Source organism: Molothrus aeneus, chromosome 5 (genome assembly GCF_037042795.1).
Source record: "Molothrus aeneus isolate 106 chromosome 5, BPBGC_Maene_1.0, whole genome shotgun sequence".
Classification (NCBI taxonomy): domain Eukaryota; kingdom Metazoa; phylum Chordata; class Aves; order Passeriformes; family Icteridae; genus Molothrus; species Molothrus aeneus.
The window spans coordinates 39,550,016-39,610,963 of NC_089650.1; the positions used below are offsets into that span (position 1 = coordinate 39,550,016).

The 60,948-nt window shown below is 39.9% G+C and overlaps 1 protein-coding gene across 3 annotated transcripts; it reads left to right on the plus strand.

Annotated features, from left to right (window-relative positions):
• The first annotated feature begins 28,147 nt into the window (after positions 1–28,147).
• SLC38A2 (solute carrier family 38 member 2) lies at positions 28,148–44,370 on the plus strand. 3 transcript variants are annotated; one of them, XM_066550254.1, is made up of 16 exons: positions 28,148–28,400; positions 29,036–29,223; positions 29,493–29,574; positions 29,706–29,821; positions 32,646–32,719; positions 32,817–32,909; positions 33,105–33,186; positions 36,112–36,194; positions 37,144–37,202; positions 37,339–37,488; positions 38,240–38,319; positions 38,416–38,516; positions 38,903–39,027; positions 39,613–39,757; positions 39,875–39,972; positions 40,763–44,370. In XM_066550254.1, the coding sequence occupies exons 2-16, from the start codon at positions 29,105–29,107 to the stop codon at positions 40,859–40,861; spliced, it is 1,506 nt and encodes a 501-aa protein (XP_066406351.1). In that variant the 5' UTR covers positions 28,148–28,400; positions 29,036–29,104; the 3' UTR covers positions 40,862–44,370. The 3 variants fall into 3 exon arrangements, with proteins under 3 accessions (XP_066406351.1, XP_066406350.1, XP_066406352.1); XM_066550253.1 differs by having other exon boundaries at positions 39,613–39,972; XM_066550255.1 differs by lacking the exons at positions 28,148–28,400; positions 29,036–29,223; positions 29,493–29,574; positions 29,706–29,821 and adding an exon at positions 31,868–32,015.
• Positions 44,371–60,948: the final 16,578 nt, after the last annotated feature.

Consider the following 60,948-nt stretch of genomic DNA (forward strand, 5'->3'; position numbering starts at 1 on the left):
GAAAAAAATTACTTCCTTATATAAAGATCAGCTTTATTTTTGTCAAATATTTGGATAACAAAGACAGTGAGAAATTCCAGTCTCAATTACTCTTCTTCCACTTGGTTTCCCTTGACAAAAGTTAGCCTAATACTGTGACACTACCAGTTAATCATAGTTTAAATCCTGCATAAACTTTCTTTATGAAATTTTGTGGTTCCTAGTTGAAAAAAAACGACTTTTGAAACCAAGAGGAATGCTGACATATCCAATTTGCCAACTGCAGTCCTACAGTTATATAGGACAAACAAATATAGTTGTTTGTTTGTATGTGAAACCAGAAGTACAAAATAGTCCAAAATCTAAATTAGGAGCCTTGATTTAGAAGGAAAAGGTGTCCTAAAAGAGGCAAAGGTTCAAGGACTTCCTTCTTATTTTCAACATCTCATATTGTTGTATGATTTCAGCTGTGAGTGCCAACACATTTTCTCAGTTGTTTGGTGGCTGAAGCAGGTGTGGGTTTGGTGGTCTCTACTGGACCGAGAGCCACAGCCAGAAAATGCCCCTGCAGTTTGCCATGATTTATGCATTTGTTCAGGAGCAGTGAGGCCATCTACAAAGTCACTCCATTCTCTCCTGAGTGCATGTTATTTACCCTTTCACTGGCTCTGCCCAGGCTCGATTTCTCCCATGGCAAAATTCACTGGAGGCTAGGGCAAGGCTTGCACTGATTTCACACCTCATGACTGTGTTACACCCCAGCTTAGGAGACTAAAGTTATCAACCTCATGTTTTCCATCACATCACCAGCAATTAAAAAGGAAAGAAGGATATTAAATTTAGGGCCATATGAACAAAACTCCAGATGGGGTATGATCCTCATGCAGACATCTTCCTTGACATCCCATCCTTCTAGTGTTACAGGGACACCCAGAACTTTGAGGGCGAGAACACTTTGGCAGTGTAAAAAGCCCAATTTATACACAGGCAGCATTAATAGGATTGACCTGTTGAGCTGTCCATGTCTTATCAGTAGTAGTATTAATCACTTACTGCAGGGTGTTAACCCCATAGCAAGGAAACCCAGCTATGCCATTACTCCACACACACCAAGGCAGGTAATACACTGCTGAGATGGAATTTTGTTCCATCCAATGATCTGACCTTTGTAAAAAAGAGCCCATTAGGAATTAATGTACTGCACACAGAAATGTCTGCTTGCATTCCTCTTTCACAGACGTGTTTGGCGCCTGGGGTATTAACTTTCAGACTTTGTTTCTTTTTACTGTATATTCGTCTGCGTACCGTTGCCTACAAATGGGGTGCAGTAGAAAAACAAGCTGTGTTGCCTTTGCCCTTTCCCATTTCTTTTGGATGCACAGGTCATTCGTTCATAAGATCATAAGTGACCTTAATAATTCTGTATGTGAGGTGCCATAATCTAATTAGAGTTTATGTTCAATTTTGGTCAGAACTATAACCCATATTAAGTTTCTATTTATAAGTAACAGGAGATTTTTTTAATACTGCAGTAGCAATAAAACAAGCAGCATAGTAATGAAGTGTCTCTGGAAAATGAGATGAAAATAATAAATGTTTAGACAAAAAATAAGGCAAATTATAGTTGTTTAATAAATATGCAATTGCATCTAAAAATATTACATCCTTATCTCATTCAGACGTATATTATACCCTATTTTGATTAGGCATCATGCATAAATTAAAAATAACTCTCATTTTGCCGACACAAAAATGTAAAATATTTTCAGAAGGATCTTAGTCACAAACCATCCAAAAGATAGTTTTAGTCATAATGCAAAGAAATCAATCTGACCAATGAACCATACAATTTATGCTCTGAAAATTATTCATAAAACACAAATTACTAAATTTCTTCAGAACTAATATATATCTCTCACTTCATACATGAACATACCCTTAAGTTCAATCCAGTAATTTTTTTTTAACATAGCTGAGAATTTGTTTTGATTCTACATCTTTCTCTATGTTCCAGTGTATTTTTGGTAGTTATACTCCTTTATTACTATTTTGCAAGACTAAATATGCAGCTTTCTATTTCGACACTAGCAGGGTACAATGCTCAAGGCAGACATTAATGATAATGTAACTTGAAAAAAATATATGTATACATATAACTTGTTTGAAAAACAGTAACTAACAACCACTAGTCACTATGCATAGGGAAAAAACATAGTCATACACAGTCTTTCAATATAAAGCAAAAAATCATTTCAATAGCATGATGGAAGTTCATACACATTATAAAATAAAGCAACTTGGAAAGACCACTTATGTGAATACACGGCAGAAAAGAGTAAATGGTAGGAGAATACTTGGAGCAAAAGTCATTTTGTCATCTTTTAACACGACCATGACTGTGTGTCCACATATGCACAGCGACTCAGTGCAGAAAAGCTGAGATTAAAAGCTCCTGTGCATGAATACATGTGGACAATGATGTTAACACTAGTCACTCAAAAGGGGATAAAGAGACCATGGGTGAAGAAAGGATGAGAATTTTGTTAGCACCATTATTCTCATGTATTCACTAGCACCAGATTTTGTAAGGTTTTGAGAGCAAAATTCCTTATTCCATACGCATGGTCAAAAAAGACTCACACAGACCATAATAAACATGTACTTTCACACATCAAAAGGGTTAAATTACCTTACTGAGAGGGATATCACTGGAGATGATGTATTTTAGAAAAAACCAACAGATAAACTGATTTTCATATACATGAAACACAAATAGTTTATTTTTTATTATTATTCTTTTTTGCTCATTGCTTAAAGCTACTTCTAGCTACCTCTAGGATTTCTAGCTTAAGCTCCCCTACTGGGAATTTCACTATGAGACTTCAAACAATATCCTTGGCATTTCCACAGGTCACCCTGGTACTATAATGTATCAGTAGGCATTGATAACTGATTTCCATGAACCAGAGTAGCACCTGTTATTTTGCTCATAGAAAGGACTATCTATCTGCAGCTAGCCAATTTAGTGATGTCTTTATTTCATTATTCAACAACAGTTCTACTAATTTCAAACAACTGTACAAAACTGGGGGGTGTTGTTGTATAGGTAATAGTGCACTTTTAAAAAAACCTTATCTGAATACTCTTATTCACAACTCATTATACTTGCAAACTGAAATAGACAAATTCAGACACAAACTCTCATGTCCTTACCTTCTCAGTTTACTCCAATGAAAATGAATTTTAGCCCCTGTTCCTTTGCATACACAAAAGAAGGAGGTCCCATGTGGGGTTATGCAACTTAAATTGTCTCCCTGCCATCATCATTGTCACTCTCACTCTGACCTCAGGTGGGCAGAGAAGCGATGCACCAGAAAAGGAACACAGTATCGTCCCAAACATACCAGAGCCTCCCAGGAGAAATTAGCTCCATTGCCAGGCTACATTAATGCACTTCATTACACAGATCTTAAGACAAGTTCCATCTGAAAAGTTTCCTTTGACAACCACCACATAGGATCTCAGGGGGCACAGGGACCAGCACCCACGCAGCTCCAGCTTCTATGACACTGCTCTGTGTGGGACAGCTGTGGAACATGAAACCATTAAATCAGTAATCACATTAAACCATTACCTCTCCTCTTCTGGAAAAGATGAAAGTGAATTTCCTTCTCTCCATTTCTTCCTTGCTTTTACCTAGAACAACAGGTGAGCAAACCCCCAAACCAAGAAAATCTGATGCATCCCTCTACTAAAATCACTATTTTACCCTTATTTTACCCGTTCATAGCTACGTTACAGACACTTGACCAGAAAGTTGCCTTGCATGTACTTGATAACAGTGAGTAGGAATGTACAAGAAACACACACATGAAACTTCTGTTAGCTATGGTATAGTATAAATCCCAACCTTAGTGTTCTATTAATACATTTCTAAACTGAGTACCCTTATTCCAGTTGATTTCCAATTTTAATCACCTAGACTTTAAATCAGCTGTCCCCAAAAAAGATTGTGACAGTTCATTTACTTCCTCTTCTAATGAAGACCAGGCAGCCCTTTCTCTTCACAGACAAATAATATGACTGATCCATTATTTTGTAAAACTGTTCCATGAAAGCAATAAGATTTGGACATGCTTAGAGGGAAAAAGAAATCACTGGAAAAAAAATTCTAACCAGTTCCATGAACCATCAACATGTTCCTCTATGTTTCCTACAAGTGATTTGTTTTCTTCTCAGAAGAATGATAGAAAGCATAAGAGAGGTAGGGAGAGAGGGAGGGAGACAGGGAGGGAAGTTAGTTTGGGGGCCAGGAATAACAGTAATACCAGCTCTGTGAACCCAAAGAGATAGTTTCTAGTGAAATAGCTATTTCCTACTAAGTCCACATCAGGAACCTAGGATATTGTTGACCTCTTATGCAGGTTACTGCATGATGTTGATAATGATGATGACAATGCAATTGCTGCTCAACAACTTTCTGTACAATATCAATATCTTATGGAGATCAGGTTAACCTTGTGCACTTATTCAGTCACAAATAAATCCTAGGATTCTGTCTTTCCTGCCCTCTAATCCTGTATGCACCTATGCCTTTGTCAGCAGAGCTCTTCAGTACACTATCACCTGCACGTGATCCAAAGTCACCATAAACTGCTCTATCACCCACGGCCTCTGATACCTGCAGTGCCACTGGACACACTTCCCAGTGCTGTGTGGCACATGCACACACTCCCTACTACAGGAGTAAGTAATGGAGTAATTGCAGCAGATGTTTCACTTGGAGGAGGAGTCCTGTTATGCAATAGTTTAGCAATTGCAGATGATAAGGAAAACCTGCTCCCAGATCCCAAGCAAACACAAACCCACCTCTGACATCTCTCATAGATGGCCTGAAGCAGGAGGCAAAGCCATGCTGCAGTAAGGCTGTCCCTGAAGCAGTCTCACTGCACATGGCTGAAGTGATGATGCTGTAATTTGAGTGTGAGAAGGAGCCTGTGTGAGTCTCCAGTCACACACTGGCCGGGAAAGCAGGACACCTGAGCTTCCAAACCTGCTCCAAGTACGGTAATGTGTAAACAGCTTTGTGTTATCCATGGTAGAAGAGCAGGTGAAGTAAATCTCAGGTACTCACATATACTCTCACTGATGCATGTACATAAATGTGTCCTAAGAAAAATTAGTCACTACATATCATTTTTGTCTAATCAGTCACCAAGGAAGACTTCTGACTGGAGGAAGGCTCCACCTACAATCTAGAGATACCTCCAAAGCTGAATAAAGAAATAGAGCTCTAAACAAAATTAATAATAATAATAATAATAATAATAATAATAATAATAATAATAATAATAATAATAATAATAAATTGTAAAGAGAATGGACAGGTGATCAGAAGTCTGAAATGGCTCCAAATAAAGAAATTATCAAATGACTCAGGACTCTAGTCAGAGAAATAGGTGACTGAGGAATGTGCCAGAAATGTGCGAAATCACAAGTGTCATGGAGAGGGTAGTCTGGCACGAAATTTGTACTGCATCTACCAATTCAAAAGTGAGCACCATCAAATTGGGTTCCAAATAAGAATTCAAACTGAACTAAAAGGTGTAGTTCTCATTAAATGGGTGGAATTCCTTGCAAGGAACATCAAAGATGCTAAAAGTTGATGTGGACTTAAGTGGCAACCAGATCACCTCTTCCTAAATTTTTCCTAAATGAAGGCATTCACTTGAGTGTACTGGTAGTTTGGAGGTAGGACTATTTTTTCATTCAGGATAAAGAACAAAAACAATCTCCCACATCACAAATTTTAAAGTCAAGTTCCTTGGATCTGGGGAAGTTGCAGGTGACAGACTACTTGAAGTGCTAGTAACCAGGCTCCCTCTCGAAAACCGCCTTCACAATCAGAACGCCTCCCTGCCAGATAAGTATCACAGACACCATAGTTGAATCCTTGCTCTGACCTAGCACAGCCATTCTTATGTTCACCCAGCTCCATGGTATCTCTGTAGATTATCAGAGTCTAGTGATATTGACTATTCACATCAGCTTGTTTCATTAACTCCATACACGCCTCTGCTTTGGCATACACTTGTCAGGCATTACTTACCTTGGGGACACATGGCACTGCATATTTGAGTGCCACAAGCCTTTTGAAGGTAACACTTAGCTCCACTGTGCTCAGTAGCAGTCCAAAGTCTGAAAGTGGACACAGTTAGTCTGTTAAGGTACTAAGCTGGGAGCCTGGACTTCATATATGATGGAGACTGGCATTCCTGAGGAATAAGCTAAAAAGCTCTGTTGAGAGGGGAATTACTTACAGGCAGCCAGCAGGAGATAATTTTATTATAAGGAATACACTGAAGACCACCCTCTTTGGAGCTTAGACACAATAAATGCTTCCAATGGATAAAAATTCAGAGCCTAAAAGGCCAATGAGCCTACCTGGAACAAGATATAGCTGTTGAAATAAACATTCATAATAATACTCAACTGCCCATGGTCTTGTACCTTTGAAAGCTACCCAGGTTTTATAATCTCTCTCCCTAGCTAACTTCTATCTAGACTGCACAGGAACTGTCAGTGGGTATTTTGGATCTTGTCCTTAGCACAAACATGTCTTAAAAGGAGAATCTGTTAGCTAAATAGAAAAAGTTGGATGAAAACTTCATTAACTTCATTGGGTGTCCTACTCATGGGAATATATTAATGTTATGGATTTTGAGGTTTTGTGAATCTAAGGGATTTTTAAACTCTCTGAGGGCTTACAAAATGAATTTAATTTCTTTTTACTCTGTCCTTTAAACTCATAGTTTATGTTATTTCATATAAGGATAATTCAATTTTTTTAAAACCACAAAAAATGTTTTTCTAGCTACAGACAATCATGTGCAATGTATTAAGGACAGAACAGCCTCCAAGTCCAAGGTCTGGCACAGGCTCAGTCCTAAACAGACATAACTACAAAAATTGTGATTTTTTTCTCTGCTGCTTTCCCCGTGGGTCTCTTTTTCACACTGTCAGCTCTCTGACTCTTCTCACGTTGTTTTTCATCGTATATACTTGTCTTCTCCCTTTTGATATTCATCCTTAAAGATACAAGTAAAATGTGCTCCCAGTAATGCTGAAATCAACATCAAGATTTTAATGAACAATATTTCAGCAGGTTTGAAATCTGTCAGAATGATTTAGCCCATGTCTAATAAGAACAAGATGTCCATGGATTATTTCCAGCACCGTCTCTAGTAAGTTTATGGCTTCTGATTCAGAAGCACAGCATTTTGAACAACACCAGGCCAAACCTTCAAACAGGATTCACACAAATTACAATTTAAATTTGTTTGGGTGTCATCATGCTCCCATTTGCATTCACTTACCATTAATATACAAATATGTGCAATGATGACAGAACTGATTAGGCTAAGGAGCTAATTTTAACTAAATACATAAGCAATTCAATAGTTGTGAAGAACCTAGAGATCAGAAAATTTTCTTAGAAATTTGAGACAGCTGTAATCAGTTTATGGGGATTTCTTTAAAAAAAAATCAAAAATCAACATAGGTGCATATTGTAAAATACTCAACACAAATACTAAGCATTCTCCTCATCATAAACACAGTTGAAATACCGGCTCATTCAGCTGCTCTGAAGTAACAGCCCAACCTCCAGGGCCAGCAATCACCAGCAGCAGGAGGAAGTTTAAACCCAGCTTCTGTTATGTGGCACATCATCAGTAATGGCACACGCCTCAAATCTTACCCCTCCTCATGCAAAACCATCTTGAAATCTAAGAGGTTTATTTGATATTATTCATTCCAGGACATTGGAATAACATCACAATGTTTGTGTGAAAGATGGATCAAGAGTCTCTGGTTTTTAACTGGCTTCCTTCCCTAGAGACAAGTAATTTAAAGTCTATCAGCATCTTCCAAGCTGAAGAAAAGAAAACTTGAGCATTTATAAAGCAAGGTAATTTCCAAAGAATAGTAAATGTGTTATTGGAGGCATAAATATCACAAAATACACTTTTTACAGAAAGAGTAAACAGAAAGCGCATTCTCATATCAGCATAACAGCAAACGCTGTTGCACCAAAGCCTGGTATGCACAGAGTATGCAGTTTATTCATTCTTTCTTGAGTCACAAAATGTAGAGTTGTTCACAGGCTGCAGTGATTCAGGTTTCCATATTTTGACAGACTGCAACTGCTTCTCCAGATTGCAAAATACAATCCTTTTCTTGTGCCCCAATGCAGAGCACCCCAATGCAGACAAGCAGATGATCAGAAGCATATCAGTGCTGGCCACTCTGCCCTGGTTTAAACATTCGGGGTGGGGCAGGGGGGGGAAATGAAAAAATAGTAAGGTTTGTACTGATTTTTAGCACACTTATTTTAGATTTGTGTACATCTAGAAGCATTTGCCGCATCAAAACAACATGCAGAAATCAAATAAGTACATTTTGGATCAGAATTTACTTTCTGTTACAATTTTAAGGAAAAGTCCAACAATATAGGTCAATCTATTCTCAGCTTGCGGTCTTTTAAATTATAGTGATAATCTCTCTGTTACTGACAGCAGTGTTAGCATTTGCCTGTTACTGTGTTGCCTGGAAGTCCTTGGCAGAAATCAGGATTCTGCCTGTCCAGATGCTGCAAACAGGATGCCATGAAGAAAATCAGTATTAACTGTGATTATTACAGTCAGCTGTAACCAGAACCACTGCTTAAAGGAAAATTTTGGGAAATCTTATACCCGCAGTCAAACTAGCTGCTCTGGCCACTTCTGTGGTAATTGCTTAGCCTGTATTTTTGAAACCCTTAGTTGCTAACTCTGGCTTTAAACTGGAGCCTCTCTTCCTGTTAAAATCCCAAGATACAGAATCAACAGAAACAATGAAGGAGAAGAGGATGTTATTCTCCTTCATAAAGTATTAACTTAACACAGAATATGGGTAGAGGCTGCACTAAAATATGAGCAAACCACAGTTTTATATATTGCAGGCAGTAAACTGTCTATGTCTCAAAAACAATTTCTTTTTCTCTAGAAGCAGGAGGCTGCAAGTGCAAACAAATGCTATATCTACTATGAACAAAACAGGAAGAACTAGGGGGAAAATAATGCAATAATCTGTCCCTTAAATAGCTAAACATCATCTTACATTGGTGTACTTGCATAACCTCAAGCCCCCTTATTATTAAGAAATGAATGTAGATTATTTCCTTTACAAATATGACAGCCAGACTATTTCTGTATTACTACATAAAATGTCCCTCTCCTTTACAAAATGCCATGACTCCAGTTAGCAAACAATAGAGTTTCATTAAATCCTTACCCAACCTCACATGCAAAGCAATAAAACTTGTGATAAATTGCTCTTGCTCCATAAAGTCTCCCACAAATAAATGTCTTTTGACAATAAAGAAGCATTATCCCCCATCCCCTCCACTGAATTTCTGTTAGTTCTGCAGTATTTCTGTGCTACAATGAATCTACAGCAAAGACTTGAGGTGAAGGCACATAGCTCACAAAAAATGAAACAAAACGCTTACATTGTAAATTCCTCTGTACCCACAGTTACAAGAGACGTGTAGCAGCTTGCTGCTTTGCAGTAGGAGAACCTACAACATATATGCAAGATAGTGAAAATAACCAAAACATGAAACATTTTAACAACTTGATACTGCAAGTTGCTGAGGCACCACCAGTGATTTTCTTTGGAATATTTGAGCTTAAAAATAAGAACATGCTTGAGCGTTTTCCTGAGTGAAAGCCGCAGAATTCAACTTCTCGCAGCACTTGTATTTCTCCTCATTTAAAAGCACAGAGATGATCATGACACTTTCCTCTGCTTCTTTAAACAGTTGATGTGTCCTAGATCTAAGCATGTTAGAACAACATGCTTTTCATTTAAAACTCTGCAATATTTTACCTGTTAAAGAAAACCCCTTATCTGCCTAACCTGAAAAGAATTCATTGACACATTATTATGTTCCATTAAAGGGGGTACTCTGAGTATGTGATTTACCATGTGCTTTATCTGATTGCATTTGCACTCCCTTGACTTTTTAATCAAAAGCGGAAATAGATTAATCTATGGTGACACAATTACCAACTCTGACTTACTTTCTAGAATCTATAATGAACATTTTGTACCTAGGTTTTACAACTATTGTGGCTCATATTCCTGGCACGGAGATGTCATCATATTTACAAACCCATGTTTTCTTTTTCTTGCCTCAGCTTCCGTTCTGGCTTTAGCTGAACAGTTTAATCTTAGACTTTCCCAATACTTCCTGTGTAATATCGGTGCTGCTGAGAACCCTTTGCTGATCTTTTAACCTCTAGCGTTCATGTTTCCTACATACTGCATAGTCATTATTAAAATCAGATATTTTCTTGGAAATATTTTAAGATGGTTGAGGTATTTTGGACTCTTGCCTCTTAGTAATCTTCCTACACAGAATGCTATAAATCAGTGTTTGGCCAGTTGAACTATGATTATTGCTCATGTTATAGGTGATCTCAAATGTTCTCACTCTCAAATTACTGGAATTCTGTTGCAGCAGGAGCTTCACAAATAAGGAAGAGACAGTACAAAAGAACTCACTGTTGCCTGGATTACACAGGTCTTAAAACTTTACCTGAAATGACATGACTTTCACCAATGAACAAAGCTGCAGTGGTTCCCACGCTCTTGGCTAGGTTAAAACAGCTGCTTTATAAGAGCAATTTTTTACAGATGCTAAAATGCCAATTCAATGCTTTGGTTCTTATGCTCCTAAGTAGAAAATTTCAAGTGCAAGTGACCACAATAATTAGATTTAATGCATCATACACAGTGTTCTTTGGATCTGAAAGTCAAAGACAAAATTTGGATGCTCATGTTTTGTCATGCTGGAAAGCATAATAAATGTGCATATTTTTAGATCATTTGCCTTTGAAAAGTTGAAAAAAAGTCCCTCCTGTACCCAGTCATCTTCAGTGTTCCAAATAAATTCTAGAATATTTTAACATATTTATTCTACAGTAATTTTAGACATTATTTTCTCAATAGTTGTCTCACTCGTCACTGGCTTCCACAACAAAACCAGTTTAAGAGCCCTGGGTTTCTGCTCTTTCACCACACCAGTTTGCTGCCCCCACAGCAACCCTCATGGAGCTGTTAGTGAGGCTCTTTGAGAAGGTGAATTGCAGAAAGAGTCTAGGTCATGAGAAAGCCTGGAGAGAGAAATCCATTGTGCTGTAGGGGCAGGAATGAGAAATGAGCAGGAGGAGTGCAAGGAGGCAGGATTCCTTGAACTGGCATTATCTTTTTAGCACAGACTGACCTCCTGAGAAATACTCTCCAGTGGCTGGGGAGCAGCCGTGCAGAGGTGTGAAAAAGTGCTCCAAGTTTGTATAAAACCTTCAGTGAAGGTGAGAAGTCACCATGGTTTTAGCAGTAACTGTGACTTCCAAAGACAAGTTAATCACAGGCATTAAAAAAGGTTACAAATTTATCCCCCCACACTCCAAAGCCTAAAAAATTATAGCTAAAAAATACCTGCTTTTCTTGAGAATGTTTGTTCCTTTAGGTGCTTTGATGCTGCCATTTCACTGATGCTGCTGTCACCTCACACTTTTTTCTTAACTGAAAAATGCGCTGAAGATGAGGCTAGATTTAAAAAAAGGCCTGTCAGACAAACTTCTCTGTCTCTTCTCTGCCTGTGGCACACTCAGAGTCAGTGGAGCTAGGTAGGGGGATACTTACAGCTAGAAGAAAGTTGCAGGCAGGTGGAAAAAGCCTCTGTAAGTCAATCCTTTCACCCCATCAGCAGATGCCATAAATGGGTAGGCTAGTCTCACATGGGCTTATGAAAACGGGCCTAACCCTTCAGTTGTTACTAACTCATGCTTTTCAGTCAGTCAACAGCACCTGCTACTCAGGACCAAGCAGAAAAGGATGTTCCAGTCCAAACAGTATCTGGGTTTTGGGGTAAAAGATGGAAGAGTAACAACAAAAAGAAGTCTGAACTTTCATTTACACATCACAAAGAGAAAAAAAGATGGAAATATTAATTTAAGTTTCAACTTTTCATTTCAAGTAACAATACTGCTTGAAGCAAAATACCAGCTCTGAATGAGAGTTGCAAAAATATGTGACAAGTTAGTCTCTTAGGTTACACATTTCCTAACTTTAATAAACCATGAAGAGACCACTGCCTTATCTTATTGTCTTGGATTTCTCAATTTCCTTTTTCCATCAAATATGCTTCTGTTGTGGTCATATGTCATTGATTTGGTAACTACATTTGCTCTCTTTCAAACCAGTCTTGTATTGAGCAAACCTTGAGTTAAATCCAGTTCAATCCATTCAAACTGTGCCTGTGCAAGAACTCGGTATTTTTATGCTGAAAATCACTTATTAATTATTCTAATGTTTGAGATACTATTGGATGTTTCTGGTTTTATTATGCTGATACAATGCAGTGCCACTCAGACAAGAAGAATATCAACACAGACCAAAACAATGCTTTATATCAGGCTGTGTTGTTGTTCACTGAGTAACACAGCAGCAAGAATCAGCCTCTATGAATCAGTTATATCTTAAGGGAAAATTACCTGGCTGACACATCATTTTTTAAGGAAATTTTTCCATGCCTTACCCCCTTTCAAAGGAAATACAGGGCTATACTTTAGAAACCATGTAATACATAGCAGGTGTGGTATTTGGTAACTTTACTTCCATTAAATGAGCAAGTACTTTTAAAGAGCCCTTGCAAAAATCTGAGTTTGATCTCAGGAATCCTGTCATGTCATGCCTACAACAAAGGAGTTAAGTATAAGTGTGCATTATTTTTGCAGCTAATTTCAAGGCTGGTGAGAGCAAAACATATTAAAATGTTTCCTTGTGGATCTCAACTGTTTCATATGCTGAGCTGAATGGCAGAAAGGGTAAATGCACATACAGCTCAAAATATTTATTTTCTTGTAACTGGCCTTGGAAAAGAGTGCAATAATTGTTAGCAAGAACAGCAAATTTGTCTTTATCTTGAGTTTGGATAAGGAGAGATTTTACAGGAAGCTCTAAGAAAGAAAGGCAGTTTTCACAACAAAATATGTTGTCAAAAGACCATTCTTGTATCTATTTATTGGAAGTTATTGAAAAAAACAACTGTAACAGAAATGTAGTTTAAAACACATGAAATTAAAAAAAACTACTCTGAAGCTGAGGTATATCTGATGGCTTATTTTCATGGAGAAGCAGAGATGAAAGCAAAAAAAACCTCATCAATATTTTTTGAGAAAAATACAATTTCCTAATGAAACATGCCATTTATAGCATTAAAGTGAGGAGCAAAATTTAATCTATGTTTTCAAAAGTAAAAATTAACAAGATTTTCCCTGAATAGGAAAACTTAAACACCATGGTTTACTCTGAGCACAGCTCTAGTTTCTGAATGCTTGTCCCAACAATACTTCTACTTTCTGCTCACATTTCTGACTCTATTTTTCTTCCCCTCCACTTAAGAATTCCTTTTTTTCTTTTTTAGAGAAACTAGGCCAAACTCAATTTAATTTTTCACTAAACAGTTTAAATTATGAATTTTATTTTTAAGTTCTATCATGATTATATAGAGTTGATTTCTACATCCAGAAGCATAAAGACAGAGGGACCAGAGCAAATATAACTCTTCTGATCCTGTGGAAAGGTCATTGATGCTTCAGGCTATTGTCATTTTGGCTTTGGGCTTTATGGGGACCCTCATCAGCACTGTTGCAGAAGAGACTCAGACATCCCCAGATCTGGAATGGTTTGATGCAATTTCACTTGGGCACACTCAAGGCATGGCCCATCGGTAGATCAACCATCTGTCCACACCACACCTGTCCTGTGAGCTGCAGCAATGAAGAGTCCCTGACCAGGACGTTCCATACCCATGACATTTTACCTTACTTGTCCCAGATATGGCACTTTCAGTATTTTCATTAGTGGTTTGGCCAATGGAATTAATAACGCTCATGTCAGGTTTGCAAAGGATGCAGTGCTTGGAAAAGCTGTTAGACCTATGAAGGCCATAGGATTTGAGTTCAGAAGGATGAACTGAAGAATTAGAGAGGATGCATTACCAAAATAAGATGCATGTGGTCATTAAACAAATGGAATGTGTTTCACTACAGACAAATCCAAATTCCAGCACTTAGGAATAACTGCCTGAACAAATATAAAATGGGGATGAATGGACAGCAGTTCTAGAAATGGGATCAGAGATGGCAATGGGTCAGAGAAGAACATGTGCCAGCAATGTCACAAGGTTGCAAGAAAAGTAAATATCATCCTTAGAAAGGGTCAGTAGAAGGACTTTGTTCTGATGGAGTACTATCTTCAGTCTGAAGCATTATTTCCAGGTATGCCAGGAATCAAATGGTGGGAGAACAGAAGAAAACAGGGAGAGCTCCCTGAGCCTGGGAAACATTGGAAGGACCAGGCTCTTTACCACCTACAAATGAGAAGACTGTGGGGAGACCTGATAATGGTCTTCAGATGTGTAAAATGTCACTGCAGAAAGACCAGACAGTAGTGGACTTAAATTACAACAAAGGGAGAACCAGACTAATCTCTGCCAAGAATGATTCAGTCATCCATGTCCTGAGAACAGAGGATGAACTAGATGTCTTTTAAGAGCTACTTTGTTTTCTATGACTCCTTTAATGCAACCTTCAATAAAACCTTTTAATTGGTCCAGAAGCAAAATACAAACATTTCTGCACATTTGGAACTTTGTTTTCAGTGTATGTTTAAGTTAACCTAATACTCTCCAATTGAAAATTACTACCTCTAATTTTTTTAAAAAAGGGAAACATGTCTACACCAACTGTGAGAAAAGGTAGAAAACAGAAATATGACTTCTTAGGAAGAATAATGTTTTTCTAAAAAATTTTTTTAAAACTTATAAAAAATGAAGAGAGGAAACAGTAACAAGATGATTGTTCACAGCATTCATCACTGTTAATGCCTAACAGCTGTATATGAATACTACAGTAAAGACCTATAAGAATTTGCTTCAAGACAAAATGAATCCACAAATTTTAGCAAAAATAACTATTTCTTCCACAGACAAAACATAAAGCATTTACTTCATTCTTCAAAGTGACATTTTCTTCCCTCTGAAGAATTTTAGCTACAGTGTTAGAACAAATTAATTATTATAACTATTTTCCTACCACCCACCAAAGGAAGGAGACTGGCTCCTTAGGCTTCCAATTAACCAGAACCTGCTCTTTGGACTCAAGACTTGGTGTTCCCTTTTTTTTTTTTTAATTCATTTAGATAAAAGTCTAACAAGGGTTTTAACTTAATTATGTCTTTACATGGGAAAATATTTCCTGGTCTTGTCAAAGCCTTGTGTCAAATACCTCTCTTGTACAGAAAGAACATCTCTGTCACTGATTTCATTCACAAGTGCCCGTGCACAGGAAGTCAAAATCAGGCTTTTTAATTCAGAGGAAGGATTGCACAGATAGTTTGGAATAAAATCTGTGATCAGCTACAGGCAATAAGAGTCTATGAGCAGAAAATATGCCTCAGTATGGACTCTGCCCTGCACCACTGGCACAGTAGCATTCGATGTTAGCCAAGATCTGCACTCCATTCACACAACTCTTATCTTGGGAGAGAACCACCCCTGAAGAGCATGTCATGCTTTGCAACTGTGAAGGACAAAGTTTACAATATGATTTTGATAAACATTCAAGCTGGGCTTTAAAGCAAAAGTCTGTAAGACATACACAGTGGAAAATATGCTTGAGAGTCAGGTGGAAAGACAGAAGGAAAGAAAGGAAGGGAAGGAAGGGAAGGACCACCAAAATGGAGTTAATGAAGTCAGAATTTAAGATTTGGCATATGCAGGGAAAAAAAAAAAAAAGAAAAAAAAAAAGACTAATTGGTTTACCAAGCTCCTGTGTAACTTGAAGCACATAAATAAATTTTAAATTTCACTGTAACTATTTACTACATCTGAAATATAGAACATCTTCTTCAATAACATACTACCATAAAGATCAGAAGCAGTACAGGAAGACCAAAGGTTAGTTATTTAATGTTTAATTTCCATTGGAAATAGGAGATTTATAAAATGAGAGAGACAAGAATATCACTTACTGCCCACATATTTTTTTATTTATAGGCCAGGAGAACAGTGAAATACTACACTTAAGAATGCATATGTCATTATGAAAGCCTATGTCAGCTCATCTCAGGAAAATATTTGCCTGTATATTTAGGCACAGTATTAACACTATCTGATTGTAGAAATTAATGAAAATTATTAGAAAAAAAATAAAATTTGAGAGTTCTTACCCTCTATCTTTTAAACTTGCCTGGCATAAGCAACACTTGTTCATTTGTCAGAAGAAAATGAAGAGTTTTGTTAGTCTTCACTATCTTGCAGCTTCAGTAGTTTTAAAGAAGGTAATATTTGTATTTAAGTAATTAAACAGAAAGATAAGTTTAGAATGTTTTACCAAGCACTGGGCATGAGAAAACGTGAACTTGGGTCCTGATCCTAATGTCTGTATGCCTGTGAGGAACCTGCTGGCTCCACAGATTGTCAGGACATACATGCCCCACTGAATGAAGTCAAACCATAAAAAAAGTAAAGCAGTTCCCATCATCCTTTGTGTCTTCTCCTCTTCCCATCATTTGCACCCCTGCAGACACCGTGTATCTCAGCCCAGCTGCAAGAACAGCTACCACTAAGATGTTTGTGATCATAAACATCACAAATTTAGTGAAAGATACTCTGCCCAGAGCTGATGTTGATGAAAGACATGTGAACTTTCTTTATACATTTCATGCAAAACAGCTTGTGTTGTTTAAAATTATCCTGGAAAGCTATTGACTTTGTACTGAAGCAAATGAGGAAACTTCCCAGCCAGTTTGGCTGTGGGAGCAGTAACACCCCAGTGCAGCACAACCTTTCCACAGCAAGTTTCTTATCATGACATTAATGTGTGTTTGGAACCTGAGACCTTGCTTGGCTCAGAAGGATTACAGCTTCAAAGACAGTGGCTAGGAAGAACTGACTGAAGGAAATCCAACTGCCTACCCACTCAGATTTACACTACCAATTATATTATCTGTTCAGCATTCCTGTGTGCCTAGCTTCTACATGATTATCCACAGATAGATAAAAGGCTAAATTAGTCATACAAGTTTTGATAAAGTTTAAAAGAATCACAGATTGGTTACTGCAGCTGCATACATTTTGTAGGCACATAAAAACAAGAATATTTGTAACCTCTACCACTGGAATACTTTTTAATAATTATATGGTCTCATACAGCAGTGATCATCTACATATGATAGTGTTTATTTATCTGTTTGTGTTTACATAATCATGAAACCTGATACGACAATACTTTAAAGTTCTTCAACCCTATGTGCTTTAAAAATGTGTTTGCATAGTACTGCTTATCCATTGGAGTAGAATTCTCCATCTTTAATTCATTCAATAATAAGGAAAAAAAAACCTTGAAATAAGATTTTACAATGAATGTACTGGCATGTCTTTCACTCTATAAACTAATGTAACACTTTACTATTCTTCAATACTTTTAGCTTGTGGATTTATGATTGTTTGGAAAGACTAAAAGCTATACTTTAATATGCAAAGTCTGTTTCCTCAGTGCTGGGGTTTACATGCTCACATAGAAACCTATTAACTGAGGCATGCATTTAAAAATAGATCAACATAATCTACTACCATATCATCTTCATCATAAGCAGCTGGAGCTTCAGACTTACTTAATTTTTTTTTTCAAATGTAGCACTGACTAAGAAAATATTTTGTCTACCTGCAAAAGCTTGTAGTGACTCCACACAGAGAGTCATACACATTTCTCTTTTTAACTGCAGGGTTTGGGGCCAAATCCTTGGTGAAGGTCTTTGACTATGAGCAATGTATTACTATGTAAATACAAAATCTTTACAGCAGTAAAAGGTATCATGAAGGGCTATAAAATTTTGGAAAAAAACAATTATTTCTGCTACATGTACTGAAAGTTGTTTGAAAGGTACAGCCACATAGCATGAAGTGGTGCCATCTGTCAAGGAGTGAAAAATGTTCATATATCATGAAGATCAGAAGCTGGATCTGAGGCTAAGCTTTTGCCAAGCTGGTCAATGAAGTTACGCACTGTCAAGAAACAACACAGATACATTTTGCCACAAGAGAGGATGAGCTAGAAGCTTATGGGAACCCCAAGACAGGTAGGCAGAGACCACCAGCACCCCCAGCACCAGGGCAGTCCCTCACCCTGGCCCTGCAGGGTCACAGTTCACCAACAGACCCAGACACAGGTATTGAACTCGATCCATGGTCCACCCAGGAGGTGCAGCCAGGTGTGCCTGCAGAAGAGCACCAGGGCCAAGGCTGACTATCACGGGAGTTCAAGGTCCAGTCAGGAAACAGGGCTGGATGGAAGGCTGTCTGTAGTGTAGTTCAAGGGCCCGCCAGAAAGGCAGCCAGCAAATCCACACTGCAAGGGACAGAGCTGGACACAGATCCACGTACATGACCAATAATGGGATGTCCAGGCATGAGCTTAAACAGGCAGGGTGTGGGTGGGAGTCCCAAGGAAGCTGGGCAGGGCAGCTAGAGCCTGTAGAAAACACAGATTTCACCACTCATTTACCTACAGAGGGAGGTTCCCAGAGATGCCAACTCTCAAGCAAAGGGCCAACATCCTGACTCTGGTACTAGCTCATGGCCAGCCAGCACCCAGGTCCTTCCTTCTTCCTCCTGTGCCTTGCAGGGAGTTTGCTACAACAGCAAAGGACTGACAGGACAAGGGGTATGCAGAGGTGTGGCCCATTCTGTGTTGTTGTTAAGGACCATTGGGAATAATGAGCCCAAATGGGGTTTGTGTCAGTCACAGGTAGTCTTACACTCAATGGTCCTTCAATTTTTGGGAAGATGGTGTATGATCATCTTGGACCAGTGACTGGCAACAAGATTATACACATGCAGGAGAAAACTCAGCCTAGGGTGTACTGCAGTACACGGTCCATGACAGAATCTCAATGGAAATTTGGTAAACAAAGTGATGATCTGGTCTCTAGATGAGTTTCTAACCTCTCTGTGACTCCTACTAAGCCTTCCTCCACCTCTTTCCTCACTATTTTTTGTCAAACCTTCCTATAGGTTCATTTCAAAACTTTTCATAAAATCAAAAACAAGAGAGCAGTTTTTCTTTATCATTAAGTCTTGGCAATGTGCCAGTCTGATCTGAGGACTAATGGTCCTGAACCTGATACAGAATAAAAGTGAAACAGCAAAGAACAACAGAACAAAACATTACTTGCCTACATGTAAGGGAACCAGACAGAGAGGTGTGGAAAAGCAACACTGTCAGTTCTGTTAAATCTTCTACATGATTTTTATACATAGGTGAGTTATTTGAAACATAGGTCAGTTATTCTCTCTACAGTGATATTGCCCTATAAATCTGTAAGAGGAAAAAATTCTAAATTTTTATACTTTCTGAGATAATTTTCATCACAATCAGGGTCACCAAGTTTCTATTTGACCACAAATGGTATTTGTTACATACAATTCCAATAATATTAAAGTAAAGAATGTAAAGTTTAGGAGAAAAGCATAAATGATGGCTATGTCTAGTACACTGATATAATAATTAACCTACATTTCTTTCATCCTGTAGCATATTTGTTTTATGTTATCTCAACAATTATGTTTCTCTGTGAGACTCTTCCATTTCAGACTGTTATTAGAAAATCATATCAAATTAGATCATGACCTTGAGGAATTCTGTAAACCAATATGACATTAAAAATACCTTGGCAATCAGAACAGATAGGAAAAAATTGTATATCATAATAGCATTCACTAGCCACAATTGACCCCAAAGTTCCATTAAAACCATGTTTCCCTTTCCTTTTTAAATATATTACCTATTTTGACATTAATTAGTGCATCTACTTAAAAATATGTAACCATATTTTATTTTAAATTATGTTAAATTTCTAATGAAAGGATTCTATTCCTTCCTGTATCTTCCTTATTCATTAATAGAAGCCAGTATCACCTCCTTAAGCTTGTCTGCGTGTGCTTACCTGTGAAAGTCTGTATGTGGAATGAAAAAGAGACTCTATGACCTAGATTTTCTGTGTTTCTTAATTTGATGTAGTGTCAGTTATATATGTTGTTCCACATACATGCCAATCATGAGTTGAACTAAAAAAACCCATTGTTATGTATTCCATACATGCTAGCTATTTATAGAACCATCTGCATTTCAAAATTCTTCAGATAGTTTACACAATTTATAGTTACTTTTTGATGTCATAACACAAAGAATGTGTAATGTCTCTTAGTAGGGCATGTCAAAATCCTGTGTCAAATTCCAAGGACATTATTTCAGCATCCTCCATTACAAATACAGCAACATGAAATCCATCAAATCTAGTGGTGCAAAAACTGTAGTACACGCACAAAATCTTGCACCCAAAGACTATTTGCCTATTCAGATGACTACATTTCCCACAAAGTGAAGTCTCAGTATCGTGGCAACTGAGTTACCTATGGGCTACAAGAAAATCCAAATGACCTGAATCATATCATAATCTTTTTGCAATCCAAAGAAGGCCATCAGAAGAATGATATAATAAGCACTTCCACAGCAGCAACCAAATAAGTGCAGTCACTCTTTCCCTGCTGAATGCCAGGACAAAACTTTCTATGGAATACCACACTAGTGCAATAAACCTCAAAAAATGTGTATTTACATGCCAAATGACAGAAAAATTGGTATTGATTAAAGGTAGATTTCTATCTCTGTTAAAAGATTATACCTATACATTTAACAAAAAAAGCAGATGAATGGCTAAATGAAACGTGAAGAGCTGTGCTGTTTATGGAACAATTCTGTTCTAACAGCAACATAAATGAACTACTTAAAGGATTTTAAAGGAAGTAATAACAGCAGTTATTTCTGTAAATGTAAAGTGTATTCTGCTTGTCATACCCCAAGCATGTACTTAAACATTCAAGGAAAAGCCAATTTAAAATATCATATACCAAGGGGAAATAAATGCATTGAACATATTTATGGTTCCACAACAAAATATTCCTACATTTTTAAAGAGGAAGACAATATTTACAGCTCCTTGTAATTTATTTTGGACTCACAAACTATTCAATACATTTTATATATTTGTATTATAAATTGTAGATTATTTAGGCTTAGACTTAATTACTCTAGTTATGTACATATCTTTCCAAACTCAGCAAACATTGCCAACAGAGAGCTCCATGTCTCTCTCAGATCTATTACTACTCATATATTCAGACAAAATTTCCTCTGAATTACTGCACTGCAAAACTGCTAGTTCAGCACATTGAAATGAATACTACTATGTTGCTTTCTTTAATAGCGAATCATCACTGCCAGTAAATAATTTAATGTGGATAGATTTGGATTTGCCCTACATGGCTGCCTAAACACATTTCCATTCAGCTGCTCACAGCATTTTCAATGAAGTCACTTATAATGCTGTGTCATACTTTCATTTCCTAAGTGAGGGGTGTTACACCGCTCGCCTGATACGCAGGCGAGGAAATCTACCAGTTCTTGGTAGGAGCAGGGCTGTCAGTCATTCAGTGAAAGTGTGACTCAGCAGCTCCTTAGTCTGTAAAAGTCCTCTGCACATAGGAGATAAGCAGGAGGGGGATGTCTTTCCAAGCACAGAAATTCTCTGGTATGTATTGGTATGTATATAAACAAAAATGTCCTTACCACCATACAGAATTTACGTAATAATTTTGTTCACTAATTTATTTCAAATCTTCTTTTCGCATACAAGGAAGAGTGTATAAACTGGGTTATTTAACCATTCCTAGTTTTTGCCAGGAATTGATCCATGAAGATTCCTTTGACTAAATTAAAGATGTTCATTTTATTTACAAAAAACTGTACATATTAAGGTAGGAGAGTGATTTTTTCTTCCCACAAGAAATGAGTTTACAAATTTGAGTCATAATTATTAACAACTAAAAATCATCTTTCAAAATTAAAAAATAAGTGGCTACAAATTTTCTACACATGGACACCAGCCCATTTAGAATACTCAGACCTACAGCAAACACTCAGCCTAAAAACTGGGAGGGAGAAGTTCTTTCTCAGAACATGCAGAAGAACACACATCAACATGAATACAGAGCAACTGCAAAAAAAGTCAAGGTAAAAGCTGCTTGCTGACATTTTATGAAAGACCCCAGGTCTAAATTTCATTCTCTAACAAAGGAGAGAGTACCTAAAACATCTTGAACAATCTTCATTTTCTCTACAACAGGAATCCAAGGGAACTGAAGTTTCTCTCAGATTGACTAGGACTCTTTGACATCAAGAATGATAACCATACAATGTAGAATAAAGGTGTATAAAACCCAATTCTTACTGTGCAAAACATGAGGATATCAAACTAACTGATCAACAAGAAGTCTGGGGCAAAAAATTTAAAAATGGAAGAAGCTTTTGTAAATGCCTAAGTTTTGTCACTGCTTATGATAAATACCAAACATGGGCTCAAAAGTGATTCAACAATTTTATGTGGATTTTAAAGGAAGTAATAACTTCCTTTCATAGTACCAGAAGCTATGAAATACAACCAACACAACCTTTGCTTCAGTAAATCCCAAATCCTAAACATCAGATTGCTCAAACATTCAATTGCATGGTCCTATCCTCTTTCCTACCTTTGCCACAGAAAAATATCCTCTTCTGGCCACTGTCAGACACAAAGTATCAGATTTTAGGCACCTATTTTGATACTGTAAATAACGATTCTTGTTCTTTATGCACTGGAGATAAAAACCAGAATTTTAAGTTCAGTAGGTAATGGCTGTCTACCACAAAGTAGGATCCAGTCCTCAAGATGTTTAGGAATAGCAGCAATTTTACCAAAACAATGCATACTAAGTTACACACATTAATTTACAAAATAAAGATCCAGTTGTAATATATTTTTATTGCTGACTGTTTTCATGGTATTTTTGACAATAAATGCAAAGTGAGGAGCTGATTTTCCTGGTTCACTGGGACTTTGTTCTCCATCAAAGTACAGTGCTTGTTGAACTCCTGCCCTAACTGGCCTTTTTCTTTGCCGTATCAGTGCATACACAATTATCCTGTCCGGTAAAAACACAGAAACCTCTTCATAACTACACAGTTGTTCCAGTTTTATTTCCTTCTGCACACACCTCTTGCATAGCAACCTGCCCAGATAACTTCTTCTCATTTCTTAAACTTACGCTATTTTTAGGGGAGACACAAAAATGCAAGTGAGTCTCCAAAGATGTGAAGCATTATTTGGTTGGCAAACAATGTCCTCCAAGATCTACTGACACAATAAATGATACTGATGCACAGACTGCTGTAGTAATGGCAATAACATCTCTGGGAATCCAAACGCATATCTTAAATTATACTCTCTGCCACCAGCAAATGGTAAAAGAACAAAAATAGTAGCTCTTATTCCCATAAGAATCTAAACAAAAATATGTGGAATGGCTTATATAAAATGACAAGAGTTTCAGTTAATTAACAAATACCATTTCCAAAGCTTTTCTAGATTTGTACTATACAAAACAAAAACAAAATAAAACCAAAACAATATAAAACAAAAACAAAAGCAAAAACAAAACAAGCACCACAACCTTAAAAACTTATGTAAGTTTCACACAGGAAAAAACATCAGAGTTTGCTGAGTGGAAAAGATGAATCAAGATTAACAGAGAAACACTATTTTTAAAACTCCTAAAAATGTTACAGAGTTAAAAATATTAAGTAATAACTATTTTTAAAGCAGCTGGCAATGTCCATTTAAGGCTGACAATTTCTTGGAGTTGATTAGTACTACATATCACATGCAGCTTTCACTGTTCTGAGTTTATTGCAGTACAACAGCATAATCCAATGGTTTTAAAACTCAGAATTGATCCCTCTTTTTGGCTTAAATCCAAGTTATAATTATAGAAAATGTACTAATTTTTTGAAAGAATAGTGCTGCTTATATTTTAACATAGTGATCTTGTTGTTTTCATATTGCAAAACTGAAACTAGACTAGAATAAACACAGAGGGAAAAAATTAAGGCTTAAACCAAGTTTTAATATGTAGCTCCAACACACCATCACAAAGCCCAAGAGGCAGGATATGCAATCCTGCATTCCTTTTGCACTCGTAATACCTCTTGGCTTCAGTGGAAGTTTTGTTTAAGAAAGCATACAATCAGAACCTATAATTTCATTAATTGCATGCCACAGGCAGTCCATGTGAGGTAAGAATCATGAACCAAACTGGTTGGAAGGATGGTGGAACCCATTAGCCCCGCCTGCATCTTTGTGGACCGCTCAGTCTATGCAGCAAAACCATGAATCCTTGTTTTCCCTACTCACCCATACTTCCAGCTCTTCCTCATGACAGACTGCATCTGTCATGTAGACAGTAGTGCAGATGTTTCACTCAGGACACATCACAGCTCTCAGGTCTCTGTTACTGTTCTCCACTACCATCCTTCCCCAGACTCTTGGCAGTACTGAGGGTTTCATCCGATGCAGATCTCTACTCTGTTGGGATTTTTATATTATTCATGCTGGGCACAGACAAAATTAATGTTACGTAGCTATTAGTACAGAGTGCTTTGAAATATTACATATTTCATTAGATATCCTTTGGGCAATTTAAGAAGAATCATCTAAAAACCCTGTGAACGGACTTGACTTTAACAGTATTACTGTACACGTAACTTTTCCATGCATACCATAAACATAAATGACTCTACTGGATGTGTGTTACAGATAGTTTTATGGTATCTCTCAAGATTTACTTATATATGTAGGAAGAAATAGCATGGGAAAAAACCCTCCCATATTATAAAGGCCTTTCATTTGCTAAAACATAAGGAAAAAAAAAGGCACTTGAAAGCTAGTTCTTTTTCTAAATATAAAAACAAATAATCAAATTTTAAAGGAAACCATTTACAGGATGAAGAATTACAGGTGATATTAGAGTGAGGTGTCAATCTACAGATAGCTCTCCACTGCAAACTGACATTTAGAAACACACAGCAAGATAGCTCTTGATCTACAAAACCCCCATTATCTCCCCATATAATAAATTGAAAACTCTAGTTAATTTCTACCTGTCACTGAACACAATTTAATTTTTACAATACCTAACTAACAACAAACTTACAGTTTCTTTTACAACAGCCTTAAAACATAAAGCGGGAAGAGAATCTCCAGATTAAAAGTAAAAAAATTTATTCTTAACTATCCTAAATGCTCGGACTTTGTAAGGAACCATCCAGTGTGTAAATGCACACAAAAGAACAAAATAAAAAGTAAACAAATGGAAGGTATAAAAATGAGGGTGAGTTAGGGATAAGGAGGATGAAAAAACAAAGGAAAGGGGGAAAAAGAACAAAAGAACACTTTAAAAAAAAAAGAGAGAAACAAAAGCATGACAATGAAAACAAATGAATCGTTGAAACTATGGTGGGAGGAACTGATGAATATTAACTTTTATTATTCCGATTACAAAATACATTTCAAAATTGGATGAAACACATTCTGTGTATGTTTTGCCAAGGACATTCTTGGCAATTACAAAGTCAGGAAAATTACAATTCAATCAGGGAGACATTACTTAAAACCACTTGAAAAAAGCAGATTATTTGAACCAGCAAACAGACTGCATGGGTAAAATTTTACAGACTCAATATTCTGAGCAGTGCAGATTGCACTCACATGTTGCAGAGTTCCAATAATGGGGCCATTAGAAATACAGCAATTTTTCTTCCTGTGTGCATTTTACCAATCTTTCTTCTAGTAAATGAGCAACAAAGCCTCATCATCGTTTTCCATATAAAATGAGGACAGTTCTAGAAAAAAAAAATCAAGCACTTGTAGAGTAGAACTTTTATTTTGCTAAAAAATCTGATTTAAACTTCTTTAAAAGCTGTACTGTCCACGACAACCAGATCACATCTATAAAGATGGTTGCCGTATTTATCAGGCGCATGTAGGGCACTTTACCATGCACGGAATCTGTGCGCTTGCCTTGAAATGGATGATACAGTCCCAAAAACGTTACGAATACGTCATTACGTCTGTTGCTACACTGGCAAAACCCACAACAAACAGGTCACCTTGACCTCTGTCATGTACTCTGTAATTTCACAGAACTGCTGACACCCGAAGAATGGAATTGACTGAAAAAGGCACCAGGCATTCACCATTCCCATTGGAAAAAGAGTGTGCCCTGCGTTCCCCCCGCAGTAGTGCTTATTTACATATCGCTGTGACTGCGCTGGGAAGGGGAGCGATGCAGCCTTTTGATTTAACCCGTCAGGTTGTCGAAGCCTTTGTAAATTGCCCGTTGTGCAGTCAGACTTTCAGAGGACCGAAAACGCCGTGGACTGGCATTCCTGGGGGGACTTGACCACCCGTCACCGCCACAGGCACCCCAAGTCGCGCTCCGCAGACCGGGTGAAGGCGGGCGCCGCGCACCGGCAGGGCAGGGGCCGGTTCCAGCCCAGAACGCCGCAAGCTGAGCTCCGGGGTCGTTTCAATCGCCGCTCCCGCGGAAGCAGGTGCGCCGCCGCCCCTGTGCGCCCCGGGGCTGCGCGGAAGGCGCCGCAGCGCATCCCGCCCGCTCCCGCCCCGCCGCGCCGCGCTGCGGGGGGCGCCTGACGTACCGCGCCGGATGGGGGCGGGGGACGACTGCAGTGATGGAAAATTTTCGGCTCCTGCATCTCCTGGGCGTGCCCTCGCCGGTCCCCGCCCCTTCCCGGCTTCCACTCCCGCCCCCCATCCCGGCGTCGGCGGGGGCGGTCCAGAATCTTCGGCGGCGGTGGCGGGGGGGTGCCGCCGCCTCGCGCCGCCCGGCGCCTTCCCGCCCGCTTGCCTCGGCGACAGTCGCGGGACAGAGTCACTGTCCTCCCGCCCGTCTCAGCCCTGGGGAGGCTCGTGTCCCCGTCAGAGCCGCGGGCACTGCAGTGGGCCCAGGAGCGGGGATGCTGGTGAGGGATTCGCGGTCCCTCGAGGGTGTGAACTGCTCTCGTGTCCCGGCGGCCGCCACTGCCCCGGCACAGCAGACAGGCAGCCGCCCCTCGCACCCTCCACGGGCTCTCGATGCTGCAGAAGAAGGGAGCGAGGGCGATAACGCAGGGGGTCAAGCGACTCGGTGGCAGGGCATCCTCCACACTCGAGGCTGGCGGCCCCAGCCTGGCGTGGGAGTGCACTGGTGCCGCGAGGACAGGAGCTGGCGAGGTTGATTTGCACCCCCCTGTCCCGCTAGAGACAGCAGCCAAGCGGGCCCCCCCCTACCCCTGTCAAGCCACCTTCGGAGCCGTGTCCCTGCACCGTGCCTGTGAGGAGCTGCGGCGCACAGTAAAACTCCGCCGTCCACTTCCACAGGGGGCCGAGCAGCAAAGCTCTCCAAATCTTCCGGAGTGGTTACCTGAGGAAAAGGAAGCAGGATGTTCTGTTTCCCCCTCTCTTCCCTACATGGGGTTTATCGTGAATCGCATCACTGGGGGGAGTCTGTCATTCCGGTTCACTTCCCGAAGGAAGCGTTCGGGGAGTCTGTCGGCTGCCCTCGGGCTCCGGGCTTGCACGTGCGCTGCTGCGGGTGTTAAAAATAGCGAGTGACTGCACCGGGGAGCTATGACGGGTCCGTGGCACCTCGTCCCGCGCCGGAGGCAGGCGCGGGGTGGAAGAGGGAGGCAGAATCCCGGGTGAACCGGTGGCCACCGGGTGCTGCAGTCACGCTGCGCATGCTGCACTGGGCCGGTAGAAGCGGCTCTCAGGGAGAGCGCTTCTGACAAGCACCGCAGCGTCCCGTCTCCGCCGTGTAAACCAGTGCCCCAGTGTAAACACTGGAGAGCTGCTCGGCTCATGTGCTAGCGGCCGCGCTCCCGACCCCCGCCGGTGACCGGCACCCAGCCCTCAGTCGGGGACGCCCCCCGCCCGCTGTGCCCCCCAGCCCCGGCCCGGGCGGCGGCAGGGGGTCAGTCGGGCAGGGCGGGGGGCGGCGCGGCAGCGGGCGGGCGGGCGCCGCGCCCCTGCCATGACACGCCCACATTCCTGCCTGAAGAGCGGCGGCGCCCCGAGGGGGCCGTCAGAGCGGGAGGGACGCCGGAGCGATACAGACGCGAAATTTTCTTTCCTTTTGATACCTCTGACTTTTTTACGCGATTTTTTTTCTACCTTTATTTATCTAGGGGTTTGTTTTCGCTGACATTTCATAGTTAAGGGCTCTTTTTTCCCTTGCAAGAAGTAGCAGCGGAGACAGGAGAATCTCGTTATTCCGAGGCTTCGGGAGAAACCCTCGCTTTCAAGCTCGTGCGTAGAAGGTACGGCAGGGGCTGGCTATTACCGGGCCGCCAAGAAGAACGGGGTGACTTTTGGGACGGAGCACGGCTCGTCCTTCGCGCCTTTGTGCGGTGGCAGCGCCCCGGCTTGTCGCCAAGACCCTGGCGGGCTCCGCCGAGACGCGCGTAGGGATGCGCCGCCGCCGCATCCCGGAAAGGCGGCAAACCCGCAAAGCGACTGCGGCGCGACTCGGTCCCGCGACCGGTTAGCGTTTTCCCGTTGGAAACGCCGGGTCGCGCGGTGTCGCCGGCGGGGAGGCGGGAGGTAAACACAGGGAGGGACAGCCGCGGGGCGGGAGGCTCCGGCAGCCGATGTGACAATCGCCCATCGGTGTTGCATCAGTCCGCTCTCCGCTATCGGGGCGGGGAGGCGGAGGGGGGAGGGGGGGGGAGTGCGGCGTGGCGGTGCCGCTGTCTCGGTGCCGGTGTCAGTGCGGGCGGTGCCGGTGTCGGCCGCGCGCCCCCGCCCCGCGCGGGGCTCACCTTTGTCCGCGCGCCCCCCGCCCCGCGCGCCTGGTACTTTTCCACTCGGCGGCGGCGGCGGGCGGGGGCCGCGGGGCCACGTGACGGGCTCGCGCCCGCTGCGGCACTGACGTCGCCTCCCGCCCCCTCCGCAGGCGCGGCGCGTCCCGCCGGCAAGGACAAAAGAGCGGCCGCCGCCGAGCGCCGACCCCCGCCCCGCCAGCATGAGCAGCGCCGAGATGGGCAAGTTCAACATCTCGCCCGACGAGGACAGCAGCAGCTACAGCTCCAACAGCAACGACTTCAGCTACCCCTACCCCACCAAGCCGGCTGCCATGAAGAGGTGAGGGGGCTCCCGCGGCGGGCGGCACCGGCCGGAGACCCGGCGGTGCCGAGCGTCTGTCGGCAAATCCGTACGGAAACACGGGAATCGCTGCGGCCGGAGACGGGCGCAACGCTCCGCGCGCTGACACCGTCGCAGGTGGGGTGGTTCTTTCGGGGTTATTCCGTCGGTTTTTCCTTTTCCCTTTGAAATGTGTCGGAAATGATGATCGGGAAGTGAATGTGCAAGGTTCCCGTAAGAGTCACTAATAATGTCACGTTGTTTTGCAGCCACTATGCGGATATTGATCCAGAAAACCAAAATTTCTTGCTGGACTCCAATCTTGGAAAGAAGAAATACGAAACTCAGTATGTAAGTACCTGGCAATGACGTTCCAAATAAACAAACAAACAAACAAAAATGTACTGCCAATTTTATGTTTGTTTTAATTCTGAGATGACTAATAACTTTCTATTAACTATTACCTATCCGTCTTTCCTCAGCATCCGGGTACTACTTCCTTTGGAATGTCAGTATTTAATCTGAGCAATGCTATTGTGGGTAGTGGCATCCTTGGTCTTTCTTTTGCCATGGCTAACACTGGAATTGCTCTTTTTGTGTAAGTATCTTTTGATTCATCAAAAAAACCCCATCTTTCTGGTGTGTAATTCATAATGGAAAAATACATGGTGTAAGAATATGACCCCTAGAAAACATCCAGTCATTTTCACAGGTGCAGAATTGCATTTTAGGCTTGTTTTGAATTTAAGGATTGTGGTACATTAAGAAGAACCTGCAAAAATTAAACCGAGTCATTGCAAGTTCTGCAACCCTCAAAAACATTTTACAGTGAATTTTACTTGACTTAGCCATAGTTTCTCCATTAATAACTGATAGACTTCCCCTGAAACTTCTATTATCCAAGTCCCAATCAGGGATGTGGTCTCGCTTTCCTCAACTGACATCACTGTGCCTACAGAGTTACAATGTACTTAACCAATAAAGAAGTCTGTTTTATTGCTGTGCTCTCACTCTCTTCAGGGGTATGGTTTCAGTTACACCTATAAAAATTTCTGTCTGCCTGCAAGGGAGGGATGTGGAATAACCAGCCTGTCTTTATTGGCCTGTCTACATTGGCGAAAGCTTTGAGGTGTAGGGCAGAACTACAGTAATGTAATTGGAAATGACATGAGGATCCAGTTATGTACAGTGCTTTTAAATGTCTTGGGAAGTACATTTTTCATGTATTGGAGGCAGTTCAGCTCACACAACATGTATTATCAGTGACTTGACTGCAAATGAGTATCCATGGGTGTGTTAAAAGGAGCTTTGTGTTTTTATCCTGGAAATAGATGAATGTGCTGAATGTTCAAGAACATGTGAAGAGCAATGTTTAGTTCAAAATTTCCCTGACTCTGCTGCCAGATTTCCAGAAAGTAGGTCAGATTTACTGCCAGATGTTTCACAGTATCGAGTGGTGCTCAAGTTTCCTGAGGAAACTACCTATGTGTGAATTTCGGACCTAAAGGATTTTAAGCATATGGTGATTTGTTAATCTCTTACTAAGATTTTCACTTGCTTAGTTGATGCTAAACTGAGTGAATGACTTAGCATGAGTCTAGAATAGTTATTCATGCTCTAAAGATGTTCTGCAGCACGTGAAAGCTAATCAATATAATGCACATTAGAATGCTCTTTTTTCCTCTCCGAGGAGAGGAAAAAAGAGCATTTAAGGTTAGCTATTTGAACAGACTTTGAGGGTCCTCTTTTCTGAGGAAAAAAATGTTAAAAACTGTCAATTTAACAATTGGATGCTGAGGCAATTTAGTTGCTTTTTATTTCCAGATGCTGCGTTCAGATCTTATTTGCATTAGTGCTGTTTCAAAGACAAACTAGCTTGTTACCTTTCAAAACTTGTAGATCATACAGTTCTGAGGCAGGAAAACAGTTAATCACAGATGATACTGAGGATTTATGATGACAGTGAGGGCATTACAGGCAGCCCTTAATAACTAGGTTACAGAATCAGATCCAGATGCAGTTGATTAGGGCGGTAAGTTCTTCGAAGACTGTGGAGGCACTTGTGTAAGTGCTGTGACTTGTCAGTTGTGTCAGCACTAAATAAATGAATAGAATGGTCTGGAAGCCAGAGACAGAGTGAGCTTCAAGATGAGTTTGCTGACTGATATTGTCTACACTGTAGGCAGCCATTCCATGTTAGGACTGAGAGGCCCAGGGTCTGTGCTGTTTTAAAGTAGTGTAACCCTGGCACATCTCAGCTGAGCTGTTTCTACCCAATGGCTGAGTCAAATCCTAGTTAATCTCTACTTGTCAGAAATAGAGAGGTTTATATGTGTGCATGTGCTAGTGTTAGTGAATTGGCACAGTAACGTAAGTTTCCTACACAGATCTGTGAAGCTTCTCAGACCTTTTAGTTTCCAGTTCTTTGTGCTGCATTTACTAACTTTACCAACATTAAAAATGACACAAAAGGAAATGTATTCTGGGAAGCAAAGTTTGCCATTTTTAAGCCATTTTTGATATGCTGATTCTCAGGTTTCCTATTAAGCAAAATGCTTGTATTGGTATAAGAAAGACCAGGGTTTTTTATTTAATGCCTTGTAATTTTCCACTGTGTTCTCCAGCAGCCGAGAAGTCCCCCCTAGCGTGCCACTCCAGGAAGTGCATTTGTTGTGGGAGAGATTTGTTGTTGAGAGATCCGAATTTTAGGTGATGCAAATGTGCTTCTGGAAGTAATATGCATTGCCTGTAAAAGCTGTGGGGAAGATAAACAAGCCACTAGCGATTCCCATGTAAGCACATCTGAAGAGTTAACTTTTGAGGAAAGAATTTTTTTAAATGACAATAGATGTGTATTTCCATTTGAAAACACAGCTCTCAATGAGTCTGAATTTTCAGTCAATTCTTTTAAGGCTTTTGCAGTTTCATCCTTAGATAAAAAAAAGAACACGGGTTTAAGCTCAAAAGCTGATTTTTTTTAAGACCAAGAGATAATCTTCACTTCAGCTTTAGTTAGCCTCAATGTCGAACAGGGGCAGGAAGACGGGAAAAATACAGTTTCTTACAAGGATGCAAACCTTTCCCTCCACCTGCACACATTCCCATTGATACTTTGTTAAGTTTTTTATTACCAAATGTAGCCATAAGCACTTGGTGTGCTTATGCCACTTTAGACTGGATAGAATCGTTCTTCAAGCCTACAGTAGAATTTCTTTGTATGCCTCTGAAATGCAATTTAGTATAAAATCCTTTCTACACGCGGCATTAATTGGGTTTTCAGAACACTTTCAGCTGACCTTAGAATCCTTCCCCATATAATATCCTAATATGGATAATGTTTATATTTTGATACATTTTTATTTAATAGGGTTACAATAAGTTGTTTATGGTTATTACAAATTTGTGTGTTTTTCTCTCCCCAGGATTCTCCTGCTGTTTGTCTCAATAGTTTCTTTGTATTCAGTGCATCTTCTTTTAAAGACTGCCAATGAAGGAGGTATGGCAAATTACTCTCTTACAAATATGTAGTATTTGTTTCTTATGGTATTTTCTTGAAATACACCCCTCCAATGGGATATCGTATTTTCTTTTAGGATCTTTATTATATGAACAGTTGGGAATGAAGGCTTTTGGTATGGCTGGAAAACTTGCTGCTTCTGGATCAATTACAATGCAGAACATTGGAGGTGAGGACAAGATCTTGAAATGTTTGTACTGTCAATAGTAATTGTTCCCTGCTTATTCTTGGAGACTTATTTGTCACACAACATGTGTTCATTAACTACTTGTGTTCAAGTGAAGTTATGAAACATGTTATGTGATTCTTGCATCGTGTGGCATATTCTATATTTGTAATGATCTATGATGTTATTCACCTACAGCTATGTCAAGCTACCTCTTCATAGTGAAATATGAGTTACCATTGGTCATCAAGACATTTATGAACATCGAAGAGACCACAGGGTAGGTGTTAGAACTCCTCATCAGAGAAACTATTAGGAAAAACAAATACGGAGACTGTATATATTTTTATATGAAGACCACGTTCGGTACACCATAGGGTAGCTTCTTATTCAGACAGAGATGCAGTAAGTTTTCCCTTCCCCTGAGTGCTTCACTTCATTTAGATCCAGCCTGACCTGGGAAAAGGGTAGAAAAATACAGGTATTGCATCATATTGCAGAAAGCTGTTCTGTAAAGAACATCAGGTAAGTGTTAATGTATGTACCAGTCAGTACATACACTTGATGAGGAAAGATAAATGTGATTGTGGTTGGTTTTTTTGTTTTGTTGGGTTTTTTAAATTTATTTTCCTAATGCGTTCAAAATTGTTTGGTCTGATTAATTTAGTTTTCTAGTATAAATATTGTGGCAAGTGATTAAATGTAAGACTAAGGTGCAGTTATAGAAGGAATGTCTTAAGGAACAGTTCTCAAAAAGATTCAGAGACTAAATAATGACCTAAACCAGAGTTTATATACCTAAGACTAGAGTGGTAGATTCCATGCCATCTAGCCCTGGAGACACTTTGACTCCAGAGTGGCTTTCCTGCTTGGCTTTAAAAAGAGGATTCGTTTTATCTAACCCTATTTTGAGTTCACCATTACTATGGTCTTAGTACAATCAGTGGAGAAGGGTGATCCTCTGTAGTGTTCAGTTTGGCGCACCTGACTTAGACACATTTTGCGTGTCTCCAAAGAACAGGTGATCATATCACTCTTTATTGAGAGGGTGTGTAAAAACAAGATGCCTGAGTTCAGATGGATAGAGTTAAGTGCTATAAATCTCACTCTTCAGAGTTGTACTTCTGTGCCTTGTCCTGAAGTGTCCCAGTCTTGAGAGGGCTGAGCAGCTCAAGACTCCAACTTACACCTAAGCCTGAGTTCAGAAGGTAGGCATTTTTCTGCCGTGTTCCCCAAGGGGTTCAAGCCATTTGGTGATGTTCATTCAGCTTGCTGATAGATACTGTCATAATAACAGTGCTAGCCATATTTTTTTTCCTTTCTTTTCAGTTTTTTTAATGTACTCGAATACTGCACCTACCCTATTTACTTAGTAGTGTTATGTTTAAAAATTCTTTGCTGGGAAGCTTAATTTCTCTCCTTTGGCTGAATTCAAGTCCGTATTTTTCGATTCTTAAGAGAGCCCCTGGAGTAGCCAGTATTTAGAAGGGGGCTCGGAGGCAAATATTTTTTAACTGTCCCATCTTCAGTAAAGAATTCAAAACTGGTTGCAATTCAAGAGGGAAAGTTAAAGTCTGTGCATCTCTCTGGATACAGCTGCTGCTCTGCGAATCTGGCAGAGAAAATTAAGAAATTGACATCTGTATCTTAAATGTTTTCTTGTTGGCTGGCACTAGGTAGCTGTACACTGATTTAAAGTAAATATTTTCTCAGTGCTCTGGCAATCGTGAACCCCATTTAACTGACTCTCTCCATGCATTGCTTAGGGGAGTCTGGCTACCATTGGCATGGATTCCACTCTGGCAGCCTGGGGCCCGAAATGTAAGCACTTACCTGTTTGAGTGTCCCAAAATAATGCTTACTGTAAAAGAACTTCTGGACTTCTGAGACAATATTGCAAATACTAGCTCCATTATTAAAATTTGTTTAGCAACTTTTAAAGTACTTGGCTATATTTTAAAACTGCACAATCCCATTCTTTACTCTTCAGGACGGAAAAACTTTGAAGTCCTTGATCTGAAAGTCCTGATGACCTGTCTATGGTATGCACAATAGCAGTGCATGTTCTTGTGATTGTATCAACTGCAAGAAATTTCTTTGTTGTGATTTCTTTTAAATTTGCCACAAGTCTATTATATTTTTAAAAAAGACAACAAAAGGTGTATGGTGTTAATGTCCTATACATCTGAAGTTTTTAAAATACTCCTTTTTTACATTTAGTTATCCCAGATAACCATCTGAGGAAAGAGGTGACTACATCATTTTTGCATTTACTGTGTAAATCCAGAGCAAGTCTGTTAATTATTCCTTATTTCCATTACCATATAAAAGGCTATAATTCAGCAACTGAGTTTACATATACAAATTTCAAATTAAATTTTTTACCTAAATAGCATACAGTCCATTTTAAAATAAATACTGTTAAATGATATCATAATAGGATGTAAAGTATTAATACTTGGGAATAAATGTGTAACTTAGTGTTACTTTAATTGCTTAAAGCATATAAGATGGTCCTGTAGGACTTTGTTTTTATGTGTTTCAAAAAAGATGTTAATCTTCTAATGCTCAAAAATGTTTTGTGAAAAAATAGTTGCTGCTTCTTACAGAAAAAAAATGGCAGAAATGTTCTGAAGGAAAAAGCCTCTGAAGTTCTTACCATGTTTTCCCTACTGAAAGGGACAAAATGTGCCTCCAAGAGACTCCCAGTGGTTGTTGGAGTTTTCTCAGCCAGTGGGCTTGAGCTACTGCCTTGCCTTCAGCCCTCACCCGTTTTTCTTTAATTCCCACAGGGCACCAAACAGAATCTTATTTCCATTAAAATGGAAACCCTGCCGGGGCCCTGCAGTATTCTAACACATCTGGAGAGTTGGGAACCAGCACTTAAGAAAATTATATTTTTTCTGTGATTGATTCCACTTGACTTTTTTCTAACCAATCATTTACTTTTCTGTCTTCTGACTTCCAGATGTTATTATTTTTATAAAAGGACACTAAAGGAAAGGCACAATGCAGGTTTGGGGTGAGATAAGAAGCTATTGTAGGGTGTTAGGTCCATATAGGAAATTAAATGCCGTCATTTGTGACATCAAGTAGTGCATTTTTTTAAGGAGCCATATGTTGTAGAAAATAAGAGGGAAGACTAAACTGCAAATGCAATTTCTAAATACTTAATTACTTACAAATATTACCTTCTTTTCTACAGAGAATGGTATCTCAATGGTGACTATTTAGTGCTGCTGGTGTCTGTCATTCTGATTCTTCCCCTGTCCCTACTGAAAAATCTAGGTAAGTAGTAGAGAGCAATCAAAATAAAAACCTGTTGGAAGAACTGTGGTGAAATGTGTTGATGCAATGTTTGAGTCTTGAAATGCTGTGTGAACTAATAGCTGTCTCCAAACTTGTCTCTTGGGACTAATTAACATTTAGGTAATTGCTGTCAATCTCCTTGAAGAAAGGAAAAAAAAAAACAAGACAAGCATACTAAATTACAGATGTGTTTGTGGAAGATGAAAACACAGCAGATAGGATGGCTTCAGAATGAAGCTCAACAGTAACTTTCTGTTTCTGTTCTTATCACAAAGTTTGACCTATTTTGGTCAATGGTGAAATAATACAGCTCTCCTGTAACAGCCTTCAAAGAGTAGGACTGCTAACTCTGGCCAGTATCTTCTCATTTTAGATCCCGAGGAGTAACAGAATATTCGTGCCAGATGCTTTATCTGAAATGGCTGTAATTCAGTGATACATGTGAATAATTCAGATAACAGGCTGTTTATTCAGAGAATCCTGTAGTGGAACTTCAATAACTGAAGAGTCTCAATGTGAATTACTCTCTCAAATTACTATTTTCTAGAAGTTAATCAGTAAAAACAGAAGGAAAAAGGCTAAGTTATCTGATAGTGTGTGCTGTTAAAATTAATCCTATAGCATTCTTAGTATACAATAAACAATTCATATAGTTGCTGCTGTGAGATCTTTTAATTTGCTTCCTTGTCTTGTAAGTTAAAAAGTTTAACATTACAGACTCACTGTATGTACAGACCCTAATATGTCTTTCAGAACCTTCAGATCTGGGTCGGGATTAGCAGAAAGTCAATGAATAATTAATTTGTTCTGTAAGGAAATAACAATCTAAAGAGATCACTTGACAGAATACATTTTGCCTTTATGTTTTGACTTGAATGATGTTTCTGTTAATTATATCTTAGATTTTTTTTGTCTTTCTTCATCGCAGGGTATTTGGGCTATACCAGTGGATTTTCCTTACTTTGCATGGTCTTCTTTCTGATTGTTGTAAGTATATCTTGTAAACTTCTTGTAAACTTTACAGTGCTTGTAAAACTGCATTTCAAAAGCAAAATTAAGCAGTTTCTAAAAATTTTCACATCTTGCATTAGTCAAACTAATAAATGCGTGGCTTTATTTCCAGGTCATTTGGAAGATGTTTCAGATTCCTTGTCCTACAGACAGTGTCATCATGAATGTGACATTACTTAATGCAACAGTGGCACCTTTGGTAGCTGAAAATATAACAAGTGAGGATATGTGCAAGCCAAAATATTTCATCTTCAATTCACAGGTAACTGACTGAAAAATCAGATACTCTGTTGAGAATGACTGAGTATGTAGCAGATAAATAAGATAATTTTACCTTCAAGCAGTTGCCCAGTTTTAAAATCGGGATGTGTTAAGAATTTCTGTTCCAGTAGACTTGGACACTGTTTACCACATGGAGACTGAGTTTTTCCACATGCCAAATACACAGAAATTAGAGGAGCTTGAAGTGCCTGTTCAAGTGGCAAAAAACACATCTCTCATTCTTTAGCACAGCATTTCTCAAGCTTTCTCAAAAAAGTTAATGAAGCATTTTAAAAAGTAGATTGCAGAAGAAAATTAGGAAAATTGTAGAAGTGTGCAAATAGGATGTTTGACTTGTTCCCAGTCACAAATTCTTGACTCATGAATGCTCCCAATTACAGTGATCTCCACATGTGTAATACACAATACCAAGTTCAAGAACTAATGGCTTAAGCCTGTGAGTTGCTGAACATGATTTCGTATGTAAATACATTCAGTTCACCATGGAATTCAGCAACATTTGAGACTATTTGGTACCATCCCAAAAAACTCACTTCCTCTCAAAACAGGACACTCAGGATCTGGGTTTAAGAAAATATGAACTTGTTGAAAATTTTTTTGCAGTTTCCATTGTAAAGAATAGCTGATCTTTATCACCAAATAAGGCCAAAATTAAAGAATCTCCTGATGATTTTATAAAGTAAATTTCTAATGTCTGTTGAGATACTTAAGAAACTTTTTTTTTTTCTCAGACTGTTTATGCTGTCCCGATCCTAACATTTTCCTTTGTCTGTCATCCTGCAATTCTTCCTATTTATGAAGAACTGAAAGGGTAAGTGTTAGATGTATATCTGTAATTTCACTGAACAAACAAATAGAGAATGAAACAGTATGTTTTCACTGCTAACAATGTTACTTTTTCTTACAGCCGAAGCCGTAAAAGAATGATGAATGTGTCCTATGTATCTTTTTTTGCCATGTTCCTCATGTATTTGTTGGCTGCTCTGTTTGGATACTTGACATTTTATGGTAAATATTGCTTCTTTGCTTTCTTTAAATGACTTATGTTCTGCAAAATCACAGTGTTATTTTAAAAATAGAACAAGCAAGCATTTACTATGCATTCTAAATATACATTGTTAGTTGGGCTTTTTTTTTAGTACTTCTGTAAGTGCACACCCTAAAGGATATCAGTAATAGAATTAGGCCCAAGACATAGGATTAAAATTGGATTAAGCCAGATTCTGTGCCTCCAAGTCATCCCTGTGTAAAATGGATACATTCTTACAGGAGCTCTTGAGGCTTTCAGTTCATATTGATGATGTAACTGTAAAATTTGTGTGGAATCTAGAGCAGAAGCACATGTTTAAGAAGTATGTCAACTAAATCTAACTAAAATACTGTTTTCTTTATAGGAAAAGTTGAACCAGAACTGCTTCACACCTACTCTGCTTATCTGGGTGCTGATGTTCTGCTTCTTATTGTGCGTCTTGCTGTACTTATGGCTGTAACCCTCACTGTACCTGTAGTTATTTTCCCTGTAAGTAATTTTTTTTTAACAACTATACTGCTGCAGTCATTTACTGATTTGGCAACTCCTGTTTATTAATTGAAAAACTGAAGAGCTTTTCTCTTAACTGAAAAAGGAAACTTATTCTGGTAAACTTGATAAATTTTAGCTGTACTGTTAATTCAATAAATATGTAACATTTACTAAACAGTAATACAAATATATTCAGTTATACAGTTTTCCTGGTATGATTATATTGGGGAAATGAAACAGATTGCCCCTCTTTAAAAAAGCTTACACTTTTGTATTATCAGCTTACTGAAGCCAGCATGTTTTTGTACATACCTTGTGGTGGCAATCTGGCCATTTATGTACATATTGTTGAGCAGCATCCCTAGATGATACAAAATTTCCTGGAATTTTTGTTCAAACCTGATACTTTTCCTTGGTTTTTTCTCCATATTACTTTTGTCTTTCACCTTCTGTTAAAATCTGAAGCATTTAGGAAAGTTATGTTAAAGTACTTCCAGAAGGAAGGTCTAATTCAGGTGACAAATCACTGTCTTCCAAAATGAAGACTAAACTGTCTCTTTTTTTTCCCCCTGTCTTCCAAAGATTCGCAGTTCCATTACCCAGCTGCTGTGGGCAGGGAAGGAGTTCAGCTGGTGGCGTCACTGTTCCATTACCATTTCTCTCCTGGCATTTACCAACGTGCTCGTTATCTTTGTCCCTACTATTCGAGACATCTTTGGATTCATTGGTAAGCATTTTCTTGTCAGATCAAGCAGTCTTTTGCATTTCAGAAAAAGCAGTTCCAGTCTGATTAGAGTATATTTACCTGTTTATGAGTATTTATTTCCATGCTTTTTCTCTACAGGTGCTTCTGCGGCTGCCATGCTGATCTTTATACTTCCTTCTGCCTTCTATATCAAATTAGTGAAGAAGGAACCAATGAAGTCAGTGCAAAAGATTGGGGTATGTATAGACAAATATGTAACTACTATAGACAACTATGTAACTAAGAATTTGCTAACTAATTCAAAACAAAAAAATTAAGTATCTTCTTCATGATTTATGAATTTTGAAGTCCTGGTGAAAGTAGTCAGTGAATTAGCATTTAATGTTATCTTGCATAGTTGCAAGGGGCTGCATAGGAACTCAGAACCAAGGAACTGGCCATCACAAGACTCAGTTTACTTCAGTGACTTCTCTCAGCCCCTGGCCCCAAATCTCAACAGTAGCTGGGTCTTTCTGTTGCTGCTAAGAGCCAGATTTCAACAGAATACCCTAAGAACTGTATTTAAAAAACCTTAACATTCTTCAAATATTCTTTTAAGACTAATTTACATAGTTTTCTGCATAAAAGCTCATATCTGCCAATTGTTTGGGTTATCTTGATTGTTCTAAGTGCTCTTACTAATCGTAGACATACTGACTCATAATGCAGTCAGATATACTGAGACAGTCAAGTTAGCACAGTGGCACAGCCTGACTGGTTATTAGCAGCTACATCCACTTCCCTTAGCTGAGGGTGAGGTCTGCTATACTGAAAATAAATGTACTTTCTGATTTGAGAAAGGACCCCAAATATGAGAAAGATGCTTAGCTCCTTGTCATTGACTTGATCTCTTGTCTCTTTTACTTTGTCCTCTGTGAGCAATGGCATTTGTGCTAGTTCATGGCAAGAATTTATAGGTGAATGTTGTGTTTTACTAACAGTGTCATAGCAGAATCTGAAATACTTCTTTTATATTTTCTTTTTCAGGCTTCATTCTTCTTTCTAAGTGGTATACTTGTGATGACTGGGTGTATGACATTGATTATTCTAGACTGGATCCAGAATGTTAAATCTGATGGCCATTAACTGCCCTGGTTTAATCTCTGTAATACACCACTTCAAATGCCAGTGTTCACTCAGATACCTACTGGGAATGAAAATGAGCTATTCAGCTTCCTTTAAAAGGCAGATTCTTTGTTGATGGTTCTTCTGATTGTAGAATATCTGAACTCTGTCTTTAAGAAACTATTCTGCATGATGGAAGTGGATATTGACATCAAACCACGTGAGTGTCTGGCTGAAGGAAGTGACAACTTTATTCCATTCCAGAGAATGGACAGAACTCTCTGTAGACTTTTATCAAGCCATGTTTGGCTTTCGTCATTGTTACTTGGATATTTTGTTATTTTACTTGAATGTGCCTAATGGAACCATTTGATGTGAGAAAGAACTCTTTAATTTACAGCAAAGTGTTTAAATAACCAATGAGAGAGCAAGAGAAAGAGAGAAACACTATTATTTTTTGTACCAAAAATTCTTATGGACCTCAAAAGCACTATTTTGACTTTAAGAAACATTTTTCTAAAAAGAATGAAAAAATAACATAGAAGAGCTTGGAAAAATATTTAATTAGTGTCCTAAATTAAACTTAGTTTGACTTTCTTGATCTCTTCACTCATGTCACCAGTGACAGGACCCAAGGAAATGGCATGAAGCTGAGGCAGGGTAGGTTTAGGTTGGATATCAGGAAAAGGTTTTTTTACCCAGAGGGTGTTTGGGCACTGGAACAGGCTCCCCAGGAAAGTGGTCACAGCACCAAGCCTGACAGAGTGCAAGAAGTGTGTGGACAACTCTCAGGCACATGGTGTGATTCTTGGGGTGTCCTGTGCAGGGCCAGGAGTTGGACATCGTGATTCTGATGGGTCCTTTCCCTCAACATACTTTATGATTCTGTAGAGGCATAGTTAAATTTTATTTTTAAAATGCTTCTAATGACCAAAACAGAAAATAAGCCAATTCAGATCAAAATCTTCTGATACTAAATGCTTCCCGTGAAGCTCCCTTAGAGAAAATAATCCTGAAAATCATTTCAGACTTACATAAGTAACTAGAGTTACCAAAAATGGTGTGGAAATGCAAATTTTCAAACTTTAAAAAAACCCACCTTTATAAAAGGGTACATTGGAGAAAAGCGTAGGTAATCTAAAATTGTAAAGATGGCATTAACATTTCCCTTCTTGAGGTACTCAGTAGTGCAATTGAGTAAAACAGGGTCTGGGGTTTTTGCTTTTTGGGGTTTTTTTTTCCTGTTGTAGGTAGAAACTGAATGGCACTGGAGCATATGATGCCATTAATACAAAACTTCCTCCTCAAGTTCCTTGTATTATTAAGGTCCATTGTCAGTTGTAACAATGTTTGTTGGGATTTTTTTCTATCCAATCTATCTTGAAACACTCTGTAGGAAAACAAAGTCCTAATGTAGTCTTCTAGTTGTATAATATTTAAAAACTGTACAGTATTTCTCAAATTCCTCATCCGTTATTGGATTTTGAATTACTTGATTATTCTGTTTCTGAGTCAAATTCACAAAATAACTGCACCAATTTTTCATGCTTGGTACAAACTCTCTTCACATACACAACTGGGATTCCTCTGCCAATTTATACTGTATAGTAGTATTAAAGATAACCTCATAGACTGGATAGTCATCTCATACTTGTTTGCTTCAGAAATAGATATGTTTCTAATGAGCCCTAGCTGATGAAACAGGTGCTGTATGGTTGTGATGAGCTATTTTGTTTCTAGTGCATGTTTGCTCTTTCATTCTTGTCCCAGGTTGAAGAGAGGTAGCATTTGTATAACAGCGTACTTGGCTTATAAGAGGTTCTCAAACAGCAATATTGGGTACAAAGGCCTAGATAGAGATTATTAATGAAATAGTCATGGCAATGTGGTCAACTGTCTTCATCTGACACGATGCTTTAAAAATCTCATTTATGAAGTCCCACTCGGTCATCGTGTCAGAGAGACCAAGTAAAGGCCTGTAATCTGTTGATTAAACAGTGCCTGAGACTTTTTTGCTCTTGTAGAATTAATCAGAAATAAACCTAAACAATAGTCACCGTTTGGCAGATAATGTCAAGCGCTGCCCAGCCATTTAAAATCTATGGAAAAACAACTGCAGGTATTTTGTATTGATACTTCTGCATGATTGTAAGTACTGGTCACTAAAACTATAGTGTAAAACTGTAATGACAAGTTAGATTCCTCATGTGTTATTTGTATAATTAATTCAGTGGTACTCAACTGGCAAATAATGATCCTGGAGTCAGCTCTGACTAATGCTCTGTAGGTACTTCTCTGCCTCAGGTACTGTACATCCATGGCTAACTATCCCATGTTACCTGATCTCCACAGAAGTGCTGAGCACGTGCCTCCTCAGTACTTTGGCAGCTTTTCTTCTTCCTCCACAAATGTGCAAAGGTGGAAGAGGATTAAAATGTTGTCTACCTTTGAGCAATTTGTAGCATATAAGGGATGAAATTCTTCCCTTTAAAAAGAGGAAAGAAAGTGAGAAATAGCCTCCTTCTTGCAGCAGTCATAGAAGAGGAAGGAGTCGTGAGAAGTTACTACAAAGTCCTTCTTGGCAACCAGAAGGGAAGAAGATTATTGTGATGACACCTCATAGTGTATTTTACATGTCACTTAATTCTCTGAATGTAGCAATTTCCAGATTATACATTATGTGTTATATAATTTGATGACTGACTCTCCACCTGCAACAGTTGAGTTCCACTTGGCTGGGTCGATTTCCAACATGTGATTTTTTTTCTTATTATTATTTTTTTCCAAACCTGTCTTTTAAAGTTACCTACATTACAAACCACCAAAAAGAGCAGCTTCAGTATTAAACCACTGTTCTGTCACCTCAGTTAGACATTGTCTTCCATGATATTTCAGTCATAAATGTAACATGTTATTTATAAAGCATTAATCCATTAAAACTAAAACTATTTTTCAATATTTATGATAGTCTATGTACATAAATTGTATGTGTGTATATACTGTAAGTATAATGTATATAATGTAGGTTTGGAGTCAGAATTTATGTATATATTCCTCTCTCATTACTGATTGTTACAGCATTTCAAGGAGTTGTCCATGTTATACATCTGTGTAACAGCTGTCAAAGGAAAGAGCCTTTTTCAACAAAGTGTAATGCTTACAGAGATGAAAGGAGTGTTATGACTAAGGTGTGTAAGAAAACACTAAGACTGTATTTATTACAAATGTATATGTTGCAATAAACACCGGAATCACTTGGGTCCATAGAAAGCATTGTTGAGGTTCATGTGTACTTTCTCTCTAAAACTCACCATGGATGTTAGGATTTCCTGAATGCAGCAGTTAACCACCTCTGCAATCTAACGCGCATCCCTCCCGCGGTACATCCGTGTACATATGTAAATACCCACCTTCCTGGGAGAGGCCAGCAGCCTAGCTACCACTGCTGGCTAGACTGGTGGCCAGCAACACAGTTTCAATGAAACATTGTATGTTTGTTTTAACTGAAATAAATAAACAGATAATCCTAAGCAAGGGTGTGATGTTTTTCTTTGGGGAGGCAGTTGGAGGATTTTCTTTAGGGATGACGCTAAAAGTGTACCTTTAATTTCCTGTATAGTTAATTTACTGAGCACTTTTCAGAAAAGATGGGGAGGAAAATGGCATGCAAGTGTATCCAAAACTTATGACATTACAAGGGTTAAGAGAATGTTAGTCTGGGCATGAGAGATCAAATTCCACAAGGAACTTGCATTAAGTAATATCTTTTGTGGAAAAAGGCATAGCTGGAGACAAGACCAAATGTGTTAGATCTTGTGTAAGTGTAATAAATGAGTGAGTCTTCCTAAAATCCTATGCTGCTTTCCTTCATTTGAATCTCCAGGAGAAGAATAACTGCTTATGTAAAAAGTTACAAAACTGGTATGCCTGGTTTGCTTCCATTTTGGAAACTGGGTACAAACCAATGTAGCATATGCGTTCTTGGTTCTCCATAAATCTGTACCATGTCATATGAATATCTGTCCCAAATATTCAGAATTGCTTGAGAGACACTAGAGTTGTAACTGTAAGTGTGTCATGTGTTCAACAAAACACTACAAAAGGAATACTTAGGAAGGGTAGTTATATGCTCTGAAATTAGGAAATCCTCAATTAAGGTTGCATTAATTATAAGATTGCATAGCGTGTTTTCCTGGAATCCTCGCTTAGTAGCTGTTCATTATTTTATTTTCTTAAGATGCTTTCTGTGTGTGCACAGTGTTTATGTGTTTGCTCAAATTCCAAAGCCCATCCTGATGAGGGATGAATGCCTGCATTCCTTTCTAGTTCTCATTTTAGTGTCATGTTTGTGTAACTTGAATTACTCATTTTCACAGTGTTGCAGGTCTTTAAGAAGGTGTTAATCAGTATACTGCTCTTGGGGACCATGGAGAGGAAGCACTGTGGCACCACCATGTGAGTGGTGAGTGGTACTTGAGTCCACAATTTAATGTCCTCCACTTGCTTATTTTGTATTTCAGCATTTGCTTACATGCATCTGAAGCATAACTTCAAACAGGTTTTGCATGATGATCATTCTTGGAAGAAGAACCCTAAAAATCAAGCTAGCCATTTGGAAAGAGTGATCGTGTCTGGAAGGGCCCCAGTCTCATAAGGGGTCTGCCATCACTCAGGCGCTTCATACCAGTGCAGAAGCCCTTCCCCTAGAATGCTGCTTGACAAGCTGAACCATTAGGCTCACCTTACAATCAGGCAATTCCATCAACTTAAATAACATGAGAAGCAGTGTTTTCTACATCTTATTTCTCACAAGAATGGGAGTATTTCTTATCTTGTGAGATGAATGAGATGGTGCAATGATTTTTTAAAAAGAAACTGAAATTATGTTGGGATGGTGTCTAAAATCCCATGCTTCGAGCCTCTCTGCCTGCCACAAAGTCTTTGCTCCAAAGGAGGGTTAAGTTGTCACTTCAAGTTTATTCACAATGCTGAGCTTTGTGAATGTCTCAGGTTCTGTCCAGGAGACAGATGTCAACTTTCTTCTAGTTTCTCTGAAATTTGCTTCTTTCTTCCACCCTGGCCTTGCCAAGTCTGTTGTACCCCAAGGTCGTGCCTAGACATCTCACCTCCAAGTGTTCATGCAGCAGCTGGATTGTCCTCCAATGGTCATGTCCTCAGGTCCCCATGGCTTAGCTCATATCCCTGCTTCCAGGGCATCACAGTTACCATTCAGTCTGTGTGCCCAGGTTTCCTTTCTGGAGACACAGAACAGAGCATGGCCAGTGCATGCCCAAATTTCAGCTCCAGAGGAAACCAAGATACCATGACGCAGCCTCCATTCCTTCAAGGAACGTGGACATACCATCCCATTTCCAGTGTAGATGTGCCCAGCAGCAGTTTCTTGGCCTTTCTACTTCCAATCTCTTAAGTGTGACAGTCCAGACCTACCTGCTTTCACATGCATTTCCTTCTGTCTTCCTGCACAGCTGCTTTTGGCTGTCATAAGGGGACTTTTGCTCAGCTCTGTCACTCTTCCTTGCACCTTTGTCCGCGTTTGCCAGCTCCCCTTGAATATCACCTCTTGAAGTTCCTCTTGCAAGCCACCTTCTCATCCCACTACCTTTCTGACTATGTGCCTGCCCATGCCCAGCATCAATCCATCCACACGTTCTTTACCCAGCCACAGCTGGAAATATAATCTTTTGATTTTTCTAGTCTCTGCCCACCTTTTCTCCTTATGGCCACCACTGTAACTACAAGCCTTATTTTTGTGTTCTCTGGCACCCTCCAGCTCTTCAGCAGCCCAGAGAAGGCCACTTCCACACCACGTTTAGGCAACCCTTACCCCCCCAGCCTTTGGCTGAGCCCAAAGCCCTTCTGTAGGGGATGGCAGGGGCAACTTTTCCAGGAAATATGAATTATTATTTTAACTACCGAAAAACATAATCTTTTCCCTGATTTTATTCTCAAATGGGCTAAATAATTTAATCTGATTGTTTTTCCACAGAGATGCAGAAAAGAACCATCCTGCTGCAGTCACTCATGACAGCAAATGTCAGGAGAATCATCTGAAGCTAGACACCACTTGAAAGAACAGAAACATACTCCAATAAGAGAACAGTCAGGTAATCTCAGTAACAGGTGGCATAACCAGCCATGTTTGAAAATATTATCTAAATTAGAAATAAGTGGTAAATTTTTTTTCATTAATATTTACATATAGAAAAAGAAAAAAAATGTTTTTCAATTGAAGCTCATAAACTAATAGGTGATAAATGTTGGACAGGTACTAGCAATAATGTAGAAACTCAGTATGGGTCCTTGAAAGGGCGTGTAGCTTATATAACTAGATTTTCATGTTCTTTAATAGTCTTCACTTCACCTCCAGCTCAGATTGCAGCAAAATTAAATGGAGCCAAATAAGGTGCTATGGGTATTCCCAAATGCTCAGGAGTTACTGGGCTGGGGCAAATGTAGTCAATCACACATTTATTTTCTGTTAAAATAAATATCAGTTCCTGAACCTCCAGTATTGTTCCTTCCTGCTCACTGCAGAGAGAGGATTCAATGTGCTGGTGAAATGCACCTTGGGGCTGGAGCCCAGGTGACTATACAGAACAGACAGACAGACAGACAGGTCTCATGAGAGCTGGCATGAACCACCCTCTGAACCACCCTCTCACCCTGCCTCATGCTCAAACCCTACGGAGGACTCGAGCAGTGACAAAACTGGCAGGAGTTTCTGCTGTGGGCAAGGCATAGGGAGCATGCCCCAGCACCGTGACTGAGGAAAACACTGAGAAAAATGCTAAGATGGGGATCAAAAAGGCCACAGCAGAGTCTCAGCTCTGTGGAAATATGAACAGCAGCCACAGAGGTCATGAACAGTTTCCCTCTTTTTCCACCAGAAAACAGTGGCAATCAGGAGACCTTCAGAGGACAGGTTTGAAAATAGTTGCCCCTAAAATATTTATATCTGTGCTTGCTTTTTCTGACATGACTGGGGAGGCATCCACTATGAAACTCTTGCTCTGTCAGGATTACTGGACTTAAATGAAAATTACATATGAGGGATGTGTTTTTCTGGGGAATGAGTGAGGCAGTTCCTAAGAACACCAGCCGCAGGAAGCTGATATTCTTCATCATCAGCTGTCACAAGAAGCTGCTGTAACTTCACAAGAAGTTACCAGGGGCCAGCACGGGGTGCAGGTATTTCTTGCCAAGGAGAAATACCAGGAGTAGCAATGCTGCTGCATCCTCCAGCCTGCCTGCAGAAATCAAGCCGAAATATTTTGAGAGCAGAAAATTATGAAATCTGCACTACCACAGATTGACCACCCATGGGGACTGTCTGTAGCCGGCTGCCATCACCCAGCTCAGAGGGGCTGCATGTTTTCTGCTTGTGCCAGATTTTGGCACCTGCTTTCTTCCCAAAGATCAGATTCCAAAGGTCTCTCTCTCACCTTACTGCAAAGATATTTTTTCCAGGCACAAGAAAGGTTTACATTCTTCTAAACAGATCATTAAAAGCATGGGTGTCTCAGGAAATATTTTGAAGCAAATGAGTCCTGCTTAATGTAATGATCTTTTTTTGTCTGATTGACACAGAGATACAAGGGCCATACCAATATATTTGCACACACATGGAAAGACAGTAAAAAATCAAATGGGAAAGTGAATACAGCAATTTCCTCTTCCAGAAAACTGGACAAGAGCCAATACTGATTTCCACACCTAACATTGTTTTTTCTAAGTGCCAGAAAGATCCATGATTCTCGAATTCCTCTCACACATTGTACTATGGGAGCCTGTACTCAAACAGCCACTGCAAGCTAGCTTTTAATCTTCATTTCCTCCATGAGGGCATTCCTTTCACATATGCTGTATTTCACATCCTTGCTCCTTCAGATCTTATATGGTTAATGTGAACACTGAACTGATTATGACACCTAAGTGCAGCAGCCTTTTTTTTCCCTCCAAGACCCAGCCCTAAGTACTGCAGTGACTTCCTATACTACCAAAGAAAATACAGGCCATATCACCATCTGGGTCACAGTGTATTTCAAAACCAAGTTTGTAGTTTAACATAAAACAAATGTTTTTGTTTTCTTGCTGCCATAGATTTCCACCCATTGTGGTAGGTCAAATACAGCACTTTACTACTCCTGCACTTAATGGAGCCAGTTTCCATCCTGTGGTTAAATTTCTCAACACATTTAAACAATCAGTATCTTGGATCAACACACTGCTTATCTCCAAGTCCCAGTAGAGAAGTCCTATGACGGTTATTATGTCTGAGTATGGCCAACTACTAGAAAATCCAGCTGTCCTCCCCTGCAAATTTTAGTTTGGCAGGGAACATCGGTCTTCATCTTCTGCATTTTCTAGCAGCAGCTTCACCAAAATTAAACCTCTGAAGTATTTCCTTTCTTACTTGAATATGGATAAGTATTAGAAAGAATCAGACACAATCTCTTGTCATCCAGAATCATTAAAGAAACATAAAATCCTTCTGAAAAAGGCATCAACAACTGCTTAGAATAACTACTTTTCTACCTAGAATAACTACTTTTTTTGTCTTCTTATTTTTAAAGATACCAAGTAAATTAAATACATGGAATCTAAAGACTTTTACAGTTTATTTTGTTTCTGTCTGTCCTGCTGTTATCTGAATTAAGCTGCCCATGTGATTCAGACTTTTCCCAGCTGAAGTTACTGGAATGGTGCTTTCCTTGTCTGTGCACAATGAGTTATTATACATGGTTCAACAACACAGAGATAAACTGCAGAAGTTCCTCTGCAGATTTTTTCCTGTTTTCATTTCTCTCACTCTTCTGCACAATAATTTATTGTAGCTTTCCCTTCCCCCTCCAATACAGACAGCTAAGACCATTCACTTTTCTAATTTTCCCGAGGTTTTACAAACTCTCGGTGTAGCAGTGGGGAACAAAGTGACACGGAGCCCTTATGCATCCAAAGGAGATCGCTTTATTGTAGAAGTCAGCCCCTTTTTATACCTTTAGTTTTAACCTGACACAGCTGAAACCAAACTGAGACGTAGCAGAACAGAGCAGAGAGAAGGCGCCCATTGGCTGGCCCAGCTGCTGTGCCGCTGTTCCCGCGTCCTACCATCCAATCAGCTTCCTGCCATACACTGTCCCCGGTTCCTCCAGCCAATCACAATCTCACTCCCAAGTGACTCTGTCCTCACTCATAATTCCCTCTCACCCCTCAGCCGATTCCCCCTGCCCAGCCCGCGGCTGTGCCTTTCCCGTGGGGCCTTCTGGTGAGCATAAGCCCTGACCACTCTAATACTTATTACCCCATATCCTACATCTTTCCCCCTCTTTTTTTTTTTTTATTAAAAAACGAAAACCTACTAGGAAAAACAGAAACAACTCCTAAGACATTAATAACAGTGACAACAGTAATAACTATAACAACTTTTCAAAAACTGTAACATAGGCTTATAACACAGTAACTATATGCACATCGATTCAGGATGGTGCAACAAAAGGTTGCACGCACCCTGACAGAATCCACTCCACTTGATGGCCTGTGGAGACGCAGGCATAGCCCCTCCCCCATGTCACCAAGTCCGGTGGTCCTTTCCATTCTCCATTCAGTAAGTCCTTCACCATCACAGGAGGTTTTAGATGAGCCTTTGTGTCAAAAGAATACTGCCTTTCACATGCAGTTTGTCCCATCTCATCGCGATTTAAAAAATTGAGAACATACAAAGCTTTAGCTAGACTTTCATGAGGGTACCCCAACTCCCCCCCTTTTTGTTTTTCAAGCATCAATTTTAAGGTTTTATGGGCATGCTCAAAATAGCTTGACCTGTGGGCAAGTATGGAATACCGGTAGATCCTGTAATAACAGCCACTTGCCATTTTGCTTGGGTATGCAAAATATAGGGGTGTTCCAGGGACTAGAAGATGGACAGATATGGCCTAAGGACAATTGCTCTTCCACAAGCTGATTTACATTTAGTAACCTTTCCTTTCATAGGGGCCATTGGTCAAGTCACACAGGGTCTTCAGTCCTCCATGTGAGTTTACATACATCCAGTATTGATTTTAGAAGCACTGATCAATGAAAAAGGCCCTCCAGTGAGGTTGAATCTATTTGTATGGTTGTCCCAAATTGTCCCAGAACATCTCTTCCCTATGATGTGCATGGTATAGGCAATGAACAGGGCAATTTGGGCAGTTTGCCCATCGGGGCCAAGGACAAGCCAAAGATGAGCACTTTGTCTAGGGTGCTGCATTCCTCCTACCCCAGTTAGGGTTGATGTGGGGCTGATTGTGGGCCAATTACTAGGCCATTCATTGCTTTTGATAATAGAGACGTCAGCTCCAATATCAACAAGCCCTTTGAATTTTTTGCCATCTATAGTGCATGTTAAAGTTGGCTGAACATATGCAGATGCTGCGCATGGCCCAACACATGCAAGAATCGCAGCTTTAGAAACTTGTATGCAGAAATTAGACGATAAGATAAAGGAGGACTACAAGAAACTTGGGAAGGAGGTTAAAGAGGACCTTCACCAAATCTCAGCAATACAGATCAGAGATTCTAATACCAAACAGAGATGTCCCCCAGACAGGAGAACCGTAGTTCTTCCTGCATAATAATAGAAAAAACACGAAGAGGTGAGATGAAAAATCTCCTGCTGCTCTGGCACAATTGGTGCTTAAATTAAAGAACAACAAGACTCAGAGAGGAAGTTCCACCAAAAGAGAAGCAATATCTAACAAAGGCCACCTAGTTAGTTAACACCCGAAGTTCCACCAACCGAGCAGACCCTGCCCAGTCTGAACCCCTGCCTACAATAAACAAAGTCCCAGTAGTACATGTCAGAAATTTGCTAAAGACAATGTAAATCAATTCTGCCTCAAATACAGACAAACCCATTTGTAGAATTGTCTTTGCTCAAAGACCAAGTTGGACACAGTAGATAATACAGACAAATAGAACAACACAATGTGTACCTCAAGGATATCTAATTGTTGAGTGAGAACTATGTGTAAATAGTTTGCTGAATATTTGCTAAACACTGTTTGCTAAATGTTACTGCCACTGTCTATGTATAGCTGCATATTATATAAATACGTGTGTGTATAATGTATGTGTTTGTAGAGTTAAAATATATATTACTTTTGGTAGTGAGCTTACAATATGGGTATAAGTGTAGAATGTCCTGAGGTGACTTTATGATGCTTGCACCCCAAAAATAAATTTTTCACCTTTAAGACTGATTCTGAAAGCAAAGGCAGGGGGTGGGGGGGGAGCACGCAATTTGTTTTCCAACACTGCACTCACTCCTCCACATTCCTGTTCCTGGACTGTGTTGTCTGCAGACGGACAGACCGCAAGACAGAGCTCTCCTTTGCTTTTAGTTAATTTTTAGCTAGCTGAGACAGAGAAGTTCCCTAGACTGTGGTTTTTCTTTTTCTTAGAACTGTTTGAACCTGCTCTAGACCGAATACCCAGAAAAGCACCGGCAGCTTGCACCTGTGGCCCACGGGGCCAGACCTGGGCCGCAGCATTTCCAGCACAAGAGGGACTGATAAGAGACTGAGTGAGCCAAGCTACAGCCCACAAAGGGGGCTTTCTAAATTTGTCATCTCTTGAAAGTGGACAGAAGTTTTTTTGTTTTATATTGTTCATCTTTTTTTGTGCTAGTGAATGCTTTGCCTGTTCAATAAACAAATTTTTCCATTTTTTTTCCAAGAAAATATTTTCCTGAACCTGTTGGGGGAAAGGTCACTTAAATCTACTTTCTAGAAGAAACCCCTTTAGAAGTTTTCTCTCAAATTTGCCCTAAACCAGCACCTTTGTCAAATGTTTTGTCTTGCATTTTTCTGATTCTCCCAGGTGCGTAGACCTGTCCCCTGCCAGAAGTTTCCCAGCTGTATAGCCTTTCCTTTGACAGGGTATTGGGTACAGCAGCCAACAGCCCAATGCCTTCCCCTTCCACACCTGGGACAATCTTTAGATGGCATTTTTATCCTGTACCCTTGTTGAGGGCAATCCCTTTTAAAATGACCCATTGAACAACATTTAAAATAACCCCCACTGTATGCCCAGAACACAGAAGTGCACGGTTAAAGCCACTGCCAGAGAATTAGTGTTATAAGCAATAGTTCCCACATTTTGGCATGCTCTAACCATGCCTGCTATATCACCATGTCTGCTATAGACTGTAAAGATGAACAGATTTCCAAGTGGTAGTACATAGGTCCTTTCCACCCAAATTGACAAATTGACTGCCATGTTTTATAGAAATATAAAAGTGGAGAAATATTTGAAAGACTCAGTGGTAAAGAAACAGTGAGAAATATTGCAATATCATGATAGTGACTATGAAAGCCAACTGATCCATTAATGTTACTAAACTATGGATTGCCTTTGGCACTGGAGAGCATAACTGAAAATGTAACTGAACAAAGTTTTCTCTGCATCCTCCTGCTGCAGCTTGACCATGCTTACCTGCTGCCCTGCATACTGATCTGGCTTGCAAATCCTCAGTTTGTGCCTTTTTTCATGAGCCAGTGTTGTTTTTAGCCATGAATTGACTTTTCCTGCAGCCTTCCAGGGAGCTGGAAGATGTGGAAAGCTGATAGATGCAGGGGCAAAGAAGTGGTCAGGCCACTGAGCTGGCTGCTGCCCAAAAGAGAAAGGTGTGCAAGACAAAAACTCAAGTGTGTACTAACGAAAGGGCTGCTTGATCATGGTGGTTGAAGGGTGGGAATGAGAGCTGCCAGCAGCCAGTCATCCCACACAGGCAAAGGAGCTGCCACTGTTTGCCAAGTGCCCATTACACTGGGGTCTGCTGCTCCCTCAGGTCTTCTCACCTTCCCCACCCAGCATGTTCACAGTCAGGTGAGTGTCACCGAGGGCTCCCACAAACAGGAGGGAAAATGTAGACAAAAACCGCATTTTTGGAGTTGGCAACGGCAAAGCACAAGTCACAGGGGAGAAAAGCACCCAGAGGAAACACAGGACAGAAAAGAGGCCTGGAGAGAAAAACAGAAAAGGAGAATGATTTCATAATGGTGAAGACAGAAAGTAGACTAGCTAACAAATGAAAAGGGAGATGAGAAGAATGCCTGTGCAAAATATCAGAAATCCCAAAGTGATTTAATGGTTATTTGTGTCCTTGCCATCCCTGAACAGAAAGGGGAATAGGACTTTGTGGAAATAATCCTGGATAAGGTACATATAACAGAAAGTGTGAAAAACTGAAAATCAGCCACCCCAGCCTGTAAAGCAGCTCAATTAATAAGTGTTCATAATAATCTGGAATTATTTCGAAATCATGTGAAAAAAATAGTGGAGAAAACTGTATGTGTTGACAGTCTCCAAGGGCAACCTGAGTCATTACTTAACTCTTGTTACTTTGTGCCCACAAGCCTATCTTCTATCCCACTGGCACATTAACATAAGCAATAAAATAAATCGCTGTAAGCCAGAACCTTTCCTGCTGACTGTGAGCAATTACCAGTATTTATATGCTCAGTGAAATCAAAGAGGTAGCTTATTGGAGTAGCATGGAAGTCCACATCACCATTTAAACATGGATTCTTAGAATGGATAACTCACAAATAAGCCAAAAGGGATGGCTAAGTTTTTTCAGGCTTTACTAGTTTCTAACTGTTAGACAAAAATACATAAATCTTTTCCTGTCCTGGTTTTCAAGGTGACAATGAGGAAACCAATCCTGGAAAACAAAGAAGCACTGGTTCCTGGCACAGCCAGGTGTCTCAGGGCAGCCAAGATGGGCTGGGCAGCAGCGGCTGGTGCAGCCCCATAACAGCCCCACAACAGGCAAACTGCAGGCACAGCATTCCTCCTTCTCCTATGCAGCTACAGAGCAAATACACAGGCATGTGTGTGCCTCTCTCCAGAAAAGGGCCCTCTTGCCTGGTAAAAAGGTTTTTTATACTGATGAGTTTTGGTGTAACAAATATAAAATGTATTTTACCTAGGCAAATAGTGAGCCTGATCCATATATTTGAGGGATCCTAAGATTGTCACTCTGTACCAAAACACACCAGAGATGCTGCAGGCTTTTCTACTAACAGTCAATTACAATATTTTGAATCACAAGGATCTCATAAAAATTGTAAAGTCGAAAACAAGGTTCTGGCCTTGAGTTAGAAACATCACTTCCTGAATTTTATTTTTTTTTAAGTGGTAGAAATGATGCAATTTTCCAGGAACCAGATAGGAAGGAAAAGAGAGTAAGTATTTTTTCTGGCCAAAAGATTGATGGTGATGCATTTGAAGGGAGGAATTTGCCTTGACTCATAGGAAATTATCTTTGTTCATGGGCATTTAAAAACACCCTTTGTGGAACAAAATAGATGGCCTGGACTATGTCCATGTTTTGAGGAAGGATAGCTTTGCCTATTGAAAAGAATGACAAGGTGAAGAAGTATGTTAATGGAATGTGAGGCCATTTTAATTTTTCTTTATAGCTGGCTGCATCAAAGGCAGATGACAGGGGTGAATTATTTTAAAGATCATAGCAACAGAGAAATTGCAAGTTTAGATTTTGAATCATTAATTTGGATCATGTTGCTGTTGCCAAATTATACACTTATTTGGAAGACACAAAAATAGATAAATTTTTTGCGTTTAAGAGATTTATAGCTTTAACAATGATGATCTCATGTGATATTAGTACTAGCTGTCACACTTTTACCTTCCCTTTTTTTAAACCAATCACGAAGTTAACAAGGATTAATTGAGGCACAAACAGACGGAGAGCCGCAAATCCCCTCCAAATTCCAGTGAAGGTCTTTACTTATTATCTAAACAAATTTTCTACACAGAAGAATGCCTGGAAATTATTGAAACCATCTTCAAACCTGACAGCATCATTATTACATTCCTAAGGTTGCTTTTATTGCAGGATCATAAGCAGCTGTACTCCCCGTCCAACGGTGCTGCTGGAGGAGAGGAGCAGCACTTGCTCCAGCCTTGCCTGAACTTAAAGGCAAAGTTGGTCTTCCCTGCATGGTGCCGGGGCTCTGCGGACCCAAATTAAGTATATGCTTTAAGTAGCTGGAGCAATCTCACTAATTAATGCTTATTTTAAAGTAGGTTTAGACTCAAGCCTAAAACAAGCCTTTTTTTTTTTTTTTCTCAAGACCTCCTACACAGAATTAATTTGGAAACTAAAGAAAGAAATTGGACCTCAAACTTTGCACTGAAACAAGCAAGTAACTGGGACATGGGCTGGGAAAGGTGACAGGGAGAATCCCTGCAGCATGAGAAGAGCTACCCCAGTTCCCAGGCCTGCTATGGATGCCTTAATCCTATTACAAACTCTGCTGAATCCTTACCAAAACTGTTCTCATTATGTTTTCCAGGCTGAAATACCTGCGTGTGTTTCATCAGACATGGCACCCATAAGAGAGGGTAAGGCGTCAGCATGGCCAGGAAGGCCCAGCATGGCAAAAACAAACTGTGCCACTGGGATGCATTTGCCAAGCATTTGGTCTTTGAACACACCATTTTTTTTTAGCTTAATTGCTCTTACAAATATTCCCTGACATTCCTTCAGCTGCACCAGTCAAGGAATTTCTCATAGATGTCCTTTCACAGCAAATGTTTCAAGGAACTTCTCAGCCAATGGACCTGAAGGTGTTTCAGGGAAGCCATGGCCACTTTTGGAAGTAGACTTCTCAGCAGGAGAATGTGGCAGATGAGGAGAGCCGACTCAAGGTGGCTGCTGTGGCAATGCTTTGCTGCTGCTGTGGGATGCTTTGCTGCTGCTGTGGCAATGCTTTGCAGGCGGGTGCCCCTCGCCTGTGCTCATGGAGGGCGGTGGAGCCGAGGGCAGCGGCGATGCTGCGGATGCCGGAGCTTCCCCCGGCCCCTCACGCGGGCCGGCAAAGCCGCCGTTTTCCGCTGGGCAGAGTCATATGACAGCACACAGAACAATATTGCTGTGTTTCCTTCCCATTGACTACTTAGGGACCGATACTTTGGGGAAAAGTAGGAAAATTCCTGTCTGCTGCTGCTGAGTAGCAAAGTTATGAAAAAACAACTATTTCTTTTAAATTCACTTATCATTCTCCTCTTGTTACAATTTTTTTTTTCATTCTGATGTAATACAAGACCTTTTACATTATTTTCTGTGTCTTAAGTTTCCTGCATAGGAAGCATCATTCTGATGTATTGTATCAATCCTTAAAGAGGATCAAATGAAAAAAAGACAAAAATACTCAAATTAGGATCCTCTTGAAGATGATTTTCTTGTTTTCCATTTCCTGTCAGAATTTGATTTTGCAAATGAAGCTGACATATGCAAACTCTGATCACATCTCGCTATTAGTTTTATATTTAGATTTATGAGCTTGATTCAGATTTAGCTTGGGATTATCAGAATTTCAGCTGCTCATTTCTTTAACACAGAAAAAAGTTCTGCAAGGAAAGCACATCTGAGGATAACAGCATGATAGATCAATAAGAGCATTATATGTAATACCATATTTCTATCAAAGATAAATCACTTCCCACTTGTCAAAAAGGTGCATACCTATCTCCTGGAACAGCAAAAGAGAAGAGACAAATCTATATATCCAAAACCAAATACAGGGGAAACAGAAATGAACTGAAGACTGTTCAATTTGGATGTCAAAGTAACATTGAAATATTTCTGTACATTGTAAACAGAACTGTGGAAAAACTGCAGTGTAGCAGAGGAACATATATTCTCAGAAAAGTCCATTTTAAAATCATAGGAAGTCACAGTTTTGTGACTTCCCTCCATAAAATTTTTCACAAGAATATATTGTCTCCTTCATATGATATAAAATGAAAGTGGAGAATATGCTGTCATATATATCAAAATAAGTTGTATTCAGCACATATTTGTATCAAAAGATGTAGCATCACTGTAGCCAAAAGGCATAAGAAATAAACAAGAGAGGTTTGGTAAGTAGGGATTACATTTTTATTAGATGAATTGGTGTAATTAAAAAAAAATTAGAAATAAAAAAAGCTGCCATGAACACAAGCTCTTGTATAGATCTGAAATAGAAGCAGCAAGGCAAAGTTTGCTATGGAACTAAGTTTCACTGCACATCACTGACTGCTCCTTTTCCCATTCTCACATCTGGCAGGTAATACATTACCCCTCCCCACACTTCAAGGGATAAACTTATCAAATTTCTCCATTTTGCTGAGCAAGTACCAGCTACCTTTTCTGCCACGTGGCCAAACTTACATACACCCAGTTTGGCTTAGAGCAGCTTCCCTCTACTTCTGCCAAGCTTTGAAGTTTGCTTCTACGTCTTACCAGCAATGGCCATGCGTGCTCAAAAGTTTGTCTTACTCAGTGCGCAAACCTCTTCTTGCCAGAGTGTGTTAGTGCACCCCATCTCCATCAATTTGTTGCCATCTCTCATGATGTGCTAACACAGAATAATCCAGATGAGAAGAAAAACATGGGCAAGTTTTACTGCAGCAGCATGACAATGACATAAACACTTCAAGCACTAGCGTCACTGGCATAGGAGAAAATAAACACTTCCACAGCAAGAAATAAATTCTTAGAGAAAATTATAGGCTCACGAATGAAATATGAGTGAATTCCGTATGACACAGTATTTTTAGACCAGATGAATGCAGGGGGATGGCAGTCACTTTTTTTAGTAGATGAATATTTTCCAAGAACAGTTCAACACTAGATGTTATTTGTAAGTATTGTCATGGTTTGAGAGGAAGTGAGTTTTTTGGGATATAGAAATAAATAAATAAATAAATTTATACCTAATATATATATATAAATAATTATTTTTTAAAATTTAATTTCATTCTCTAAATATGCACTGTGGACTCCAAAACTCTAAGAGAGCACACAATAAGTATCCATACTCAAACAGCCCCAGATAGACCACCTAGATTTTTCATTTTATCACAAAAATGAGGGAAGGTACAGGGTGTGCTTGCTGTCCCTGTGTCTATAGGGCATACTCGGATGAGGTCTGGATCAGTGTATAGGTGAGCTGGAACGGTGGTCTTTTAATTAGCAAAGAGATATGGACTGAAGGTATTGAAAAAGGGAAAGTTTTGTCTGTCCCTAATTAATAACGTGTGTGCTCCATCTTTCTCATTATGTAATGTGGCATTATGTTATTTATGATGCAAGTTAGCCTAAATAAAGGGAGACAGGGTAAGGAAAACGGCAGGAGGAAAAACATAAATTTCAATCCAAAAATTTTCCAAGCATGAGATTAAAATAATAAGGAAAAAAATCCCTCCATTTTTAGAAGTCCCAACGCAGCACTGTTGTGTGCAAAAGGACTGAAGAAGGCGGCCCTTGGTTGTGTTACCCTCGTCTTCACATTACACAGGTCATCAACTCTGTTGTCGCAACATTTTCAGGCAATTGATTACCTGGTTAGGAAGCACAACTTAATGAGTCATGAGCAGAAAGGTTTTGTTGTGAGTGACACATGTTTGTTTAATCCACATGAGAAATTAAATGTTTGTTTAATCCATGTGAGAAATTACATTAAAAGCATCAGTAGCCATTTCAAACTAGATGAACATCAGAGAAGAGCAAATAGTTTTGTATTTCTAATACTACATGTTGGCACCAAACCCTTCTTCTGACAGGAACCCAAAAGGTAAACAATGAGCCAGTGAGTGCTTGTGCCCATAAAGGCCGCGTGTGTCGCCAGCAACAGTTAGCCGTGAAATTGAAAGCAAATATTTGCTCTGCTTAAAAAATGCTCAGACTGTAATAACTGCATAGTGCTGTAAGCTTCGAGAGCTTCTTGATCATTTACGGACACTGCCTCTCTGCCTGCAGAATATTTACTGAGCTCAGGGTGAGGTTCTCAGCAATTGACAATCAGTCACTCCCCTGGTTAAACCCAAAACATTTTCAAACAGAATTATGCATGTGAGTCAAGTTCTGATACACCATATTTTTAGTTTCCTGGTTCCCTGTAATACAAGCTGCTGGTTTTGTTTGTGGCAGTGGGCATGCCCCAAAGTCCAACCCCTCATTCATTTAAGGTCCTGATTTGGGTCTCTTAAAATTGCCATCAAAATCTTGACATTTCCTATACCAGGCATGCTCTAAGCACTAGGTGGCTTGGGCGGGAGTTGTGGGACTGGATTTGTCCTGTCTCAACCAAAAAGAGAGGAGAAGAGTTTGTGGCTGGGGTTGGCTACTTTTCTCTGCCACTTGGCATCCAGATTTTCCCAATTCTCGACTTTGCCCTAAGCCACAGACTTTAATGCAAAAAACAAAAAGTGCAAAACCCAAGGAAAATTGCAGAACAGTGCCTTTTACCTGGAATAAATGCAGGAATAAATACAGTTTTATAACCCAGAGAGCTGTGTAGCTCCTGTAGGGCTGTGGTGGCTGCTGCAGGGAGCTGCAGTGAGCTACCATGCTCCCTCCAGGTCAGCATACAGAGCATCCTTTCTGAGTCTTACCCAGGCTAGTACCACCAGCCCATTCCCCCATGTTAGGAGGCAGCCCCCACCAGGTCTGAGAGCACTGTTCCCCTGCTCTGATCCCAAGCATCCCAGTGGTGCCCCAGCCATGGTGTGCTCCCCCTGAGGCTGCCTGGGCCCCAGGGAGGGTCCTGCTCTGGGGAAGGGAAACAGCAGTGCAGTGGGGACTCTCAAGCACCCAGTCTAGGAAGGGGATGGAAGGGGTGGGATTAAAAATCTCTTGTTCTAGCTCTTCCAGTGGGAAGTCAGGTCCCAGACAAGTTGTTGTAGACAGCTCTAATGAGTTAAAAGAGCTAGCTCAGGCTTCAGGGAAGAAAAGCTGCCTGTGCACCACCTGCCCATTTCTGCCTTTGCAATGGCCCCTCTGTGAACAGATCTGAGCTCAAGGTTTGGGATGATGCTGTTGCTAACCAGGATGTGTGCTCCAGCCTGGCTGGAAAGAAATGGGATGGCTCTGCAACCACAGCCTAGTAGGGAGGCATGCTCCTGCACGGACTGCTCCTTGCCCCTGGGCCCTTTGTAACTTCTGAGAAATTATTTACACCATTACATCCTGGACTCCCCTTTATGAACCAAATTTCAGAAAGTGCTTCAGCACAGCATTTGTTTTATGCATC

Coding starts and splice junctions, on each gene's coding strand:
- SLC38A2 (XM_066550253.1), top strand. CDS start 29,105: ATGAGCAGCGCCGAGATGGGCAAGTTCAACATCTCGCCCGACGAGGAC. Junction 33,187..36,111: donor AACATCGAAGAGACCACAGG/GTAGGTGTTAGA, acceptor TCTTTTCTACAG/AGAATGGTATCTCAATGGTG. Junction 37,489..38,239: donor ATTTCATCTTCAATTCACAG/GTAACTGACTGA, acceptor TTTTTTTCTCAG/ACTGTTTATGCTGTCCCGAT.